This window comes from Nelumbo nucifera, chromosome 2, assembly GCF_055504915.1.
Source record: "Nelumbo nucifera cultivar China Antique chromosome 2, China Antique-T2T, whole genome shotgun sequence".
Classification (NCBI taxonomy): Eukaryota; Viridiplantae; Streptophyta; class Magnoliopsida; order Proteales; family Nelumbonaceae; genus Nelumbo; species Nelumbo nucifera.
Genome location: NC_142650.1, coordinates 38,212,242 through 38,282,778, shown reverse-complemented (window position 1 = coordinate 38,282,778; position 70,537 = coordinate 38,212,242). Strand labels below are relative to the sequence as shown.

General features: G+C 38.3%; 5 protein-coding genes and 5 pseudogenes across 8 annotated transcripts; 3 read left to right on the top strand and 7 right to left on the bottom strand.

The window, feature by feature from the left end:
* LOC104599122 (xyloglucan endotransglucosylase protein 7 pseudogene) overlaps nt 1-748 on the bottom strand; it is a 1,137-nt pseudogene extending 389 nt beyond the window's left edge.
* A 9,164-nt stretch (nt 749-9,912) lies between these two features.
* On the top strand, nt 9,913-10,932 carry LOC104599362 (ubiquitin-conjugating enzyme E2 32 pseudogene; annotated as a pseudogene).
* A 789-nt stretch (nt 10,933-11,721) lies between these two features.
* On the top strand, nt 11,722-13,005 carry LOC104599121 (putative xyloglucan endotransglucosylase/hydrolase protein 23 pseudogene; annotated as a pseudogene). The gene has a single exon (XR_016082310.1). The product of XR_016082310.1 is annotated as a putative xyloglucan endotransglucosylase/hydrolase protein 23 pseudogene (transcript).
* A 2,965-nt stretch (nt 13,006-15,970) lies between these two features.
* LOC104599120 (small ribosomal subunit protein uS8my-like) lies at nt 15,971-32,935 on the bottom strand. The gene is made up of 3 exons (XM_010261503.3): nt 32,696-32,935; nt 17,184-17,344; nt 15,971-16,273 (listed from the first exon to the last, which is right to left on the bottom strand). The coding sequence occupies exons 1-3, from the start codon at nt 32,823-32,825 to the stop codon at nt 16,175-16,177; spliced, it is 390 nt and encodes a 129-aa protein (XP_010259805.1). The 5' UTR covers nt 32,826-32,935; the 3' UTR covers nt 15,971-16,174.
* A 7,483-nt stretch (nt 32,936-40,418) lies between these two features.
* Nucleotides 40,419-41,747, top strand: LOC104599119 (xyloglucan endotransglucosylase protein 7-like). Its single transcript, XM_010261502.3, has 3 exons — nt 40,419-40,782; nt 40,878-41,071; nt 41,188-41,747. Exons 1-3 carry the CDS (start codon nt 40,459-40,461, stop codon nt 41,585-41,587), a joined length of 918 nt encoding a protein of 305 aa, XP_010259804.1. The 5' UTR covers nt 40,419-40,458; the 3' UTR covers nt 41,588-41,747.
* A 3,144-nt stretch (nt 41,748-44,891) lies between these two features.
* Nucleotides 44,892-46,209, bottom strand: LOC104599118 (xyloglucan endotransglucosylase protein 1-like). The gene is made up of 3 exons (XM_010261501.3): nt 45,850-46,209; nt 45,561-45,754; nt 44,892-45,473 (listed from the first exon to the last, which is right to left on the bottom strand). Exons 1-3 carry the CDS (start codon nt 46,132-46,134, stop codon nt 45,065-45,067), a joined length of 888 nt encoding a protein of 295 aa, XP_010259803.1. The 5' UTR covers nt 46,135-46,209; the 3' UTR covers nt 44,892-45,064.
* A 2,093-nt stretch (nt 46,210-48,302) lies between these two features.
* On the bottom strand, nt 48,303-49,410 carry LOC104599117 (xyloglucan endotransglucosylase protein 1 pseudogene; annotated as a pseudogene). The gene has a single exon (XR_016082983.1). The product of XR_016082983.1 is annotated as a xyloglucan endotransglucosylase protein 1 pseudogene (transcript).
* Nucleotides 49,411-54,941: 5,531 nt separating this feature from the next.
* Nucleotides 54,942-56,405, bottom strand: LOC104599116 (xyloglucan endotransglucosylase protein 7-like). The gene is made up of 3 exons (XM_010261499.3): nt 56,061-56,405; nt 55,769-55,962; nt 54,942-55,681 (listed from the first exon to the last, which is right to left on the bottom strand). The coding sequence occupies exons 1-3, from the start codon at nt 56,337-56,339 to the stop codon at nt 55,273-55,275; spliced, it is 882 nt and encodes a 293-aa protein (XP_010259801.1). The 5' UTR covers nt 56,340-56,405; the 3' UTR covers nt 54,942-55,272.
* A 2,499-nt stretch (nt 56,406-58,904) lies between these two features.
* Nucleotides 58,905-60,044, bottom strand: LOC104599115 (putative xyloglucan endotransglucosylase/hydrolase protein 23). Its single transcript, XM_010261498.3, has one exon. It carries the CDS (start codon nt 60,027-60,029, stop codon nt 59,052-59,054), a length of 978 nt encoding a protein of 325 aa, XP_010259800.1. The 5' UTR covers nt 60,030-60,044; the 3' UTR covers nt 58,905-59,051.
* A 6,254-nt stretch (nt 60,045-66,298) lies between these two features.
* LOC104599114 (putative xyloglucan endotransglucosylase/hydrolase protein 23 pseudogene) lies at nt 66,299-67,455 on the bottom strand (annotated as a pseudogene). The gene has a single exon (XR_016082982.1). The product of XR_016082982.1 is annotated as a putative xyloglucan endotransglucosylase/hydrolase protein 23 pseudogene (transcript).
* Nucleotides 67,456-70,537: the final 3,082 nt, after the last annotated feature.

Sequence of the window (70,537 nt, the reverse complement as noted above, 5' to 3'; positions counted from 1 at the left end):
ACCCATCTCATTCTCTCTTGGCTCTTGGAGTCCAGCTCTTCTGAGAGCCACCAGGCGTTGGTGTTGGAGGTAGAAGAGGGAGATTTTGAGTCACAAGAAGAGGTACTGGAGGACCAAATACAGGCATCAGCCTTGAAGTTTCTGTAGGAGGCCGTGAAAGGTGCTTGTGTCCAGTCGGTCTTCACAAGGCCACCCCTTGTGGCCCAGTCATCTGCGTTCCAGAGGCTGGAGTAAATCCTCATGGGTTGGCTCTTGGGGAATGGAACACCAATGGATTCTGAGTTTTTGAACTCTCTGATTGGCGTTCCATCAACAGAGAAGACAATGTTTTGGGGATTCCACAAGATAGAGTAAGTATGAAAATCAGCAGTTGGGTCGAACCAAAGGTAGAACTGCTGCTCTCTGTTACCTTTGCCTTGGCTGAAGACGTTAGTATGGAGGATGTAGGGGTCACCACTGAGATTGCCAAGGAATTCGAAGTCGATCTCATCATGGGTTGGTCCCTGAGATGACAAGTAGTAGGCAGTAATGGTGCCAGCAGAGTTTCCAGGGACGAGCTTGAGCTGCATATCAATCTTCCCGAACAGATACTCATTCTTGGACTGAAAACCAGAACCAGAGGCTTTGTCTAGGGAGAGAGTGAGAAGTTGTCCATTGTTCAGTATCTTTGCTCGACCGCCGCCCCATGTGACATCAAAATCTTGGAAGAAATTATTAGCCAAAGAAGGAATGGCTATCAAAGAGTAGCTGATGATAAAAACAAGTAGGCAAGACAGAAAATTGATCCAATTGCAAGGTCTATTACAAACCATATTTGAAGGAATTGTAAGGTATTGTCGACTGAAGAGATTTGATGGATTAACAGGACTACAGGAGAGAGTGGAATTGGTTTATCTGTGAGTGAAGAGAAACTGGTTGATGGCCGCCCTTTATATAGCTGGTGTTGATCAGTACTGGTTGAATTAAACCAGAAGGACAAAGGCTGGTGGAGGAGGGTTAATTAATTGGTCCACTTTCTCAAGTAATAAGACTATGAGTTAGACTCGGCCAATGTTGTCTGGAACAACAGGTGATGGATGATATTACTAAAAATAATGAAGAAAGTGAAGTGTGACGCGTTTTAGTGTTGATGAAGGTATACTCAACTCGAGCAATTCTGTCTCCTTTGGCCGCTTCTCTCCAGGCTCCAGCTGCCAGCCCATATGCAGCTAGCTCAAGCTGCTCCATCTCCATTCTCCACTCCTTTAATTGCATCAAGAGGCGCCCACACGAAATTGTCTCCTGTTTCAATTTGCTGTTTGAGGAGGGTTTGTGGCTCTCTGCGTCTCTTTCTTTACAAAAAGTAGAGCAATGTTGCTGACCAAGCAAAATCATTTCTTCTATTAAGTTATCATATATAAAAAAAAAGGGAACAACATAAGCTACAGTTGAAATGTTGTTTCTCCTAACGCCATGTCCCCACACGTAAAATCAACGCTGGTGGGGAAGCAAAATCTTTGATGCAATAATTGTGATGTATAAAAGTAAGTCAGAAACATATGATTATATAAGATGGTGATTCATGATTGGTGATGGGATTTGTTTCAGGTGGAGAGCTTGGGCCTGAAGTTGCCTCCCGTGTGGAACCCACCATTAATTTTATTTATTTCAGGTGGAGAGCACAAGTGCACAACCTTTTGGTTGGCACACGGGTGAAACCCACACTGATATTGTATTTGTACGTGATGAGTTGCAAGTAAGCATCCAACTCCTCTAAAAAACCAAGTGAAAATCGATTTTTATCAAGGCTCTTTTGATTATAATGATATATATATCGCAGAATGGTGGAAAACAATTTCCATGAAAATATCATTTTCTGGACTTTAGTGGCATGGAAAATCCTATTAGAAGCAAAGATTTTCAAAAGGTGAGTAATTGTTGTGGAAAAGTGTCATTAATTCCAATATGTTATGCCAATCGTATTCTAAACAGGACTTAATTAATCTTCATGATTAATTCATTTTTCAGTTGAACTACCAAGCAGGAAAATTAGGGAAAACAATTTGTTTTCCAATTAAATATCTTTTTTGTGACTAGTATTTTGCACTTATATATTTTTGAAGAGTAAAGGCATTAATTGTCCAAGTAAAAGAAAAAGAAGTTTTGATGGCATACATACATACATAGAGAAAAAATTGGTTCCATGGTATATAACTATTTATAGATTATTACCCTTTACTTTGGGAGTAGTGACAATTACCCCACTGAACTTTCAGATTCCAACAAAGACCATCCTCTATTAGTATTTCGTCAGTTGACTTTGAAAAGGATTTTTATGTGATTGTTTAAATTTTCCTATATTACCAAATTACCCTTTTCCAATTATTTTGTTTTAGTGTATTTTTTATTTCCATTTTTTACTGGTTTAGTTTATATTAAGTGCATGTCATGTTTATTGCAGTTTTAGGTTTTCATAGAGGTTTCTTGGTTTTTAATTGCACTTTCTATTTTATGCAAGTTTTCTAGTCACTAATATTTTTTATGCAATTTTTTGTATATCATTTAAATTAGAATTTATTTATATATAGAAGAAAATCATTTTTGATCTTTTTCTGAAAGGTCAACTTGTAATCTATGTTCTGCAAATAGAAATTATATAGGATAAACAAAAGAGTGATAAAACCCATCTTTCCTATAGGGCATTTAGCTCAAGTAAAATGCTATTGGTGTAAATTGAAGATGATCTAGAATTCTTTTGATTTTTGGCAATCATATACTAACATGAAATGATGGGAGAAGTAATTGATAATATACAATTGAGGGTAGTTGATATTTAAATTAAGGATTCATTATATATGTATATTATGGGTAATTATGTTGTTATGCATATGTCATGAATTTAGGAAATATGGGTAGGTAGTTGCCATTGCTGGAACGATGTGGATTATACAAGTGGCTTCCAGAAAATCTACAACAGGGTATGTGTTCACTCTATTAGATGATAATGCTTTAAATTACTCTAGATCGATTAATCATTATATAAGGGGGCTCCAGATATATCCGTAATGTTTTTAGTGGTTTCATTTTTTTTTTTTTTTTTTGAAATCAGTCCCCACAAGATAGTTTTCCACAACGTCTGACAGCATATCTCTGCCATGTATTGGAAATATCTTTCGATGATGCCTTATCATTTCTAATATTATCATCAGGAAATATTTTCAATACATAGCAGGAATGTGCTATGGGATGTTGTGGGAAAGTATCTTGTGGGGGCTGATTTGAATTCTTCTTCTTTTGCCAAAACAAAAAAAAAAAAAACCATGGAGAAAATCCATGCCAAAGACAATGCAACTAACGCGTTGACAAAACTAGTCACCATAGAAAATTTTCAAGCACTTTTGAACTTAATCGATTTCCCCAGGGTGTTGAAGATTGAGCACCTGATTATAGAAAGATGCCAAGTTAATTGGAGATAATTGAGTTTGTCATGTTTTATATATTTATGACCAAAATGGACCGGATGGTTGGACCGGAAAAATCGGGAACCGGTCACCTGATTAGTTCCATTTTCCTCCAAAACCGCTTTTTCCTTCAAAACCGTTGATTTTGATCAGCAAACCATTGAATCGGGCAATTAATCATTCGAACGGTTTTGACCGTTTTTCAATTTTTTAATTTTTTTATTTTTTTGTCAAAATGGGCCAGTCGTTCGGATCGAATGATCAGACTGTTCGAACCGGTAACCAGACCCCTGACCGATTTGATCACCGATTTATTTTTAAAAACCATGAATGAAATTATTTTCATTTCATGCCCTTATTGTCGTATATAGTGAAAACTGGCCTATTCAAGGATCTCACCTGATAACTTTTAGATTGACTGGCTCATTGAAACTAGTAATAGAACTTGTTTGAGCAAGTGAGTATTTAAACCCGGTTGTCCCATTATAATTAATTAAATTTCAATACAATGTATGAATATGTCTATGGGTACCCACACTTAAAAGCCCAATAGGCTTTAGCATGAAGGGGCATGTCAAAGAATAAAAGCCCATTTAAGCATCTCACTTAACAGCTTACCTTTTACCTTTTAGATTGAATGGTAAAAGGAACTGATTTGTTTCATTTCTATAACTCCTTCGTACATATGGATAATCCATATGTTACTGATTTGTTTCATTTCTATAATTCCTTCATACATATGGATAATCCATATGAATCCACTCCACCCCAATTCAAACCAGCTGCATCAAAATTAATTCAGTAATATTTTAAATGCAAAAATTATCTAAAATCCCTATTAACTTTATTAATAGTCTTAAACTTATCCATACTTGTATTACTAAAATGGAGTAGTGGTACAGTATGACAAGGTCACCTATCATAATACTAATTTCATCTAAGCACACCTTACTTGGAATTTTGATGGGATCCTATGCATCATGTATGATTTTATCCAACTTATACCTCCAAAGATCCTCCATTATACATATCCCTTCAAACCCGAATAAAACGTTGTAAAATTATTACTCTACCCATTATCTATTATGTACCCTCCCTACATGTATGATTCAATCAATCCCAATCAGCATAAATCTTTGTTTTTGGGCAAATATAGGCAGAAGGATAAATGTGTGTTTTTCTGCGATTCAAACTTTATGACAGGGAGTTTTTTTTAGGCATTTTCACTAAAGTAGGCAGGTTTTAAATAATTTTTTGTTTAAATATATGTGTACATAAAATTAAGAAAAAAATCCATATAGCCCCTATATTATTGACTCTGTTTCATTTAACTACTTAGTTAAAGTTCATTTTTTTGATAGACTCCCCCCTGAACTGTGATAAGTTAAACAAATAGACACCTTTGTTATCATTCAATCAGAAAATTGGATGGAAAATGACCTTGTACACATTACTTGATGTATTTGTCATTATATACATGCTAAAATTACCCTTTTGACCAATTTTCCCTTGCCTTCTGCATTTTGTGCTGCTTGTTGCCAAAACAAATTTGGCAAGATTATTTATTTGTCCTGTTCGATGAAAAAAATGCCCTTTTTCATCTTAAATATGAAATTTAGAAAATAAAAGCAAAATCATTCAAAAGGGTATTTTAGACATTTTGAAAATATAGAATTTTCCATCCATTTTCCTGCTGGAATGCTAATAGAGATGTTTATTTGGTTAGACTCCATTTGGGAGGAGTGTAAATACAAGTATGTTCAATACAAAACTTTGTACACGGTATTTTTAAATCTTGTATTTATATTGTACATATTTTATATTTACACTCTTCCCAAACTGAGTCTTAACTTGAGATAGTTCTAAGAAAAATCTAACACAAAATAAAGCTTAAATGAGTTAAGTGAAACACCCCCAATATTATAGATGGTGTTTACCCCAGAACTAATATGCATTCATCAGTAAAGTTGGTTTGAGATTTTCATTTTACTAAAGATTCATAAAATTCAAATCATATAAATTTATTTTCAACCCATTATATATAATGACATACAATATCAAATTTATCCTTGATTATATATAATATATATTATACACTTAATATATTTAATTTCCGAATCTGGGTTTTGTGAAACCAGAGCTTTTCTGTATTTTATTCATTGAGAATTTAAGTATATATATACATGAATACAACCACCGAACCTCCTAAGCTTATGGCAACTGGAACTCCTAAGTTTACAAGGACTCAAATATATCTTTCTTATCCTATCTGGACTATTCATGATAAGGAAAGGATAAAAAGATATATACAAATAAAATAATACCGAATGGACTCTTAATCCTAACACCCCCCCCCTCAAGTTGGAGCATGCAGATTGTGAATGCCCAACTTGCGGAGAAAGTACTCGAATTCTCTACGACCCAGTACCTTTGTAAAAATGTCAGTCGGTTGAACGGTAGTCGACACATAAGCAGGACGAATGCAACCATTTTGAATCTCATCACGTACAAAATGGCAATCAACTTCAATATGTTTTGTACGCTCATGAAACACTGGGTTTGCTGCAATATGCAAGACTGTCTGACTATCACAATATAATTGCATTGGGTTTGAATGCGTAACTCCAAGAGCCAATAACAATCCCTTCAGCCATTTTAATTCACACGTGGTCGTGGCCATAGAACGATACTCTGCTTCTGCTGAAGAACGAGCCACAGTGTGTTGCTTCTTAGTTTTCTAGGAAATAGGCGATTTCCCAAGCAGAATAAACCATCCAGACGGAGAACGTCGGGACAAAGGACAGCTCGCCCAGTCTGAATCGCACCATGCATATAACTGTAAGTCACAATCTGAACGCAAGAGAATTCCTTGACCAGGATTTCCTTTCAAGTAGTGCACCACTCGCAATGCAGCTTCCCAATGTCTTTCTTGCAGTTGCTGCATAAATTGGGACAGAACATGCACACAATAAGACAACTCTAGACGTGTTGCTGAAAGATAAATAAGCCTGCCTACTAAGCGCCTGTATCGCTCAGGATCAGATAAGAGAGGCTCATCTGTCAAGGCGAGATTGTGATTCTGCTCCAAAGGAAAAGGAGCAGGTTTTGCACCAAGTAATCCAACTTCAGAGATAATATCCAAAGCATACTTACGTTGAGACAGAAGCAGTCACTCAAATATTTCAATGCCCAAAAAATATTTCAATGGTCCCAAGTCTTTCATATGGAAGCAGTCACTCAAATATTTCTTGAAGACTTGAATTGCCATACGATCATTACCTGACACGATAATGTCATCCACATACACGAGAACAAGCACATGCACCCTGTCTCAACGAAAGGTGAAGAGGGAGTAATCTGAACATGATTGTTGAAACCCATATGTCTTTAAGGCTGCGGTTAATTTAGCAAACCAACATCTCGTTGGTTGTTTCAAACCATACAGAGACTTTTGCAACCGACACACCATACCTGGTTTATCTGACTGAAAACCAGGAGGCATTCGCATGTAGACTTCCTCATGAAGGTCACCATGCAAGAATGCGTTATGTACGTCCATTTGATGAAGCTCCCAATTTCTAGCTGCTGCGACTGCAAGGAAGGTACGGACAGTAACCATTTTTGCAACTGGGGCAAAAGTTTCATTATAATCAATTCCCTCAACCTGCTTGTTCCCAAAAATCACGAGACGGGCTTTGTATCTTTCCACTGTCCCATCAGCGTTATACTTGATTCGATACACCCATTTGCATCCTATGGCTCGTTTTCCAGATGGCAAAGACTCCACAGTCCATGTCTGATTATTTTCAAGTGTATGTATTTCTTTCTGCATTGCATCCCTTCATTTTTCATCCTTTACGGCCTCAGCAAAAGAAGTTGGTTCAACTCCTGCAGTAATAGCTGCCAAGAAAGCACGATGTCAACAAGAAAAATTGTTACAGTTCACATAGTTATCTATGGGATAAGGACTACCTGCAGAATGTGATTGGCCGAGTGAGCTTGCAAAGGGACACGGAGAGGGACTCAAGCGTTGTGTGGTGTGAAGCACATAATCTCTCAACCTTGTGGACTGTTGTTTCTATCGATGCCCACGCCCCAAATGAAATTCAGAGTGTTGCTGTTGAAATTCAAAGTGCTACTGTTGCTCAATATCACCACCCCCCTGACATCAGGACCGTCTTCACTTGCATTTTCTGTGGTGGCGTCACAAGAATGCATGGGTTCACCAGCATTTGCATTCAGGTCTACGCAGGTTCCTTCTTTAGCAAGTTCACCTCGCTGGTTAGCCTCCATCTCGCCATTTTCTAGTCCAAGTAAATAAGTGGATGGCACCAACACCTCATCTGTCCCACCTATTCCACATTTAAATTGGCCTTGTGCTTTATTCGGCTGTGCATCTTCCTTGTGTGCATACGAGAACTCATGCTCTAAAAAAGTAACATATCTTGATGCAAAGAACATGCCGGACTCTAAATCATATAGGCTTCATCCTTTCTTTCCAAAAGGATACCCAACAAAAACACACCGTCTGCTTCGACTGACAAATTTATCCCCTCCATGTCCATGATTGTGTGCATATGCTAAGCAACCAAAAACGCACACATTATCATAAGGAGGTCGCCCAAATAACATTTCATAGGGAGTCTTTCCCTTCAACAAAATGGACGGTGTCCGATTGATTAAATAACATGCGGTCAGGACACATTCCCCCCAAAAATCAATAGGCAAGCTGGCTTGAAAACGCAAAGCTCGGGCAACATTGAGTATGTGGCAATGCTTGCGTTCAACCCTGTCGTTTTGTTGAGAGGTCCCAACACAAGTGGTTTGATGAATAATACCATTATCAGTACGGATCACCTTTATAGGTTTGTTAAATTGCCTTTGAACCATAGCAAAAAAATTTCGAAGAACCCGTCCCACTTTCGTCTTATCACCCAGAAGATAAATCCAAACGCCTCTAGAAAAATCGTCTACTATGGTCAAGAAATAATGAGCCCCACAAGAAGTTGCAGTTCTATAAGGACCCCACAAATCACAATGAATTAACTCAAAAATGTCGGATGCTTTATTATTACTAGAATCAAACTCTTCTCAACATTGTTTAGCTCGGAAGCATGCATCACAACCCTTAGTATTGTTATCATTATTATTCTTAGTACTAATAAAATTCAGCAACTTAACAATTCTATAAGAAGGATGCCCTAACCTTTGATGCCAAATATCACCATTCGTCCTGCTTTCTGTAGTCTTCATTGCTCTTGTTGAAGCAATGCTCTGGAAATAATAGAGTCCCTCTCGCTGCTCACCCGCTCCAATCAGCATCCTCGTAGTGCGGTCCTGTATCACATAGAATTTGTTAGTGAACTAGACAATATAATTCGATTCCTTAATCAATTGCGATATGAAAAGTAAATTGCAATTCAAACTAGGCAATATAAAACACTAGTCAGTTTCAGATGATCGTCCAGTGCAACTGTGCCTTCTTTCTCTGCTATTATCGCTTTCCCGTCTAGTAGCCCAATAGAGCATGGAATAACATTCTTTATGTCTCTCATCAACTCGAGGCTTCCTGTCATATGATGAGAGGCCCCTATGTCTATTATCCATTCTATCAATTTTTTCTTACCACTTAGTCGTTGACTTCCCTCTTTTTGTGTGTTCAAAAGGTTGAGTAACATGTTCCACTGCTCACTACTCAGTCCATTTAACCCAGTCTTGGCTGCATCAATTGATTCTCCTTGAGACGCATTGCCTTGCGTAGAGGCTTTGGATGTATGGGCCTTGACTTGGCCGCAACGACCTTTTCCTCCTGCCCCTGCTCTGTTTTCAGTCATGTCGACTATTGTGTCTGAAAGCCCACGATCGGTGCCACAAGAGACAAAGAACCGATCTCAGGATCTCCCTAAAACCTGCCGCAGAACGTTGACTCGCCGGAGACTTGTCCAAAATCAGTGCGTTCGAGAACGGACACCCGAGTTCTCTGTTACTCGCACTAGAAGAACCGTCCAAGAGAAGACCAAAGTCGAAGGTCGGAACTTCTGTAGAAGGAGACCGAACTTCTGTTCCGAGGGCTCAGGCTCAAACCCGTATTCCTTTCTTGCTTTCTTCTTCTTCAGTCAATTTTGTTTTTGCTTGCCCCCAACTAAGCCTTAGCGACCAGCTCAGACAGCAGCAATGGCGAGTCAAGTGATTGAGAATTATAGAGAGAAGACGGAGATCTACCATGGAGACGCTCTCTGCAAGGAGAAACCACTACAGCTTCTAGAGGAGATATCGCTGCCCAAGGGTCTGTTGCTGCTGGACGGCATGGAGGTGGGCTACAATAGGGAAGTCGGGTTCGTCTGGCTGAAGCAGAGGAAAGGAACGCAGCACACCTTCAAGCGCCCCGAGTCCCTTTGTTACAGGCTTTATCGTCGACGTCCGTCGTCCTCCCTTCCACGGCCAAATCGAAGGGTGTGTTCTATCTTATGCCATGGCAAAAGAGAAATACAACCTAAAGAACCCAGTGGTGAAGAGGATCCTTTAGGAGGTGAAGGAGATGCAAGCAAACCCTTCCGATATATTTGAGTGGCAGTTTGCGATCAGAGGTCCCCGTGACACAGAGTTCGAGGGAGGAATCTATCACGGACGGATCCAATTGCTAGCAGAATATCCTTTCCAACCTCTTGCATTTATGCTGTTAACTCCTAATGGTCGTTTTGAAACACAGACGAAGATTTGTCTAAGCATATCCAATCATTATCCATAGCATTGGTAGCCATCTTGGAGCGTGAGAACTGCTTTGGTAGCATTGATTGCATTCATGCCCACCAACCCAGATGGTGTACTAGGCTCATTGGATTACAAGAAGGAAGAAAGATGTGCATTAGCCATCAAATTTCGTGAAACAACCCCCAGATTTGGAACTCCAGAACGTCAGAAATTGATTGATGAGATTCACCAGTGTATGTTAAGCAAGGCACCACCAATTCTGCAATTAAATGCCCCGCAGGCCTCGAATGAAGAAGAATCAACCGAGAAAGAAGTAGAGGCAGAGGTTAGCCCGCAAAATTCTGGAGTGCAAAGCTTGTCCTTTGCCGGCACCTAACAATCGTTGTTGCCGCCACTGATCTCCAGAGGTCTTGGAACGCAGACCTCTTACTCCTATTTCGTGGCTCTGATACCATGTGAAATCAGAGCTTTTTTGGTTTATGCTTTTCTGTATTTTATTCATTAAGAATTTAAGTATATATATATACATGAATACAACCACCAAACCTCCTAAGCTTATAGCAACTGGAACTCCTAAGTTTAGAGGGACTCAAATATATCTTTCCTATCCTATCTGAACTATTCATGATAAGGATAAAAAGATATATACAAATAAGATAATACTGAATGGACTCCTAATCCTAACAGGTTTGATCTTAATCCAAAAAGGTTGGAAAATGGTTCTAGGTCCATAGTCTTGGACCAATTCAAAGTGATGGGCTTGAAACTATTTGCCATTTGAAAGGTGGGAAAGAAGTTTCCAAAATTTACCAATGACCAACTAATTGAAATAGTCACTTCTCTCTCCCAAAGCGGAGATATTGATCTTTCAGTGGTATGGCCTATGGTTTTTAGTTTTTACTGCACCCTTCACTGCCCCCACTAAGCGTGTCCTTACCTACTGACCGATCCACTAACTACAGATTATTCACACAACAATGGAAATCTTAGTCATGTTTCTCAATTTCTTTTTTCAAAATTTCGGAATAATTAATTTTATTATTTGTAAAAATAAGTATTACCATGAAGCTTGTAATATGTTTAATATATTTCTCATTTATTTATGATAATTTACACTGTTCTGTAGACACAATTAATTCATAATCGGTTCATGTTTGCATTGAGAGGCCCACAAGAGGAATGAATATATATCTGATCACAAAGCAGAGTTGCTGCACCAACTAGATCTTTTTGGGGTCTCACCAATAAGATCTATCAGGATCTATTGCTGTTGTCCTTATCCATGGCGGAACGTAGAAAGTGACAACCAGGGTCATTCATATATAGATAACAGCTGCCTGTGTTTAATGGCGGTGACAGAGACACGTCTTTTGTCACCTTTTCACCTGCACCAAAACCGCGTCACTCTCGTTTTACCTCCACTGAGAAAAGCCCAAACTGGGTGAGGGTGACAACTGGGAATTGTTCATTTGTTCAACAGTCAAAACGAATGTTATTTCCAGTTTCACTTCAATGTGCCGTAGCCATTAGCTAATATATATATGTAGGACCTTGCATGAAAGAAAGGAACATTGTCCGAACCTTCCTCTCTCTCTCTCCCTCTCCCTCTCTCTGCATATCCCACTACCTATAAAAAGGACTCAAGACTTCACTTGGAACTCGCAACCAGTTCCCCATTCAATTCTTTGTGTCCTACTAAGCAAAACTCTGCTCAACAAAATGGCTTATTCTTCCTCTGCTTCTCCTGGGCTTTCCTTAAAGTTTCTGTCTTGTCTACTGGTTTTGGGCTCTTTGGCTATTGTTGCTTCGGCTAGTAATTTTTACCAAGATTTCGATGTCTCATGGGGCGATGGTCGAGCAAAGATACTCAACAATGGGGAGCTTCTGACTCTGTCCCTTGACAAGGCCTCTGGCTCCGGCTTCCAATCCAAGCACGAGTACCTCTTCGGTAAGATAGACATACAGCTCAAGCTTGTCCCCGGCAACTCAGCCGGCACGGTCACGGCCTACTACTTGTCATCTCAGGGGCCGACCCATGACGAGATTGACTTCGAATTCCTCGGCAACCTCAGCGGCGACCCTTATATTCTCCATACTAATGTCTTCAGTCAGGGAAAGGGAAACAGAGAGCAACAATTCTATCTCTGGTTCGATCCTACAGCAGACTTCCACACCTACTCCATCCTTTGGAACCCCCAACGCATAATCTTCTCTGTAGATGGAACGCCCATCAGAGAATTCAAGAACTCAGAATCCATTGGAGTTCCATTCCCCAAGAACCAGCCCATGAGGATCTACTCCAGCCTATGGAATGCTGATGACTGGGCCACCAGGGGTGGCCTTGTCAAGACCGATTGGACAAAGGCACCATTTACAGCCTCCTACAGAAACTTCAATGCCAATAACGCCTGCATCTGGTCTTCAGGCTCCTCTTCTTGCGACTCCAAATCTCCCACTTCAACGACGAACAATCCCCATCAGTGGCTTTCGCAAGAGCTGGACTCAGCTGGTCAAGAGAAGATGAAATGGGTGCAAAAGAATTACATGATCTACAATTACTGCACAGATACAAAGCGCTTCCCTCAGGGCCTCCCTCCCGAATGCTCCAACACCAACATGTCTTAAGAGCAGCTTGTCCCAACATCCTTTTTTTCTTCCGGGCTTCAAAAATTATTTTATTTCTTTACATCATGTTTATTCATTTTGGTCGGTCTTCACTTGTATATTTAGTCTTTTTTTTTTATTTTGGCTCCAAGTATTGTTACGCTTCAGTTAAATATCTATTATTATTAGCTAGGCCTAATGGATATATCTGAGTTTGATAAAGAGATTAATTTTTATCTTGTGTCTGCCATCTATGGTGCCTCGTAACTAATAAAGAAGTGAAAGGGCCTTAAAGACGAGACCAAATCAGCCCCTCACAAGATGTGCTGTGGGACAATCTTGTGGGTCTGATTTGAACTCCTTAAAGACCTCTTGCTTGTTGTAAGATTTTTGGTGGTTATCAGTTTATATACCAAATAGAAGACCACCGACCCATGGACCAATAGCCACAAGGACTTATCTAAGCTCTCAAACCCTCAATACGTGCCCAAACAAGGCTTCGGCATGGTTGTGGGTTCTTCTAGTACTTATCACAAGCCCAATCCACTCTACATTAAGCTCCTTATCTGATAGGGTCATGATTAATGAACCACCACCATAAGCCAACAACTGTTACGAAATACAGAGTTCGGACTTCGAATCTATTGACCATCAGCGAAACATCTCCCCATGAATGATCGATGTTCTTAATGTGCGGCTGGAGGGTTTTCTGCGTTTAGTGCAGGTCTTTCTTCTAGCTTTTCTTTTCATGCCTGAACAGTTGAAAGCTAGCTTTTCTTATTAATTTGTTTTTTTATTTTTTTAAATCTATCTAAAACTATTTTATATTATGTAATATAATATTATAACATAATATATATTAGCATATATTAATAATTATATTTTATATATAGTCAGGTTGGGGTGGGGCAAGGCCCATGGGGACAGGTGAAATTGCCATCTCTACCCTCCCCCCCACCCCACACAAAATAGTTGATGAAATTTACAATTTTATTTTGGTCAAAAATCCTTTCAAACAAATGTTTTAATAATTAATTAATTAACCAACAATCTATACTGCCAGAAAACAGAGATCGGATCTGTTCCTCACAACTGGCGCCTCACAGGTGCCTCACACGTCCATCCTATCATGCATAGGAACATCTCTCATACTTATTAGTTATTATTCACGGAAAATGTTCTCAATGCACGGTGGATATGCCTGTGAAGAGCAGATCCCGCTTGGTACTGGAAGGGCTTTGACCAATCAAAACCTTGTGAATTTTAATAAATACAACCTGACTTTTTTTTTGAAATGAAACCTGATTGCTTGAAATCAATTGATTGGTTACAAGTTTTTCCAATATATAAATCCTTAATTAACTATTATTTATCTTGTAATTTATTATAATTAATTATTTAATTAAAAGTTAAATATTAATTAATAATTAGTATAAAACTAATGACTATTTCTTAATCAATTTTGTCATAAACCGCACTATTTCTCTTTTTCCAAACACTCCAAATAATACATGCAGCCTTCTCCCGGAGTTCTTTTTTATGAGGACTCGATTCTAGTCTTTTTAACCGATTATTGGTAATGTCCTCATTATCTTTAGGGCCTATGGGAAATTGGTCAACAACTGCCACACTTGTTTTTTCATTCTACATCCAGCAAACGAATGCACCATGTCCTCAATTTCATGGTTACAAAGAGAGCATATTAGATCAATCTTCCAACCTTTTGTCCACAAGTTAATTAGCTCGAGTAAGAGTGCGGGACCATTTCTTGAAGTTTTCTTATATCCCCAAGATTGGGTAGCTTGGTCAATGAACTGTTTCAGCTTTGATTCTTAGGTCCAAGTTTGTAAGGCCGCTTTGATTCTTAGGTCCAAATCTGCTCCTCACAGCATGTATCAGCCATACATTGAGAACATTTCCTGTATTTGTATGTTATCATTCATGTGAGATGTTCTCAACTCCCCAGTTATCCATCCAGAACAGAATATCTTCCCATTTCCTACAGTACTACATTCAGTTCCCTTCTAATTAGATTACACCCTTCAAGGATTCCCTTCCAGGCTAGGAACATTCCTTTGTTGGCTCTAAATATTTTGCTCTAATTGCATGCACCCATAAATTATAGCCACAACAAAATCTGGTGGAACAACAATACAGCCCATGATGTAGTCCTCTTCCAAGCATTTTTCTTCTCTTCAATTTTGATTTGTTTTCTCTTATTTTTTTCACTAAATAATTAAAATTATCATAAAAGAATTATCCTCCCAACTAAACAATCAGAATTATCTTCCAAGTTACTCCCTTGACATACGGGAGAAATCATAGCTTCCATTAGTTTGACATTAGACTTCAACAGAAAAATGGTGTAATGTTATAAATTCTTCAAAATTTCCAATTTTCCCATGAATGACATTTAAGTGTTGTTTACCGACCAAATAGCCCCAATAGCTTTTTTTTTTTTTTTGAGGGGGGGGGGGCGAATTTTGGTTATTAAACACCCCCAATATTATCAGACATGAGCGAATACGAATTGTTAAATACTTAAAAGCATGGCATCATTCTCTTAACGTCAAACTATCGTCTATTTGTATAATTTCTCCCATATGTCAGAGGAGTTTGGAGAGGTGAAAGCATTTGTCACAAGACACAGGAGAGGTTTAAATAATTACCCCACAAAATTTATTGCTGTTAGGATTCTCACTAGAAAGAATATAAAGAAATTTTCATTTTGTTTTTAACTAATAACGTTTTAAGTGAAACAAACTTTAGTTTCTGCTAGATTTAGAATTTGGCATAGCCCCACAAATAAAACCGGTGCAAAGAGCTTACTGCACCATCCTTTGTTGGCACAGCAAATTGAATCATACCTTCCTAGCATATTTCCCCCAAAAGAAAATGGCATTATTCCAATTTTCAGTACCAAGGGACAAAAGAATGCAAGGATGTTCATCAATTCTGACCCGTCAACTGTCATTTTCATTGGGCAGAGCTTCGGTCAACTTTTCACAATTGACAGCTCGCAACCACTATATGCTTGGAAGGATTTTTAGCCTGCTCAAATCAATGAAAGAGATAAAAATAAATATTTCTACAATAATTTGCAAACTTTGGAACGTAGATTCCACCAGACCTGGTGTAAATTCTGGTTTGGTGATCAAGATCGTGTCTGCCATGTCTATAGCCAACCTAGCCCTCCACATCAAAAGAGAGTGATATTGTCATGCTGAAGTATAAATATCTAACATTGATGTTCAAGAATTATTGGAACAAAGAACCGAAGTTTGATATTATCATCAATTGATAAAAGGTGCTGAGCACAACTGGTGAGCAGAGGGAAGCTAACCTCTTATCAGAATAACTAGTCTCTCACACAAAAGACATGAGAAATCATCTCTCTTTTTGTCCTACCACATAAACATTTAATAAAAATAACCAAGAACTTGACCTCCAACATTCTGTCTGATGGCCTCTTCATGATCCAGAACACCATTTGGAGTTGTAATAACAACATAACCCCACTGCATAAGGAAACAGCAAGTGTATAGGAGATGAAAAGAAGATAAATGTTTTTTCACGAGTAATACATGCATACATACATAATTCAGGTCAAGTAGCCCACTCTTTGGCCACATGTTCAGTCTCATAGTCCATGTCATACAGATGACCCACCTTGTCTTGGTAGCTTTTACAACCAATATTAACCATTTACCGTTCAATGTTTACTAAAACACTTGTGCCAAAAGATGAGCATTTCTATGGGCATCACCCCACCCCAGCATATTTGATATTGTATTTTATTAGACAAGAAATGCTAGCAGGCAGATAAGCTACAAATCGACTAATATAAATAGGGTGGCCGATGAAAAATAACCTTAAAAAATTATTTTATCATCATGCCTGTGGTGGGTTGTGCCTTACTGCCGCCACAAGCTTTGAAGATATTAATGGAACAAAAAACTGGATTATTCTTTCAAGTGTAATGTGTTTCACTAACAAAAGGGTTGAGCCACCACCATTAAGGTTAAGGATTCAAGATGCACCACATGATACCAAAACTGCTGAAATAAAAAATGAAAATAACGGGAAGAAAAGAAAGAAAAAGATGTTAAGAATTACTGTATTTGATTTGACAAAAGGGGTAGATGGGTAGTTGACCAAAACCTAATTCCACCAAATGAGCCACACTATCTGTTTAATATAACTTTCTATGGTAGTTTCATTTGCAAAAATGTCAGTGTTTTGGGACAATTTTTTCCATAAATACAGGATGGATAGAGGAACTCAGAGACTCCTGTTAAGATCCAGGGTAATTCATCACGTCATTCTTTCATTATTTACGGAAGCTCACTAAATGCTTAGTACCCTGAATCTGGGACAACAACTAGGTGTTGATCACTGACCAATTTCCCATAAAAAAAATATACACACCTGTTGTGTTGGAAGTGTGCGTAACCTATACTCTTCAATGTACCTTGCCTTGATGTCTTGTCGATACGTGAGGGCCCGACAGTCATTGACCCTGCCTTGTAATTCAACAGTTATCTTACCCACTCTTTGTGGATCAAATACTTGAAAATCTTTAATATATCCTGCAAAACAGATTACCAGGTAATTTAATGCGTCTTGATGGCTGAATTGAAATAGTTGGAAAAAGTCACACATTGACCCTATTTAGCACAACATGGTCAATCAGACTTTTACTCGCTTTGAAGAACAATGTTAAGAGAGCGTTTTTTTTTTTTTTTTTAACATATAAGAGAGCTAATTTCATTTGTAAAATCACAAAGGTTGCAGGCAGCACTACACAATTTTCATAAACACCTACGAAGGTCAAGTTAAAACCACAGTATGTCTATGTAGTATCTCATAATTTGGATCCAAGATGAAAATCAAGAAAGATTAGGACGGTGAAAATGCTAAGTAGAAACAAGTCATGATTATGGATAACTATCTGTTAAAAAAACATACCAGAGGTTAGGCCTGTATTTTTTTTGTTCTTCTTCTTCTTTCTTTCTTTATTTATTTATTTATTTTATTTTTTATTTTTTTTGGGGGGGGTGCTATAAGTTGAATTCCCACAAATGTAGTGATCTATGGACTCAACATACTACTTAAGTATCTCTCTGCAATTCAAAATAGAGTAGGGGGCCTTGTAGATTCACAGTAACAAAAAAAAAACGAGCACAAAGGAAAATGGCATGGTAGAAATTGCAAAACCAAAAGCACAAGCTATTAATATTTAAGAAAAAAGAGAATAAAGAAATCAATGAGAAGGATAATACTAAGATCTTCCCTTTACCTAGCACAACATCTGCAACTCTCCAATGAGAAAAAAACATAATGTTTCTCAATCTAGTATTGAGTACATTAGGTATTTGGGTTCCTCATATTGTTACAAACATGTCTCTCATCTGATACAAGGTATAAGTTTAAATGCTGATTTTTCCTACCCTTATGCCATTGAAATGTGAAGAGACTTCATCAGTATGCATGTTTTCTATGATAGGCATGGAAAGACACATGGATCATGTGACAGGATTTGTTTCGGCCCATCAAACCTGTTTCTCCTTTTCAATATACCAAATCCATTTTCACTGTTTTAGTGCCATGTCTTAATGGATTCATGGATTGGTATGTTCCACTTACTTCAGCATGCATCCAAGATATATTAACTGATGTGGTTAAAACTCAAAATGGGGAAAAGAGAGAATGATGGGCATGAGGAAGCTTAATGGCAGCCTATTTTTATTTATCCATAACAGAGATGGGGCTGAGTGGGCTTTAGAAATCAAAAGATCAAAGACAAGAGAACTTAACCTTCATCTAAGTTGGTGGTTTCTGATGGTAGGGGCAATTGGTGAAGAAGAAGATGTGTGGTACGGTTAGGGGTGATGGGCATCCTCTGCATGCCTGGAGTATACTTACAGTCAAGGTTCAAAATATCAATACAACCCGATATGCCGGTAGGGGTGTATTGGACTGTATCGGGGCCCGATCCCTTTCTTTTTTAGTTTTTTTAACCTGGTTCAGAGGGGTCGGTTTAAGGCCTGTCTACCTCCGGAACCAGGTTAAACCCCGAAACACCCCCTGTAGGAGCATATCGGGAAGCCCTCACTACAATACGTATTGATATTTCAAGCCTTGCTTACAGTTAAAACTGTCAACAGTTTGTATTATAGTGATGCAACAGCACCATTGTTTTTTTACATTATGTTTTGTTATTGTTGGGTCAGGGTCGCCCTAATATAAATAGAAAGGTTGGCGCCACCAGCTCATTTTTTTACCCTCTAATCTCTATTTCTCTCTTCCTCTCCTCTTCTCTCTTCTTCCTTCCTTCCTTCTTCTTTTCTCCTTTTCACTTACCTTCATCAAGAAAACATGGTATCAGAGCGGATATTGTGGGCCTGAAGACAGATTCATCCAATTTCTTCTTCTTCTTCTTCTTCTTCTTCTTCTTCTTCTTCTTCTTCTTCTTCTTCTTCTTCTTCTTCTTCTTTCTTGCTGATTTCCAGATCAATCTCAAGAAAAGACGCATCAGATTGGTCTGAGAGCAGTTCTGCACTTTTTTCCCTTTTTATTTATCGGTTGTATGCCAAGATAAGTTTCTTGTTTGTGGTGACTGAATGCTGTGAAGGATTTTACCAACCTTCCAACACTTGGAGGCCACTAAAGGGGATCTTCATTTCACAAAGGAAATACATCCTATATCTGTTGTAGGATTTAGGAAAGCTAGGAGTGAAGTCGGCTCACTCTCCTATCGATCAAAATCACAGATTGGGTGACTGCCATGGTGAGACCGTAGATGTGGAACAATTCCAAAGACTTGTGGGAAGGCTCTTATATCTATCCATGACCCGACCTGACATTGCTTATGTTGTTGGTGTTTTTAGTCAGTGCATGCATGCCCCTAAGACTCACTTAGAGGCAGCTAAGAGGATCCTCAGGTATCTCAAGAGGTTTCTAGGGGAAAGTTTGTTGTTCCAGAAAACATGGGCATTTGGAGGTTGAAGTGTATACAAATGCTGATTGGGTTGGATCAATTGATGACAAAAGATCCACTAGTGGTTACTGTACCTTAGTGGGGGGAACCCTAGTCATGTGGAAAAGCAAGAAATAAAACATGATGACTAGGTCTAGTCCCGAAGCTGAGTGCAGAACAATGTCCCATGGAGTAGTTAAGATTATGTGGATAAAGAATTTGTTGAGTGAGTTGGGGATTGTAGTTGATAGTCCCATTACCTTGTATCCAGTCCTTCATGATAGAACAAAACTCATTGAAGTGGACAAACACTTTATTAGGGAGAAACTTGTTAGTGGGGAAGTGTGCACTCCCTATGTTAGTTCTAAAGAGAAATTTGCAGATATCTTCACAAAGGTCCTATATCACTTGCGACACAATGACTTTTGTTTCAAGTTGAGGATGACTGACATCTATGTCTCAACTTGAAGAGCGTTAAAATTGTCAAATAGGTTGTATTTTAGTGCCTCAAGGGTGCCATTGTCTTTTTACATTATGTTTTATTATTACTGGGTCGCCCTAATATAAATAGAAAGGTTATGGGAAATTTTTAAGGCACAATGACAATAATATAACTTGGGGTAAGTTGAATACATCAAGAATGCTAGTGGAGATTGAATATGTTTCTAGTATTCCAAACAATATAAAGCTTCAATTTGTAGGGGAATGGTAATGTGGAATGATCATAGAGTAATCTCAGAGGGAGAGGATGGGACTTCCTTGCAAGTGAGTAAAGAAGACGCTAGAGGTGAAACAAATGAGGACAGACGGGGGAGGGGAGAAAATGGTGGGAAGAATCAGGAAGCTGAAACAGACAAGAGCAGGGAGATGAAGAGCCAACCAAAGTTAAAGACAATGAGGTGGCATGTTCAAAGGGAAACAAAGTAATTTTGGAGGGTTGGAGGCAAAATTGCAAAGACTAAGACACGTGGAGGCGGGGAATACTAAGAGAGTGTAGGTCCAAAGAGTCAAGTGTCAGGGCTTCGAGAGGAGAAGGGGAACAGGCAGTACTCAGTAAGAGGGAGGTGAGAGGTTCAAGTGGGGACCACCGACTACTGCAATAAAAAAGAAATAAAAGATGTTACGAGTCACCAAAGGAAGAGGTAGGGATTTTAAAGGGGAAAGGAAAATGGGAAAAAGGCAAAAAATCAAAAAGGGTGGGGACTTTGACCACTATTCAATTGGGCAACCAAGAAGAAAGGAAGCCCAAAGGATGATTGGGTTTGGGTTATCACAAGATTTGAGAATGGAAGAAAAGAAACAAGAGTGCCAAAGAGGGGGAAGAAGAGGAGGGTTGGTTGATGTGAATCAAGAGAAGAAGACAGTCAAGTGGAGGAAAGGGAAAGTAAAGATCAAGACGTTGTTTTAAGGGATGCCAGGGAGGAGAAACAGTAGAAGGAGGTAAAGGCAAACATTCTATATTCTAAGTGCATTAGGGAACCAGTGAACAGCAGTGTTTGTGTTTTGATAAGGGAGGGTTAGAGAGGAAAACCAGGAGACCAACACTTAATGAGCTAAGAACGACTTCAGCTTTGACCATTTAAGACTCAATTTTGATCTCTATTGTCAGCAACTTGAATACGGAAAAAGAAGGAAAAATTCCATTAGGGAAAGGGTTTTAACCAAATCATTTTTTTCTATCAATAACACATTACTTTCATTAATCAACTAGAAAAATTAGGTACAAAGAGGGGGGATAAGCTGTTATTGGAAAGTTAGGGGTGGATTTAGGAAGGAAAAGAGAAAATTATGTTAAAAGGGAATGTTAAACCTTTGAGGATTGAGGCTATGTCGAGAAAGGCCAAAATTCCAAACAATGGACAATTAGTTCATGTAACAAAAGTTTTTCATCGATTGAAAGAAGACATTTTTGGGGATGGCCCTTGCAGCAAATTCAAGAGGACATATAAGAGAAGGGTTACAAAGACCAAAAGTAAAGAAAAAAAAACTCTGCTGGAAGTAGTATCCATGATAAGTCAAAGTTTGAGGTTGAAAAAGAGGTTGTGGGACTTCTCCATAGAGATCAATTAGAAAGACCCTTACAAAGAGAGGCAGGGAAGGGAACAAGAAGCTAGTTTAGGGGAAGACACCATAGACGAAGAGAACAAATTTGAGGAAGAGGAGATCTCAGAGGAAGAAATTCTGATGAGGAGCAAGAAGAGGAGGGAGAGTTGTTGGACAAAGTTAGAAAGGTAGAAAAGAGAGTAGATGTGGACAAGAAGTGGAAACTGCAATTCAAGCCAACAAGGCTTTAGGACTTTGGGTGTAAGGAGGGGAAGAAATGACAAGGAAGTTGTTCAAGAACCTGGAGGAGAGATATCCGTTGAATGAAAAAAGGTCTGGAAGGATTCCTGAGGAACATGTTATTGCAAGGACCTTATTGGGTGGACCTATTAAAGGGTTTTTCGGTCTTGATTGGGTTCAGGGTTTTGTTTTGTTCTTTTGGTTTTTGTTGTCATCATTTCTTTTGTAATTAAAAACTACGGTTGAAGGGCTGTACTTTGGTGGGTCTTGGGTGTTATTTTGGGGGTGATATCTTGTCACCTTTTGTTTATCTCCTTCCATTTGAATAAAAGATGTCTTTTTTATTCATTACCAAAAAAAAAAACCTCTTATGGTAATGATCTTTTATAGGTACATCAAAACATTGACAATTAAAAAGACCAAATTAAGTATTTACTTAACATGAATATTTTCACTCTAGTTTTTTTTTTTAATAAATGAAAGAATTTGATATTAATAGTGAAACAGTGAGCATACAAACAGCCTAAGAAGAGGCACGAGATGCAACCTCTTCTTTAAAGATGAAAGCACAAAACTCACACTAGACAGAAATCAGTTTACAAAGTTGCCCAGTACAAAGAAACCCTTGAGACCCCTTGTTTAGCAAGAGAATCAGCCAAAACTTTTGCTGATCTGCTAACCCACTGAAAATTAACTGACATGTTTCTTGTAAGCCAATTGACTCTTCTTAGGAGATCCCTATAATCCCAATTAACAGTATTTGGGTTCGCCAACCAACCCACAACCACCTTGGAATCTCCCTCAATTCCCAAATTCTCCACTCCAAGTTGGTTGGCAAGCTGTATTCCTTGTACTGCTGCTAGTATCTCAGCCCTTGTAGAGTCTCCAAGTCCCACTGGTCCTGAGCACAAGGAAAGAATGTTGCTATCCTTATCTCTCAAAACCCCTCCTATGCCCGAAGGTCCTAGGTTCCCTTGACTACTCCCATCAAAGTTCAATTTCACAGCACCCTCCGGAGGGGGTAGCTAGCTAGTTTGTATTCTAATCTTTTGAGAAGATGTAGAAGCCACTGCTGCCCATTTTCTCCTGAGATCATCATGGGAGTAATTCTCAAAAAGTGCAGTCGTTTTCAGCCAAAAGGTTGCCCTTGTCAAGATACACTCTTTTACTTCAGCAATACTCCTTTGCTTTCCTTGAAATATTCTGGCATTTTTTTCCTCCCAAATAGTGCATAACAGAGCTGCTCTAGCGCATTTCCACATTAATTTCCCCCACTTCGTGGGCTAACCAAAGATAGACGAATCAAAGAGCAAGATCACATCGGATGGCAAGTTCCACCTGCACCCAAACAACAAGAAAATCGAATTCTAAATAGCAGCAACAAAGGAGCAAAATATCATTGGTAACAGTCCTCACTTTGCATTTTACAAAGAGCGCACCAGTTTGGGGACAAGCACATAAAAGGTCTCTTCTTTTGCAAGTTGTCCAAAGTATTAATCTTACCATGGTAAACTTCCCAGCAGAAAACCGCTATTTTAGGGGGGATGGGTCTAGACCAAATCTCTTTAACAAGAAACACCCAAGGGGAGGAAGTGGAGCTAAGGGACTTGAAGAAAGAGGCACAAGAGAAGGAGCCACTTGGAGTTAAGGTCCAAATTCTTCTATCAGGATTAAGAGGGTCTAAACAAACAAAGCCAAGTAAGAGTAGCAACTAAGCTATACAAGCAGACTCCTCTTCCCTCAACCCTTTACGGAAGCCAAAATCCCAGTTTTAGGTCAACGGGAGGGTTGGGGAGGACAAGAACGTAGAAAACGGCTCCTTTTTAAAGAGGGATATGAAATAAAGGGAGGGAAATAGGTCTTTGAGAGATTGGTTACCCACCCAAGTATCTTCCCAAAAAGGAACAGAGTTACCAGAGCAAACATCATACCTTACAAACCTGAGGAACTTTGGGAGAATGCCAGAGATTGCCTTCTAGGGTGTTGTAAGAGTAGCCCGTCGAGATACCCCCAACGTCCCAACCACCTTCACAACAACCGTGGATACTAGCCACCACCTCATGCCACAATCTCTCTTTCTAAATGTCATCTCCATAACCATTGGCCTAGTAGAGCTTCATTCTTATAAGCTAGGTTCCCCAACCCTAGTCCCCCTTCTTACTTTGACTAACCACCTCCCACCTAATCATGTGATCCTTTTTCTCTTCCCCTGGCTCCCACAGGAAATCCCTCATCAGTTTTTCTATCTTCTTAGCTTCCCTAGAAGGAATCCTAAAGACAGACAAGAAATAAATCAGCAAATTGGCAAGTGTAGCCCTGATAAAAGTTACTCTGCCCCCTAGAGAAACATAAATCTTTTTCCACGTTGCCAACCTCTTTTCAAACTTTTCTACAACAGGGTTCCAAAAACGACTCTCCTTTGGGTTAGCACCTAGGGGAAGACCTAAATAGGTTAAGGGCCACTCTGAGATAAGACATTCTAAGCACTTCACAATAGCTTCCAACTCCCTACCTTCCAAATTTAATCCCACCACGCAACTCTTCTCAAGATTAATCTTCAGGTAAGAGGCATTCCCAAAAAGGATTAAAAGACTCTTCAGATGTCTCACTCTCGTCAGGTCATTCCCCTCACAAAAGATTATTATATCATCTGCAAACTGGAGGTGGGTGACCGGGACTTGATCTCTTCCCATTCTCCACCCCTTTATTGACCTAATCCTATCTGCCTCTGATAAAAGTCAACTCAGCACATCAGCAACCAGTGTGAACAAGAAAGGAGAGACTGGGGTCACCTTGTCTTAGGCCCCTGCAAGCCAGGAAGAAGTCATTTACTACTCCATTCACCAAAACTGAGTAATGACAAGAAGGCAACTAGTAATCCAATTACACCACTTGTTCCCAAAACCACACTTCTAAAAACCTCTAACAAGAAACTCCAATCTACTAAATCATAAGCCTTCACCAAGTCCAACTTGCAGACAAAGCCTTGATTGCCTAATCTTCTCATCTCTTCTACACATTCATTCGCTATTAGAATCTGATCAATTATTTGTCAGCCTTGCACAAAGGCATCTTGAGCTTGATAAGGGAGGGGAGGACCTTTTCAATCCTCAAAGACAATACCTTAGCCAAAATCTTGTAGATGCAAGTCACCAAGCTAATTGGTCTAAAGTCTTTAGGGTGTGTAGCCTCTTTCTTCTTTGGAATCAGAACTAGAAAAGTAGCATTAACTCCAGGGCTAACAACATAGTTATTCTTGAATTCTTTAAAAACCTCAAGTAAATCTTTTTTCACTATAATCCAACAATCTTGATAAAAAGCCATAGTAAATACATTTGGCCCTGGTGACTTAGGTCTATCCATTGAAAACACCACATGCTTAATTTCCTCCTCAAAATTCCTTTCCAACCAACTCTTATCCATTTCAGAAAGCCCGGCCAATCCAACCCTTCCAACTCTGCTCTGCTTCCTTGTGGCCTCCTTAGGATGGATTTAAAGTGACCTACAACACATCTAGCCATCTCATCGTGAGATTCAACTTCCACACCATCCATTTCCAACTTACTCATCAAGTTTTTTCTCCTTCTCCCGTTACCCATTTCATGGAAAAATTTAGTGTTCCCATCACCTTCTTTGATCCATTTGACCCTAGATTTTTGCCTCCAAGAGATTTCTTCCCACAACAAGACCTCTTCTAATTCTTGCTTTAATCTTCCTCTTGACCCCCTTTCCTGTTCATTCAAGGTATTTTGAGATTCCTTTAAATCTAGTTCCTCAATTTGGGTAACTATATTAGCTTTTACTTCCTCTAATCTCCCAAATTGATCCCCATTCCATTCTTTTAATTTTGCTCTCAGTCTTTTCAACTTCTTGTGGAATTTCACCCCTTTCCATCTCACCCCTCTCCATCTCTTCCCTCCGCCACTCCTCAACCTTGTTCACAAAATCTGGATGTGTCAACCACATTTTCAAATCTAAAAGGTCTCGGTCCATGGCTAAAAGGTTCTTGTCCTATCTCAATACGGCAATGGTCAAAGTTGACTTTGGGCAAAGCTTTGACCAACAAACCTCGCTAGTGACTTTCCAATTCTCATTAAAGAGAAATCTATCCAACTTTGAGTAAATTGGAACATCCTAGAAGTTGGGCCAAGTGAATTGAGCTTGCGAAAGGGGAATCTCCTTCAACTCACAACTATTAATGAGATCATTGAACTTCCTCATGCTAGTAGTGATGGACTATTGCGGGTTATTTGATTCATCAATAAATCGAAATGCATTGAAATCCCCACAAACACCAAGGACCCTCCCATAACCCTTGGATACCATATAGTTCTTCCCATAACTCATTTCTCTCTCTATAGCTCTCTGTCCCATACACATTGGTTAACACCCATGTGAAACCATCCTCCACCATCCTAAACTTCAAAGACACCGAAAAATTACCTATTAACTCCTCCACGGCTTCCACAAAATCTTCTCACCAAAAAAGTGACTATACCCCGTGAAGCCCCCCAAGAAGGTGTGGAAACCCATCTTACTCCTCTACTCTTCCAAACACTTCTCGCCCACCTTCTATCAATTTCAGCTAATTTGGTCTCCTATATCATCACAATATCAGGCCTCTCTCTTCTAAGGAGGTCCTTAATTAGCCTTCTCTTCCTTGTGTTGCCTACCCCTCACATTCCAACTAATAATTTTCATAAGAGCAATTGTTTGAGAGACCACCTAGAGTTTCCATTACTTGGAATTCTTCCTTCTCTCCCCTCTCCTAGTGAACTCGATGTTCTCTTCGATGTTTGAGATCAATCTTTCCACTTCAGTTCTTTTCTTTTTCCTCTAGTTGTTTTCTACCCCAAACTTTCCTTGATGCTCCCTAGGCACTTTTATTTTCTCGGCCTTTTTTGCACTTTCCTCCAAAGAAATTTCTTTCTTCTTGTACTCCTCAAGGAGAGAACATATTAGTACTCATATCCTCTCTAATTCCTCCTCTTGCTCCTTTTTGCAAGTCCTCCTCTTCCTTTTCACAACCCTTAACCATACTGTCTCTTTCCCCTACCTTCACCCTAAATTTAAGTGGGCCCTCCAAAAGATCTGCAACTTCCTTGGCTTGTTTAGAGTTCTCCACCATTAATTCCTCTTGCTGCTCATACTCCTCAAGAAGATTGCAAATTTGACCCTAGATTCTCTCTAACTCCTCCTACCTCTTTTCCAATGGTAAAACTCCCCCTCCCGCTACACAACCACTTCCCACTTTCTTAGAGATTCCTCCAGTGGCCATTCCTTCAAGTTGGGACATTGGAATACCTGTTCCAAGCAAAAAGCCCTCATTAGTACCCAAAATTGAATTGACAAACATACCTGGCCCAAAGGGTGAGGACTGAAATGATAGGGGAACTAAGGTTCCAGTGAATGGAATCGAGTCTAGGCCCAACCCTTTTGCTTGAGAGAGCTACTGAAGTGAACCAAGATCGACTAACATTGTGTTGAACATGGCATCCAAGTCCACCTTAGAGTGTTGAACATGGCATCCAAAGAATACCTATTCCAGGCAAAGAGCCCTCATTAGTACCCAAAATTGAATTGACAAACATACCTGGCCCAAAGGGTGAGGACTGAAATGATAGGGGAACTGAGGTTCCAGTGATTGGAATCGAGTCTAGGCCCAATCCTTTTGCCTGAGGGAGTTGCGGAAGTGAACCAAGATCGACTAACACTATAATGAACACGGCATCCAAGTCCACCTTAGAGTGTTTTCCCCTAACCGTTGACTTGGTGTTCAAAAGTCGAAGTAATTCCTATTCCTCTAATTCATTGGTGCAAAAGGGATGCACTTCTGGATCGGGATCAATTGTTGTTGGGTTGGGTGTACACTGCAAATCCTCTGTAACTTCTACTAATTTCACCACATCTCTTGGTGACATACGAACTTGAGAAAAATCCTCCTGAACCTCTGCTAAGGGTTCACACATAGCATTCTCTAAGAACAACAGCTCTATGCTTAGACTATCCTCTTCATAGAAACCCTTTGACTGCCACAAATCCACACTTCCCAAACTAACAATATCTTCAGTTTCAGAGTCAAATATTACTTCTTCCTCCATTGAGAAACCTAGCTCAATCTTTTCAAACTCGCTACATTTACTACTACGTGGGTTACGTCGATCTGTGGAGAGTCCTTTGAGTTTTTTGGTTGAAATCCACTAGAGAACTATCGTTTTGAGAGGGCTCTCGATCGAGGCTTCGCACATTTGAGGACGATGATAGATGGCCGGTACCATCTCATAAGGACTGTCTCTCCCTCACATGAGGCTTTAAGATATCATGTGCCTTTGGCGTAGATGGGCCTTCTACCCCTGGCCCATCAATCAACCCAAGAATCTTTTTAAATGGTCCGGCTCCAATCTCAGGAGCAATGGTTCTTGGCAGTACATTAGACCTAGAGGTCTCATCTTGGGTCGGCACACGACCCTTTAAGTAAACCCCTCCTTTGGTTTGATCCAGCGGTTCACCAGTTTTCAATACCAACCCATCCATTTTATTCTTCCTACTCCCTTCTTTTACCATGGAGCTGTTTAAAACATTCAAAACCCCTCTTTTGGTGCCATCCATAGTCATCTAAGCATAGATCCTAGTAGGTGCTAGTCTAGTTTCTTCTGCCACGTCTTTCATTTTCCATATTTCCATAAACTTCCGAAGAGCCTAAAGCTTGTTTATCCATTTTTGTGTAATATCTATCCAACCACTGATTCTCTAATCCCAAATTTCCACGTAGCATCTATGTTTCCACCCTCTCATCTTCTTCCTTTCTCCCCTCCTTCCACAATGCCACTTCAATGGAAGAAACCAGCCACACTGAGATAAAAATTTCATCCACATACAAAATCACCTTCCTGGGGATCTCTTTTGGTTTAACTCCACTCAAGAGAAGTGCTCCTGATCGAAGGTACCCCCAAAATTCTCCATCAAGACGAGCTCCACATAAGACTGCAATGGAGGCTGCAACCTCATGGGCCCAAAGAGGGAAAGGCAGCCCAGTTACCCTAACTACCATCCCATCTTCAACTGAAAAAAAAAATTAGAGTTTGAGGATTCAGTCCACTTAAACAGACTAAAAGATCCCCCAAGCTTCTTGAAAATTTAGAGTTGTACTTTCTACCACACTGTCAAGAGGGTCGAGCACTGCTTTAATGCTATCAAAGAGAGTTAGTATGAAAGTGTCTAAGTTTTAACCTATGCTACACAAGATTAGAAACTTCCTTCCAATCGGAGACTGGTCTCTTGGCTTCAACAACTAGCATGCTTTCCCAATAATCTTTCCTCCTGATAATAGTGACAATGGGGTTGGTTTTTCTGTGTGCCATGGCTGGGATGTTCTGTATAAGGGCCTAGGAAATCAGAGGGGGTGTCTGCTGCTTCAACTTCTTTAACCTCCTGATTTCCTATCTTCCAATGGTTAAGAATAGCATTCAACTCTAATGCAACCCTTTGCCATCCTTGACTCTTTTTAACTTCAGGGAAGCACACCACTTGTTTCTTCCCTTCAGCAAAAAACTCAGAAAGAGCAATGAAGGATCCTCTCGTATTTCTCTTGCACTCCAATACATACCTTCGTCCTGTCAAAGTGAGATTTTCTTTCCAGCTTGGTTTCTTTCCCTTTGCAGCAGCCTCGACCATAAAGTCCTAGAGTCATTCCACCATCTCAGAACCTTCTATCAAAACTGTTTCCAACTTCATTTCCCTTACCTTCAAACTAGGGTGCCCCTTGATTCTCACCTCCCCAAACAGAAAGTCCTTAGCCTCCACTTTCAGAGATTTTCTCCACCTTGAGAGTGTCACGAAGTTTACTTCTCTTCCAACCATGTTTTTTCACACTGACTTCTGTTGTGAACAAAAGTGTACTGTTTCAACAAGCAGGCTTCTCGAGATCTTAGGCTGGAGGAAGTCAAGCCAGAGACTTGTAAGACTTCTGCTTCCCAAACATTGGGAGACAAGCTATCAAAATTGAAGCCTGCAGATGCAGTTTCTTGACTCCTTTCTTTTATCGATACAATTTCTCGAATCTTCAAGTTCAGGTGCCACTAAGAGAGATCTAACAACTTCCTTTACTCCCATTTCATTCTACTCAGCAAATAGTTCTCTATCAGTCTATATTTAAATTAACCTAACTCATCATTCAAGAAAAGTTGTTTTTTTTTTGAAAAAGGTAAGGTAGAATTTATTAAACAAAAAAAGAATACAAGAGATATACAAAAACAAAAGAACAGCTCCACTGAGCCACACCCGGCTCCAAAGTACAAAACAACAGACTTAAAACTCACCAAGACAAAGAAACACACAGAAACTAAAAGACACACAAACAAGGCCTCAGCCACCCAAAAAAATAAAGCCAAATGTAGCTAAAAGTGAAGGAGCCACAAAAAGCCAGGCAGACAGCAAACTAACTAGAGAAGGTCAACACCTCCCTTCCTCTTCCTCTTCTACCCCTCCCCCTAGTGCTACTCTAGCCTTTGCATGGAGGCCTAACCACCATCACATCGTAAAAGTCCGCCAACTGTTTAGATTTTTTTGCTCCCGAGGGGAAAAACCAAAGCATCAGACGAGTAACCAGACCACGAACTTTCCATCTCTAATTCTAAATCTGACCTAGAGAGAAGATCATATTAGGTATGATAAGCTTTCGCCTCCTCAGAGAGCTTAGCCTTGAACCATTCCCAAACTTGCACTTTGATCCAAAGGAAAGGACACCCCGAGGGTCTTCCAGAAGCAAAGCGCTTTGTCCACCTGATCATCTAAAATGCCCTGCTCACAGCAAGTTTTCTCCCCTTGCAAACCAGAGACAGGTTCACTCAGACGGCCGCCAAGAGAGGGAGGCTCAACTTGGGCTGAAGGCACTGTCAAGTTCAAACAATTGTCAGGAGGACAATCAAGGGAGATGATAGCATGGGCTTCAATACCAGAAGAGGGTTCTTGCAAGCCAAACTTTCCTTCTCCACAGACAAGGGGATCTTTCAATGACGCAAAATGCTTCTCAATGCAATTTAGGGGAACTTAATTCTGGGAAAAACTAGGATACATGGGCTTTATCAAACTCTGTGGTTCCAAGTGGCACTTCTGGACTCTAGGTGACCCAGGCGAGTAATAACATTTTATTGGGTTAACCCATAGGGGTCAACCTGGATGCAAAGTTGATAACAAACCAGATTTGCAAGTTCCCAGCACAACGAAAAGGTTGAAATCCTATTTGAAATTTGAAAGGCCAACCCACTATGGCATGCCTTGAGAGGAGAAAGCAGTCGCGCTTAAGGAAAATGACGTCCGATCAACCAGTAACGAACAATCTGCCTGCACAGGATCCGGGGTTGGTTTCCCTCTTATCCACGTCGGTGAAAGCTGGGGAGAAAGTTCCATGTTGTCTCCGAGCTACAACAGGATCGCTTGAAGTTCCTTTCCCCTTACCTCTCCAACGTCAGTGGTAGACGGCAATCTGCCTTTCCTTCTTCTGTGTTTTCTTCTTCGTTTGGTGGGCGCCTTTGCCACTCTTTCCCCCACACCAAAACATGTTTCCCCTTTGCCTTGCATGGAAACCTCAGGAAAACAAGAGCAAAACAGAGGCTTCAATGGGACTTTTCCTAATCTCTCTAAGTGTATCAAAACAAGGGGAAACGTATCCGAGTCCCACTTGCTACAACATTGAGCTCGGCTATCAACCGGGGTCTCAACATCTTCAACTACTATCCGCAACAGATACCGAACACCTCTTACCGCTAACTCTGTAGTTTTTGGAATATTTCGCACTGATCTGCTCCAAACAAGCTGCCTCTTCTTTTGACTACTAGTTGCAACCTCTTCTTTTGGTTGCAGATGTTAAGGACCCTAGGTTTCATTGTACAAGGTGTGGCTAAGGCTTAATCCAATAGGAGGCATATTGGGTAACAAAAGCTCCTGCCACTGATATGAAAGAAAGGAATAATGAGGAAATAAACCAATTTTCCAATTCCTATACCAATTTCAGAATTTTCCAATTTTCTTGTTCTCTTGGACAACCTAAATCAGAAAATATTTTGCCAATTAACTTGGAAAGAAAAAGTTGGAACCAACAGGGATCAGTTATACGTCAATAATTCAATTACTAGGGTATAGAAATCTTTGTTGATGATAATACAATGTACTTATTTTGATATTACTCAGACCTTTCTCTTTCTCTTATGTCAGCTTCCGTCTATATTACAAAAGCAACAAACTTAAAAGTTCTACATCTGGAAATTTAGGAATATGCTCCTGCAAACTTGAAAAATCTTGAAGAAAACCAATCAGTAAAAGTGCTGACTTCTCAGTTCTCACAGTAGAGTTAATTCAAGCAATTAATCAAACAACAATAATACCATGCGACAATCAAATCACGTCAAAGCAATAACACGAAAGCCCACCTAGAAAATTTCATACTTGAAAAATAAAAATCAAAGCAAACTAATAACACTGTGAAACATATATTCACCACCGGATGCACTCCATTCGACAATGGCCAGCATATGCTACATCAAACAAAATGAGCCCCACCTCTGAAGAAAAATAGGAACTATAGAAAAAAAAAAATAACACAGCTTTGGTAATTGGTTATCTTCGAAGGCAAACCCATTGCAGAAAACCAAAGGACTTTCCTAATAAACGGAGATAGTACCTCGATGCTTCATGATTTTGAGAAAGGAAGTCATGACGGTCGATATGGGCTGCAACTGTGCAGTAGCTTTTCCTCTCCTCTCTGCATTAACAATCGTTCTCAATGCGTCGTTTAGTATTCGCCTTCCCATCTCTACTTCTCACCCGTTACCCAAGAAAACTTTTCTCTTCCTTCCCCACTAGCGGCTAGCCCGCTCCGCAAAAGCGCCGGAACTCTCTGACTCTAATGAAGGGAGGTCACTTGATTTCGAGTCTTTGACATCGGTTTAAGAAATTTTAAGGTAAACTTTAAAAACCCCCTGAACTATTGGGGGTGTGTCATGTTACTACCCGAACTTTCAAAAATGCCAGATGCCCCTACCGAATTTTCACGATTTGAACGCTGTTAACGGCAAAATAAAATGACTTAAGACTGAGGTGGGGGTTTTATTCTCAAACGCAAGAGGCCAGGACTAGAGGTGTAATGAGGGTTTTTGCGAGCCTCCAGCACTGTAGCGGCGTGCCCTGCTAGCGAGTTCGCATCCTGTGAGCCTGTGGGTTCACTGGAAGCGTGCACCTGCAAATCAAAATCGAACACGTCATCCTTTTGAATTAGCAGAAATTTAACAGAGCTGCTCGGTGAATAATGGTCAACTAAGTGAATGAGCCACTAATGCTGCGTTTGGAATCGGTGTAAGTCAAGATCGATGTAAAATTTTACACTGGTTCGATTTTATTTACGTTTGGAAGGAATATAAATGAAGATTGATGTAAAACTCCACTAGGTTAAGATTTGTTGGCATTTGGATGGAGTGGAGTTTTACATTATGAATCTATATAAAACCTCATCAAGCATAAAGTTTTATATTGATTATCGATGTGAATACTACATCGATTTTATCGGTGTAAAATTTTACACTTTTTTATCACGATTTTCAAAATGTATTGATTACCTATTATATGGTTCAGTGTAAAACGTCATCGACACCGGATCCAAACGAAGCCTAAAAGACAAAAAATAATAAAACCCAACTACACTTCTCTCTCGTTGGAACTTCCCTCCCAAGTTCCATCTTCTCTCTGAAGTTAGAATATTGTGACTATACCACTGATGATCACAAAAGCCGACGTTCGACGTTAGACATTTCAACCAAAGACTGGCGATTGACAATAAACTTTTCTTATTCTTCTCTTCCTCCTCTCCTCCTTGTTTTCTAGTGGTCAAGTCATCTTCTTCCCTCACACCCCTCTCCACTCTTTAGCCTTAGTGGGTGTTTGGCATCGACGTCGTTTAGAAAACAATGCCACGTAGGTGCCACATCAGAGAAAGTAGTGCTTCAAACAATGCCCTATTGTTTGGTATTGTTTTTCTAAAAAAAAAAAGTTTTTCCAAACCATGCCTTGGGAATCAAGAAAATGTGGTTTGAAGCAACGCTAAATTCAATGTTTTCTGAGAAAACGATGCATTGCTCCCAGCAATGCAATGATGTTGCATCATCTTGGATGTTGGATGATATAGATCAATGTTGAAAACGTCGCTTCTAACACTACTACCAAACAAAATCAGTGTCATTTCCTCAGAAAACATCTATATGGCAACACTAGTTTCAAACAAAAAATAAGCACCACAACTCTACATACCCAACACCATTTTTATGAGAAAACGGTGCAATGTTCCCAACACCAATGCCAAACACCTACTTAGTCTTTAACACCCCACATGGCCACGCCACCATGCCCAAACCATCAACACCCCTTATCTTCTTCTTCTTCTACCTTTCTCTCTCCATATTCTTTTTCACATTCGTTGTTGTTGTTGCTTCCTAGCAATTCATCGAATCCATGGAATTCTACAATTCTTGAATGTCCTTCCATCTCCAACAACATCTATTACAACGACAACAAAACTACGTTGCAATAGTAAATATTGTGAACATATACAGACCAAATCTTGTAGGGAGAAACTGAAAATAGGATATGGGGAGTTTAGTCTACTTAAATAGGGGTTAGGGTTTGGGGAGATTAGTTTTGTTCCAAGAATGTTGATCGCCGGTGTGAGCTACTAAGGGTTGTTCGATCTGTTGAAAATAGAAAAGCAAAAATAAGATTAGCACAGGAAGAAGAAGAAGATGAGGACTAAGAGCAATAGTACCTACTGGAATACTTGTATATATGTACATATTAACGGGGATCAGGGTCCCCATGCTCTCCCCGTCCCTGCCCCATCCCTGCCAACGAGGACAAAAATTTCCCCATCCTCGTCCTCACGGGAGGAAAATCATGGCATCTCTGCCCCATTCAGGACGGATCCCCACAGGGATCAAGGAAATGGGGAAAATTGCCATCCCTAACTCAAATCGACCTAACCAGTCTGACTTGCACTTCTGCAACCCATTCGAATAACATTAAAGTTATTTTTTATATTGAAAAACTTAAAATACTAAGGCCTACTAACACACATGTTTAGATTTTAGGGTAAACTTCAATTATCAATATTGCTAAGAACCAGCGGTTTCTGGCCCAATAATCCAGTCCAACATTCTGGTCTGATCCGACTCTGACAACAGACTTAAACATTGAACCAATCTTGTAGACTTACCTGGTTCAGAAGTAGAAAATGTTGCCCTTGTTACTCCTGCCACGTAATATTGTCCATAAGGGGGTTCTCTAGTGGCATAAGCCGTAATTTCTGCAAAACTTGATGCTAGAATTGCCATTGGCAAATATGCAACCACTCTGTATTCCATCTTCCTAACTTGTCAAATGAAGAACTCCAAATGTTAGCAACAATATACCCCTGTTTTGCCTTTATACCTAATCCATAAGGCCATAACACAATTAACAAAACCAAGAGAGAGAGAGAAACCATATTGGGTTATATTTGGTTAGATAGAAAATAAGAAACAAAAATCTCTCAAGAAATTTTACATAATTTGTTAAAAACTTTCCTTGGACTTTCCATCTCTCTTATTTTCTATCAAATCAAACATATCCTTTAACCTTAACCCCTAAGGTATTGCAGAGAGGAAGACTAAATCAAATGAATAGAACTGCCAAGTACCAACTTAAGCTAGTTTAAATAAACTTCAAAACAGAGGCCAACAGAAGAAGAAAACAATTCATATAGAGGCTTACCAGAGCTTAACAAATTTCTTGAAACCTGATTAATACCTTAAATAGAAAGCCTCTGATTACCAATATTTACAGTAGAGAAGCATTTGCACCAATTTTCAGAACCTAAATCAACCTTCAGAGCTTCGAATTCAAGCTCACTTTTTCTCACTCCCTAGCTTTATAATGAATTGAAAATTTGAAACTAGCCGAAGCTACAAAGCCTTCAGAGCTTCTAGTATAAACCACTTAGATCTTAAATGTCACCAAATCATACAACACCCATTTCATAAACTTGAGTGCAAGTCTCTCCAGTTCTTGAAATTCCTGAAATCCTAGCTCTCTAAAGCCTTAAGTTCTCAACTTTGGAGACTTAAACAAGTCTATAAACCCAAAAGTCCCAACAGAAGAGAATGAAAAGTCCTTTTAAAAAGCCCAAGTTGTCAAAGAATCAAACCTAAAATCAAGAATATCAACAACTTTGCTCAAACCCAGTTCACAAACGCCCAGAAAAAAGAACTCTAAAATCTCAAATAATCTCCATGTAATCGTTTCTCTTGAATTCTTCTTCACAAACCAGTGATGTTGAACATAGATACTGAGGGCACACCATAGATGGGCTTTCTTTGCACCATTTGGTTTTGATTCCCTTGGATTTTTTTCTAGGGCATCAAAAAGAAAACGATCCCAAACAAATCGAGTGCAGCAAGTCCTAAATTCTCAATTAAATAGGGAAGTTGAAGAACAAGAGACTGAAACACAATAATCTCATTTGCAACACCTTCAAGCTTCTCAACCCCCAAGTAGACCCTTTGCCCTCTTCATCATTCTCAGGAGGAAACTGAAGACCAATTACCTCCACAAATAGAGTCCTCACAGCACAAGAAAACAAGAAGCCCCATTTTTTGTAAATATGTGTGTAAAATGAATGATAATGAGCATATTTCTGTATCTTTTAATAAGTATGGTCAACCAAAAGATGGAAAATTGTCTCAGTTTATTAGCACAATAGCATGTAATGGAAATAGCATGTCTCAGTTTATTATCAAGGTATTCTTTTCAATTTATTCACTATTTATATTTTTGATTTGAACATTTTTCAAATAATCAAATATGTGTGATGAATTATGATATATAAAATCTCATTCTTACATATGCAATGCATGGTAAGTTTGATGTTTTAGATGATCATAAAGAGTGGTATTTAAATGACCTAAATGCAAAATGGAAGCAATGGAAGTGTATTCTATATCGAGATTTTTATAAGCCTGAAGTTCCAATAGCAGAACAACTTACTCCTCCCGGATTGTGTTGTTAAAGAATAGTGGGTAAATTTGCTTCAAATGTGGTAATCCGAAAATTTTAAGGTATGCAAATTAAATTCATTAAAAATGATTTCTTATTTAAACATACTAATATATTGTTTTTTTACTTTTCTTTATTATATATTTAGCAAAGTAAATAAAGCTTTAAAGAAAATAAGCCATTGTATAGGAACAAAAAGTTTAGCAAGAATTATCAAATAGATAAAGTTTCAATTTTATATTTTCTGAGTAACTACTAAAATTTATTTGCTAACCAAAAGATATTAATTTTGTATATATGAAAATAGGCAAAAGAGGTTGGGGAAGTATTAGACAGGGCTACTCTTTTTAAAAGAACACATACTCGTAAGGATGACAGACCTATCGGTGATGCATATGTAGAGATTATGGTATATACTTGGATTTTTTTATTTGTGGTATTTTTTAACTCTGCATATAATTTTATAAATTAAATTGTTTAATTAATATATTGTAGTCAAAGATCGATGAGTTTGCGTCCTCTCAACAAAATAATGAAGGATTCTTACAGAGAAGTGTTATCGCCCAAGATGATATTTTTGCTCAAGTTATCGGTAAACCAGAAGGGCATGATTGAGTGTGCTTGATGGAATTAGGTCCAGCTCCAACAGATTTATGGGAACTTGAACCAAGGAGACGTGTCTTGAATATTGAATTGGAGATTGGAAATCGATGATTAAAAGATAAAATCAATGACTTAGAGGGCAAAATGAAGAATATAGCTACAAAGTTTTTTGAACTAAGGAGTCTTGTGCTAGGTAGACAAGTAAGTATTGTTTCTTACAATACCTAAATAATTATACATATACCAATTGGCTGGACTTTATATGATAATGATATTTGTTTATTGTAATTTAGGTCCAAAATGCTGAAAATGTTCATTTGAATTCTCCACACCAAATGCATTCATCTGCTAGTAGTGGTAATCCCACATAAGGTAAATGTGTGGTTATAAAATACTAATTTATTATAAGTAAACAATACTTAATATCTATACTGTTAACTGTTAGAAAATGCGAGTTGGGAACATACTTCACGTGTGGGCAACAATCAATCCATTCAATGTGCAAATGAAAATTTGGATGAGGTATTCTTAGTATGATATAATAAATGTTATTTCTCTTGAAAAGTATGATTATAATCTTAAAATGATTTAATGTGCAGGCATTTAAACATGTGAAGTGTTAAGAAAGAGGTGGCAAGAGATATACTTGTTAGTGAAGGTTCTAAAAAGGTGGTGGGTAATGAAGCACTTGGTCATAGATGGCGTGAAATATCCTTAAAATCAATAATAATTAATGACTTAGTTTTGTTGAGGAAATGTGGTAATATAGCAACTCTTAGAGATGCACTTGGATCTCACATCGCATGGGTTAAATCAATGATAATGTATAGTGCATATAAAATCCTCACATTATTTAATTTATATATTTAATTATTGACATAAATCTTTATGCATTCATCTTTCTTGAACATGACAGACTGAAGTTTATGATCCAAAGCGAAGGTCTTGAATGTGATGCACATGCATATAATCAACTGTTTAGATGCAATGACGATATTTTGTTAATTCTCTTTTCCTTTTTGGTGATGAAAAAAATTATTAAAAGTGTGCATTGAACAAATACTACTATGAATATTTTGTATAAATTTGTATAGGTTTTATCATATAAGAATAGGTGAAATTAATTTTTTTTTTGTAATGGCATTCATCAAAATAAAACCGTTGCTAAAGGTGCCATACAACATTAGTTTTGAAGCGATTATATTATGTGACAACCATTCTACAGCATTGGTTTTTAACCTTAACCATTGCCATAAGAATTTTATAGTAATTGTAAATGTAAAAAACCGTGGCAATACAAAAGAATTGTTAATACTTTATTTAAAACCATTGCTATTTCTACTTATTCATCAATAGCCCATATTCTATAGTCACGGCTAAAACCGTTGCTATAGCAATTTGTAGCAATGGTACAAAATAAATCTGTTGCAATAAATTTTTTTATTAGCAACAGTTAAAATTGTTGCTATACGTATATTTGTAGCTACAGTCTACAATATCTGTGGCTATAGGTTTTAGGTACGTCAACATCCGCTATCGACAAAAAAACCATGGCTAAACCGTTGCTATATCCTTTAGCAATGGTTTTTGGTATCATTTTGCAACAGTTGTGTCCATTGCTAAAGCCGATTTTTCCTGTAACCTGCCTAGATGCATGAGGTGGTAAATGGTTTAGAGCTTGCATGAATGTCATCTTTGATCAAACCATGAAGAAAACTATTTTCAATTTCATCAATTAATGCCTTAGAATCATAGAAAACACAACTGAATCAACCACGAAAAAGGAGAAGAATAAGAAGGAGAAGGAGAAGAAGAAAAAGAAGCCCCCTCACATTCAAAAGCTTTTCTTAATCGATTTTTAAAAATGTTTTGCCAGAAAAACTTGCCAAACACGCGAAGTAAAAGGAGGGAGTGCGAGAGTTTTTGATTTTTTGTTCTCTCTCTCAAATGCAAGAGGCTATTTAGACCATCTCAGCCCGGTTTAAATGCAAAAGTGTCGCGCCTGTTCTCAAAGACCGCCGTTTAGATTTTTATTTTCGGTTATGGGCGACGGTCTTTGTAAGAACGCCAGCTCATTATTTCTATAGCGGTGGTCTTAAAGACCGCCGGCTTAAATCATTTTTCTTGTAATGGCCCTTCTAAACGGACCAACAGACTATTGAGCAAATCAGCCTCCCACAACAGTTCCGCACATCCCCGCTGTGTATTGAGAATATCTCCTGATAATAATACCAGAAATGATGATATTATCATTGGGAGATATTCACAATACACAATGGGGATGTGCTATGGGACAGGGGGCAATCTGGAGGGGGCTGATTTGAACTCCCAAAAAGAGGCTGATGGTCCAATCCTTCATTTGTGCTCTCCGGATTTCTCACGAAACATTGATTGGTGGCTGTCCGTGTGGGGCCATCTCGGAAAGCCATGAGCCGCTGCTCCTCAACCCTTTCACAAACAGGCATTTGTCAATATGGCTAAACCATAAGCGACTCATTCAAGGGTCAAAGTTTCATAAAAGTTCCCCCAATAGTTTGTCGAGTACTCTAGTTTGTCATACTCATATCAAATACGTCATAACCTGAGACTCCAGAAACATCTCTCTGCTTCCAGCAACACTGCCAACTCATATTCCGTATAGACCGACTTCATTCGCTCATTCTAGTAGTCTTCCTACAAACCACAGATCCTCTCTCCCCAGCTGACAACTATATAAATCCATCTAACATCTTTATCGTGTATACAGAATAACAGATCCAATCTCACATGATCAATAGCCTAAGTTCAACCTCTACCTCTCTTGCATTTGCATTCATGGGTTTTGGTAAAGCTTCAATTCTGCTGCTGGTTTCTCTGCTGTTAAGCTCATCTTTGGTAGCTATCTACGCCGGCAATCTTCATCGAGACTTAGATATCACATGGGGCGATGGTCGAGCTAAGATACTCAACAATGACGAGCTTCTTACATTGTCTCTCGACATGGCTTCTGGGTCTGGCTTTCAATCTAAGAGGGAGTATCTATTTGGGAAGATTGATATGCAGATTAAGCTCGTCCCCGGCAACTCAGCTGGAACTGTCACCGCCTACTATGTAAGTTCATAAGATTTCTTTCATTTTCTTTTGAAGTTGTTTCTCCTATGTTAGAGCTAACAGTCTATCAATCTATTGTGCTGCTGCTTCTGCAGTTATCATCTCAAGGTCCTAGCCATGACGAGATAGACTTTGAGTTCTTGGGTAACCTAAGCGGAGACCCTTATATTGTTCACACCAATGTGTACAGCCATGGGAAGCGGAACAGGGAGCAGCAGTTCTATATCTGGTTCGACCCAACCAAGGATTTCCACACATATTCCATACTTTGGAACCCTCGCCACATAATGTAAGTGCACATATATACATGGTAGCGTGATTGAATCAAATCTTAATTTCTTGGTCTGTAATCTGTGTATCTCTGTTCTTCAACTTAATTGTTTGGTTTTCTCCTCATTCTTGCAGCTTCTATGTGGATGGAACTCCCATCAGAGAGTTCAAGAATGCAGAGTCCAATGGTGTTCCCTTCCCAAAGAGCCAACCCATGAGGCTCTATGGCAGCATTTGGAATGCAGATGATTGGGCTACAAGAGGTGGGTTGGTGAAAACCGACTGGACCAAAGCTCCCTTCACAGCCTCCTTCAGAAATTTCCGGGCTGATGCTTGCGTTTGGTCATCTGGTGCTTCCTCTTGTGCTTCTTCTTCATCAAAGAACAATACTTGGATGTCACAGGAGATGGACTCCACAAGTCAGAAGAGGCTCAGATGGGTGCAGAGAAACTTCATGGTCTACAACTACTGCACGGATTTTAAAAGATTTCCTCAGGGCCTTCCTCCTGAGTGCACCATAAATTCTGCTGCTTAATAAGCTTTGTTTTTGTATATATACTATTCGTTGTCTGTACAAATTATTGAGAAGAAAAGGAAAAAAAAAACTACCTGTAAATTCTGGTTTTACTTTGTTTATACCAACTGCTGTATTATGATATTGCAAACAATAAAAAAAAAATCTTTTGTTTTAGTTATTATTTTTGTACTTGTTCTTATCTTAATTTCTTCATTTTATATTGACAATTTGGCATTTAATTATCTATCAGAAGGAAAGGATTAGAAGCATTTCCATTAATCTGTTAATTTAGTTGATACAAAGAATGTGGAAATGATCAGACCATGTGTGTGTGCATTAAGATTTATGGGTCAGACAAATTAATAAGCTGAAAAGGTGAAAAGGTGAAGAGGGGCCAAAGCGAGAAGGTGTTTTGAAACTTCTGGAGGCCATAAGGCCCAATGAAACGGTTCGACGATGTTATATATAACATTATCAATACAGCTGCAAATACCCATCTTTTTTTTTTTGAGAAAATGCAAATACCCATGTAGCTTGGAGGTTGAACCACTTTTTCTTTTGGGTCAATAGTTCAACGGTTCAACCATCTGGCCAAGATGAACAAATTGATCACCATGGCACTAGGGCTGTAATCGGTGCATCCTATGTGAATCTTAAGAACCTACATCCGAATCTGATCAGAAACCCGATTGGATTTAAAGACTCGGATTTGAATTTGAATCTGATGGACTTGGATTGGATTTGGATGTAATCCGAATCTGCTTTAAAATATCTAAAATATTAGAAAAATTAGAAATTTATTTAATTTTCAATTTTTATATATAATATAATATAATATTCTAAATTTATTATATATATAAATTCATATATAATATATTATTTTTATAATTTTTAATATAATTATATAGAATTTATACATTAAAAGTAATAAATATTATAATATAATAGGATTCAGATTTTAATCGGATTGAATGGGGTCAAATCCAAATCCTATCCAATCATTAATCGGATGTAAATTATAATATTTAAATCCGATCCAATTATATAAATACATCATCCGAATCCAAAATAATCAAATATAAGAGTTTATGAAACTAAAACATTTTAAAATCCATATATTTGCATCCTGAGACTAACCCCACTAATCCACTAATTTGGTTTTACATACAACGATTCACTCTTAGATGGCAAATACCCTAAAGAAAAGCCCAATGTAGGGGTGAAATAATGGGCTGAAACTAATAGACCCATGTATTGGGTTTAAAATTGAAGGCCCAAATTGTGGTGTCACAAGTCACAAGGCCACCTGAAACTCGGGTCTAAGAAAGTACTCACGTGAGTGAAAGAAAAGCCCAGGTCAAAGCCACCTACGTAGGGGCAGTCACGTCACGTGGGTCCATGTGCCATTATCACCATCCAAAATGGACCTTAGAACTCATTCCACCATAAAACCAATTCATGTAATACACCTCATGTTAAGAAGGGGGCAAATGGATCGGTGATCCGATATGATCCTATTTGTTGGATTCGAATATCCTTCTTTTGGAATTTCGGATCCAATGCAGCCTTGCATGGGGTCACAAACTCGTAGTAGACCTTCTTTAATTGTTGTGATACACCTTTTTCCATTGTGAAGAATGATTTAATATAATAGTCTCAGTCAACAATTTGGATGCTTGAGTGGAAGCTTTAGTTCTTCTATTGAATTTTATATTATTCTAATTTTAATTTCTTGACATGTAACTTTATCTATGAGCTAGCATCAGTCTTGGAAACCCTAGTCGATCAATTTCCACATAAAGCAAGTCACAAACAATCATGGCTCCGGTTCTGTACTTTGGCAATGAAATGAATCCCTAAATGCAAAATGCCTGAAATGAAATCCTCTGTTTTTATGTCAAGGTGAAATTAAATTTGTTGCCGACCAAGTGTCTTCCATAAGTTCACTTCCTTCTACATGCGTATTACATCCCTACATCTTTATCAGTTTAGATTCTTATTGGGTTTCAGATTTGACAAGACTTGAACAGGGGCGACTAGGGGATGCAACCTTTGGTCAACAATACAGCAGAGTACGAGCTCTTCTGCTTTATAAGTTGGAGTCGAGGAAAGAATCATCAGACGCACGACTACTTTCTAGCCTCAGTTTGGGAAGATTACAAATACAAATATGTATAGTATATAGGGATGGCAGTTTTCTCCATCCCCGGTAGGGATACGATTTCTCCGATTTGATGGGGTCGGGGAAGGGAATTACTTTGGTGGGGCGGGGACAAAGATGGGAATTAATAGGAATTCCCAATTGGGGTCAAGGTTGGGAATGGGAACTGAGGTCCTCGCCCCATTCTGACCCCGATTATATATATATATATATATATATATTTTTAAAATATTATGTATATTTTAAAATGTTTATTTATTTTAAGTAAATTTATTTTTCAAAAAATATTGTTATTTAAAAAAAAATTGAAGATTTGGGTCTCTACGGAAAACTCGACCCAGCCAGGGATCGATAATGGAGGACAAGTTTTATCTCCGATAGGGTCGAAAACGGGAAATATGATCCCAACTCTGTTGCCATTCCTAATAGTATAAATACAAGGTTTAGAAATACATTAAGGTATTGCACTTTATATATTTGTATTTGCACTCTTCCCAAGGTTCAGTTTGGTAGGAATACAAATACAAATATGAACGATATAAAGTCGTGGGAATATTTAGTCAATTATAATAAAACTTAGGGAAAGAAAGTTTTAGTCCATTTCCTATAAAACTTAGGGGTAGTTTTAAGTATTTTACCCCTCCCCCAACCAAAAGTTCAATAGATTATTTTCCACCGTGACATTCAAACACAGCCTACCTTTCCCTACCTTTTCTTTCAAAACAAACACATCCTTACTAAGTTGTATTCATTCCATCAAGTATGAATTTTGTGATTAATTTTATTCTGGCTTCTTATACTATGTTACGTCCGGAACAATGGCTCGCAACGAGTCTTTGTTTCTAGCTCCGTCTTTCTTATTGTAATTACATTACTCTCTTGGCTAGAGTTTGCTTTCTTTGTGAAACAATCTTCACCAACTTCTACGTGAACGCAACATTCAAACCAGACAAGTTACGCAACAGAATTAGAAACTGAGTCATGGAATAAATCGTAGATTGTAAAGTTACATAAATGTTCTAGAAATAAGGCCGTTCATCGTTTAGACAGATAGTTCAGTTTAATTAGCCTGGCTCAACCATGCGCGTTCGTTCGACTTCGATGTGGATGGACTGATCATCTCAGTTCCAGGGTGCAATAAGGGATTAAAGAGATCGATCATGAAAAAATCAATAATAGAGTTTATTACCAATCAAGAAAATAATCAATGCATGATAAGAATTTGGGTTTGAAAATTACAAAAGAAAGATCAAAGGAAGGAATGAATGAATGGAGTATTGTACACAAAGCCTAGCTCTTGATTCTAGCGTTGAAAATTAACTTGAAATCCCTGTTCAGTTGGTGTGGACACATTCTGGAGGGAGGCCTTGAGGGAAGCGTTTTGTGTCGGTGCAGTAGTTGTAAATCATGTAATTCCTCTGTGCCCATCTCATCTTCTCTTGGCTTGTGGAATCCAGTTGCCGTGATAACCAGGCTTTGTTGTAGTTGCGTGTGGAGGCCAATGACTGGGAATTGCAAGACGAAGCCCCAGACGACCAGACACAAGCTTTTGCTTTGAAGTTTCTGTAAGATGCAGTAAATGGAACTTTAGTCCAGTCTGTCTTGATGAGCCCGCCCCTCGTGGCCCAGTCGTCTGCATTCCAGAGGCTGGAGTAGATTCTCATTGGCTGGTTTTTAGGAAAAGGAACACCAATCGACTCTAAGTTCTTGAACTCTCTGATGGGAATTCCATCCACAGAGAATCTGAAAAGAGAAGGCAAAACAAGCAAGTTTCAGAAAAACTGTACAGAAAAGTGTTAATCCATGCATACTGAATAGATTGGTGCTTACATAATACTTTGGGGGTTCCAGAGAATTGAGTAGGTATGGAAGTCCTTGGTGGGATCGAACCAGAGGTAAAACTGCTGCTCTCTGTTTCCTTTCCCTTGGCTGAAAACGTTAGTGTGAAGAATGTAAGGATCTCCACTGAGGTTGCCCAAGAACTCGAAATCAATTTCATCATGAGTTGGGCCCTGAGATGACAACTGCAACACAGGACACAGAGAAGTCAGTCTAAAGAAATTTACATGGAAAACGAGATGAATCAAATTATGGGCAGACAATGAAGTGGGGAGCTCACATAATAGGCAGTGACAGTGCCGGCAGAGTTTCCAGGAACAAGCTTGAGCTGCATATCGATGCTTCCGAATAGATATTCCCTCTTGGACTGGAAGCCGGAGCCAGAGGCCTTGTCAAGGGACAGAGTAAGAAGTTTCCCATTGTTGAGAATCTTTGCACGACCGTCACCCCAAGTAAGGTCGAAGTCTTGGTAGAAAGTACGAGCGGACGAGGTAGCCATGAAAGAGCTAGCCAGAAGAGCAACAATCAGCAAAGCTGAAACAGTAGAAGAACAAGAAGGAGCCATGGTATGTGTTTATTAGACTTGACGATCAATAATGTAATTCGATGAGTTTTGGAACTGAGATGGATCATTATTGCTTGGGGGGACGCTTATTTATAGTAATGGCTGAAATGAAGTCAAATGAAACAGAAGTGCAATGGAAGGTTCATAGCCAAGTTCCAATTCGGAAGTCTGATGAGCTAGCTGTGAACAGTTGCCTAAGCAAATTAAGATTGCTGGGGTAGGGAGAGACTGTGAGAGCTGCTTCATTCCTTTGTCCATGGCTGTGTGAGTTCACCTTTCACCAACCCAAAACCAGCTGGATCCGCTTCCACTTGCCAGCATTCCCATACACACAATCATGTCTCGTGTAAACAATTGGCCAATTGGGACCCACCTTGAAATATATGATAAGAAAAAGAAAAGATATATAGAAAGATGTGGTGGGCTGATCTCAAAATAATTGAAAGTTTTTATTTATTTGAATTTGTTGCATGGAAGATATCTTAGACTAGATCCGTTTGATTCTGGGAAGGTACTTACCATGACTCCCAACTGGTCAACAATAAATAAATGGTGACAATTAGACAAATATGTACTAATAAATCAGTACTGGACATTATAAAATTCTGCAATATTACTTTTTTATACAATTCTATAATATTTCATCATGAACACAACAAGACGATGTTGGCCGGTGGAGGGCTCGTTTGGAAGGGCTAATTTGAAAATTCAGCTAATAAGCTGAAGCGGACAGCCTTTAATCGTTAATTTGAGCTCCCCATGCAGTTTTCCCCCAAAATACTTATAATATGTCCATATATGGGGCCGAACTTAAGAAATCAAGACTCGTATTGTAATCCGGAGAGACAAAGTGCATGGCTGTTGATCAGCCAGTTGAAGGGCTGTCCAGGAGCACCTTCCTAAGATTATTGACTTTCTATTCTAACCAATCTCTGACTTTCTGAAGCAGTTAAAGCTAAGTTGTCAGCAGCTTACTTATGCAGCTCAACAAATTAATTTAGTTGAACCAAAACTTATGTTCAGCTTAGCCCTCCCAAATGGGTCCGTAAGAAAAACTTGGCTGTCAATGTTCAAACTGGTTAGAATGTCTCCCTACTTTTAAATTGCAAAAAATGCTAGTGGGTCGGATTAAACGATCTCGATTGACTCTATAGGGTCGGACTAGGCTCAAGTTTATTTGGGTATAGGGTCGAATTGGGGTTTCGATTCTTCGACCTAAATCGGTTCGGGTTACACTATCCCGGCTTGCTGGTTATAATACCCTTATATATACAGAGAATATTCTTGTTGTTTTCACTATGGAGGAAGTGATATCTTGGAGCCCATAAACCAAATTCTAATATAATTAAAGGCTCTTGAATTTTTAAAATGTTTTATAAAAAAAGCAATTGAAAGACTGCATCGGTGTTATTTGTTGAACCCTACAAGGTCAAAATAGGTTAATTTGGAAGCTACATGCCTACATGCTATTGGATTGGGTTTGGGGAAGCATTGGCAATAAGGGTGAAAATCAAATATGTATTGATTAGAGGTGAATTCGAGGCGAGTCAAATCGAATATTTGACTATTCGATTTTGACTTGACAAAAAAAAAAAAGGAGACAAACTGTTTATGTTAAAAGTAAAAAAATAAAAAAATTATATATAATACAAACTCGATTAGGCTGTAAATAGCTTGGTTCGTGTTCACCCCTACTCTTTGACTTATTGTGGTGATTATTTACGAACATATGCTTAACTAATTGAAATCAGAGTGATTGGATCCAGACCCGTTCCATGGACACAGGACAATGGAGTCCGAATCTAACGGCATGATGTTTGTTACCTGATACTAAAAATGATATTTATCTAAACTGTGGTTATTTAATTATGTCAAATAAACTGGGACATAGACTTCAAACAATAAAATAAAATAAAATGAACTGGCAATGGACTTGTAAAAGAAAATTTTACGCTCAAATATCCTCAAATATATTGGATCCAAATGCACGTTGTCCATTACCAAGGCCCAAGCCCATCAAGGATCAGGTTCAGTTGCGTTCATTAATATTCTTCTTGGATGTTTCAACTTGAAAAAAACCAACATAATTAATAAATTAGCCTACCATATTTTATTGAAACATAAGATACTATAGACAAAAAGTTAAACAAATAAAGAAAAGAAGTATATGGACGAAATGACTAGATTATTTATGTAATAAAAAATTCTTTGTGATGTTGTTTTACATATAAACGAATAAAATAATTTGTGAAATGCTTGGTATAGGACAAGTTGCTCTAAGAATTAAGAAAGGTTAACGTTGGCGCATTCGGAAGGGAGGCCCCGGGGGAAGCGCTTTGTATCCGTGCAGTAATTGTAGATCATGTAATTCTTTTGCACCCATCTCATCTTCTCTTGACCAGCTGAATCTAGCTCCTGCGAGAGCCATTGAGAATCATTTGTCGTTGAAGTGGGAGATTTGGAGTCGCAAGAAGAGGAGCCTGAAGACCAGATGCAGGCGTTATTGGCATTGAAGTTTCTGTAGGAGGCTGTAAATGGTGCCTTTGTCCAATCGGTCTTGACAAGGCCACCCCTGGTGGCCCAGTCATCAGCATTCCATAGGCTGGAGTAGATCCTCATGGGCTGGTTCTTGGGGAATGGAACTCCAATGGATTCTGAGTTCTTGAATTCTCTGATGGGCGTTCCATCTACAGAGAAGATTATGCGTCGGGGGTTCCAAAGGATGGAGTAGGTGTGGAAGTCTGCTGTAGGATCGAACCAGAGATAGAATTGTTGCTCCCTGTTTCCCTTTCCCTGACTGAAGACATTTGTATGGAGAATATAAGGGTCGCCGCTGAGGTTGCCGAGGAATTCGAAGTCAATCTCGTCATGGGTCGGCCCCTGAGATGACAAGTAGTAGGCCGTGACCGTGCCGGCTGAGTTGCCGGGGACAAGCTTGAGCTGCATGTCTATCTTACCGAAGAGGTACTCGTGCTTGGATTGGAAGCCGGAGCCAGAGGCCTTGTCAAGGGACAGAGTCAGAAGCTCCCCAGTGTTGAGTATCTTTGCTCGACCATCGCCCCATGTGACATCGAAATCTTGGTAAAAACTACTAGCCGAAGCAACAATAGCCAAAGAGCCCAAAACCAGTAGACAAGACAGAAACTTTAAGGAGAGCCCAGGAGAAGTAGAGGAAGAATAAGCCATTGCTAGTTGTTGAGTAGAGTTTTACTTAGTAGGACACAAAGAATTGAATGGGGAACTGGTTGCGAGTTCTGAGTGAAGTGAGATTGATTTATGGTTGAAGAAGGCCTTTTATGGGTAGTGGGATTTGCAGAAACGCGTGGACGAGGAAGGTTCGGATGGTGTTTCTTTCTTTCGTGCAAGGACCTGAGTTGGCTTTGGCCCATGTAAACCCCAATGAACAGTTCTCATCCACTTTGGACGTTTTTTAATGGAGGGAGAAATTAAATAACACCTGGTTTGGGTGCGCTAGTGAGTGCTGACAGACTGACAGAAGACGCGTCTCTCTCACCGCCATTACAAAGTACAAACAAGCAGCTGTAATTGACAGGTTGTCACTTTCCACGTTCCACCACGGACAACAATAGCATCCAGATTTCCTCACTTAATCCTTCTCACATCCAGATTTTCTAATTAGCTAAAATTTATACTGGCTTCAAGTGGAAGATTTAACTAAGTTTCCAAGCCTATAAAAGCGGAATTTACTGCAGTGTGTGTGGAGCGGGAGGCTCTCTGTTTGGTTCGATGTCAAGCCTTCAAAAGCAGATTTCCTCACTAGTATTTCCATGGTTTTAAAAAACGAATCGGTCAGGGGTCTGGTTATCGGTTCAAACGGTCCGACCGTTGACCCGAACGGCCGGCCCATTCTAACAAAAAAAATAAAAAATTTTAAAAAAACTAAAAAGTTGGAAAATGGTGAAAACCATTCAAACGGTTAACCAGCCGATTCAGCGGTTTGCTGACCAAAATCAACGGTTAACCGGTCAGGTGACCGACTCCCAATTTTTCCGGTCAGGTCTGATTTTGAAAACAGTGAGGATTTCTTTTGTTATCATCTTAATAAGCTTTACTAGGAGAGGGGTGTGCACTGCAGCCTTGCAGGCTTTCCGAAACTAAATTATTGTATAGGAAAAAATGAATTTGTAAAAGATAATTTTTTTAATTATAAGTTTTTAAGAAAAAACATTTACTTAAAATATGTAAACATTTATGGATAATAATATATTTATTTAAATTAAAATTTTATGTTTTAAAATAAAGAATACAAATCTTTTTTCTTAATTTCTTAGCTAGGCTTCGGGTTTTATATGGGACCAGGTTTGGGCTCAAGATCTAGGCCCAATGGTCTAGTCATGCTCAGGCTTGGGCTTCAATATGTTTCGTTGATATAAAGGCAAAGTCTAGCGTGGCCTATGAATAGGTTTAATCCGGGGGTGGAGACAAGGGGACTCCAAGGAGCCATGGCTCCCATATGGCCCAGTAAATCCCCACTTTTCATGTATATTTTTCCCCCTCCCCGACTCCTCACCCCAATGGTTGCCCCCCTCAATGGCCATCCATATTTATTCCCCCTACCCCTTATCCCCTATCCCCAATCTCCTTTATTTTATTGATTTATAAATTTATATAATTTTATTAAATAAATAAATGCTTGGGTAATAATAAAAAAAAAATAAATGAATAATAAAAGTTGAGATAAAGAATAGGAGGAGAGAGAGAAGAGAGATGGAATTTTATTTTATAGGATGGCATAATCATAAATAATAATAAAATAAATAAATGTTTAGATAATAATAGAAAAATAAATAAATGAATAATAAAAGCTGAGATAAAGAATAGGAGAGAGAGAGAGAGAGAGAATTAGGTGAGAGTAAGGGTGTAACTTGGGCAGGCCTAACACGAGCTTGAACCGGCCCAACCCAAAGTTTTACATGGGCTAGGCTTGGATTTTTTGTCCTTAGATCAGACTCGGGCCCAAAAAGTTGGGCTTTTTACTTTTCAAGGTGGCCCGGGCCTAGCCCTTAGGTAGCCCAAGCCTGACCCAACTATACATATATATGTGTGTATATATATATATGTGTGTGTGTATGTATGTATGTATACATATTTGCACTAACATACATATATATATGTATAATTTTAGAGTGGGTTCATTGACCAACCCGAGTCCGCCCCAAGCCTAAACCCAACCCGAGTGCATCATATTACAATGTGGGTCGAGCTTGGATTGGAAAAATCGGGCTTAACCTCGAGCCCAGTCTGGGTTCGAGACTTATGCCAAACTTTTAATAAAGAAAACAAAATAATAAGGTATATTTTTCTATTGTGAATTAATGAACATAAACTAAAAAAAACAACATATAGTTTTGTGTTTCCTACTCTTTCTTCCTTTCTTTTGTACCTGTATTCCTCTCAATCTAAGCCCATATGCTTGTGTTTGAAACCCAACTAATCACTCAGTTTCCACGTTTTACATTTTACCCAATAGCTAATGCCCCTTGCCCAATCTAAGTAACTGGCTCGTACCATCAGTCTCGAGATTAGTTTCATGCGCAAAACCCAATAGCTAATCCCCTTGCCGAGTCCAAGTAACTGGCTTGTACCATCAGTCTCGAGATTAAGGCAGCCCACTTTAAATATAATGTTGAGGTCCCGACGACTGGTGTTTACTTTTTGGGTTTTATTTTTTATTTTTTATTTTTTATTTTTTATATATGAACACCCCAATGGATATAAACAACTAGAGGTGTAAAATGTGCTGTGTAAGGCCGGCATGGCATGATCTGTGCAAAGTGTGGGCTTGTCGTGCTGGTTGGGCCGTTTTGGGCTGTGCCACCCTTCCAGGGATAATTTGGGGGTCAGCCCAACACGACCCACAGCCTAAGTTCGTGCAGGCCCGTACTGGGCCATGGGCCTAGGCCAATGGGCTGCAGGCCATGCCGTAGGCCTGGGCCATGCCAGGTTGGGCCATAGGCCAAGCCTTGGGCTTGGGCCGAACCGGGCCAAGCTAGTTTTTTATTTGTTCTATTTGTTTTTTTGACATTTTTTACTTTTTTATTTCTTTGTTAAGTAAAACTAAAATATTTAACTTTCCTTTGGAAACTATTTTAAAAAATAAGAAATTTAACAAACAAATGAAAAAATACTTAACCAAATAAGAAGTTAAAGAGACAAAGATTCAAAGTGAATAACAAATTGGAAGAAAAATAGGAATTTTATTTCATTTAAATTTGAATGATACTAAGCATACAATGGTTGGATGAATGAAATATGAAAATTGGAAAATGGAATAAATTAATAAAATATAAAAATTATAGTATAGTTACAAATTGAAAATAAAAAAATTACGTTATTAAAAATATCAAATAAAATTAAAACAAAATTTACAATAATTTAAAAAAATGCTATACAACATACAAAAAATATTGATTTCATTATTTTTTCCTATTGTTCTTGACTTTGATAAATGTAGGAATTGAAAATGGTGGAGGATAGGGCTATTTATAGGAATTGTTGAATTGGTGTGATGAGAATAGTGGAGGATAGGGCTATTTATAGGAATTGAAAGTAAATCAATTGCCCAAAATACCCTAAAAACTAGCCATTTTTTAGTTATTGTGAGGGGTATTTTGGTCATTGTAAAGTTATTTATCACTTTACCTAAAATGCCCCCAAATCGGCCGTTATATAGCTATTGGAGGGCACTTTTGTCATTCTTTCTCCCCCTCAAAACCAAAATAAATAAATACCCCCAATTTTGCTATTTATAGCTGTTGGGGGTATTTCTATAAACCCCCCCCAAAGCTAAAACTAGCCGTTGGGGACCCCCTAAGTTTACTAGGGGGCGAGTGTGGCCCGCTATGGGCCTGCGGGCCGTGTTGTGCCAGTTGGCATGTGGGCCGCGAGTAGCACGACACACGATTGTGTGTGTCGTGCCGACCCGTGAACCTGGAACCCTAGGCTTAGCATGACCCAAACCATTGTGTTGAGCCTGGAAGGGGCAGGTGCCATCATGCCAAGCCGTGGACAACACGACCCGATTTACACCTCTATAAACAACTAATTTGGGGGCATTTTTGTATTTTGGTGTTAAGGAGAGGAAAATGACAATAATCCCCCCTACAAATATATAATAGCTAGTTTGGGGGTGTTTTTGTAAAGTTATAACTAACTTTATGAAAGACCAAAATACCCCTCTCCATAATTACAAAACAACTAGTTTAAAGGGTACTCACATACATTCATACTCTCTCTAATACTCTTTTTAATCTCTTACTCCCTAATCCCTAATTTTCAACTTTATTTAAGTTTATTTTTTTTATAAAACTTTGTTTAAGTTTCAATAAAAGGAAGGCTTGCTCAAGTATCTCAAGTAATTTGAGAGACTTAGAAGCTTCATCAATTGAAATTAAATTGAGATTTTGGACTTGTAGACTAGGGGGATGTTTGGATCCCTTGGCATTTATTGAAAAAACACAGCCACATCAGCACCACATGGGCATTTGTGTTTATTGAGCATGAAACCGCTGTTTGGTTTCATTTATCAAATATAAACACTAAAAAGCATAAACACCTGGATTTATGTGCATGGGGCATTTGGGGAAATGTTAAACTCTTGTTTCCCCCAATGCCTAGGCATTTCTTGAAATGAAATGCTTATGTGACATACTTTATGGGGTATTAATCTGAGTTATAAAGTAAAAAACTTTTAAAGTGAAGTTGTTAAAATAAATGTTCAAAACAATAAACACCAACATAACCAAACATATACTAGGTAAGTTGCATTTATTTTTCACTTTTTAGGGTTCAATACTACAAGTTTTCAAAAATGGTTGGTTCCTCTCAAAATCCCTATACCAACATGTTGAGCTGGGAAGATGTCTAGTCATAGTATGAAGCATTAATATAGGTGATGTTCGTGGTTCTATGGTTGTTGTCAAAGTCATCCCTATTATTACTATTAGGGGTGGAAAGAAAAAAACTAGCCAAATTTGAGAGATGATTACTATAGAAACTCTTAAGAGGAAGGGAAAAAGAGTTTTGTATAGAAACTCTTAAGATGGTTACTATAGAAACTAAAAAACTAGCCCAATGCAGATTTTTTATTTTCATTACAGAGTTATAAACATTCAAAAGATCAAAAACCTATATTCTATACATTCATACCTGCCCCTAAATTGGCATCAATTCTGAACTGGCACCTATCCCAAATGTAATTTGAGCCTACAAATTCTGACCTTGGGCTGAGCGGTTATTCTACGATACAAATTGGGCATCTGTTTTTTTTGGTAATTTTGATATTCCCAAGAAAAATGAGGAAGATGGCAAGGATTACTTTGGATATTCTCCCTTTATGCTCGCCTCTTCCGCTTCTTCTTCAAACCTCCTGAATGCTTCGCTTGAAAACTTCTCACCACCCCAAAGGAACAGCCCCACTGATTTTGCCACGTGGACATCCCTCGCGGGTCCACTGACCCTAATACCTCTGCCTCTGCAAGTCTCTCTCTTTCCGACAGAACTTCTAGTATTGAACCAAATTTATGTGGAGATTTTCTGTTTGGTTAGTACCTTTGAACATGATACCTTTTTGGAATCATAGATTTTCCCTTGAATTTGAATACAAATTACGCATTTAAATTTGAATACATGGATGACCGAACTGTTAGGCTAAGGTGATTAGGTTCGTTAGCTAGAAGTCAGCTATGAGAAAGGTAATAGAAGTTGTAAACGTGACATGGCAAAAACAACCTATGGTAACAAGAATTGCTTTCTTTGTGAAACAATCTCTACCAACTTATGCGTGAATGCAACGTTCAAACCAGACAAATTACATAATACATAGAATTAGAAACTTCGTCATGGAAACGGTTGCTGATTGTAAAGTTACATAAATGTTCTAGAAACCAGACTGCTCATTGCTTAGATAGACAGGTCAGTTTGACCCAGCTCAACCATGGATAAAATTCATCAACGTACAATACAGTTTTATAGCAACAAAGAAAATGATGAATAAAAGTATTTTGGTTTGGAGATTAAAAAAACGAAAAAGAGGTAAGAGAAAATGAATGAATGAATGGAGTACTGCACACAAAGCCTAGCTAGATTTGATTTTAGTATTGAAACTTGAAATCCTTTTCAGTTGGTGTGGACACATTCTGGAGGGAGGCCTTGAGGGAAGCGTTTTGTGTCGGTGCAATAGTTGTAAATCATGTAATTCCTCTGTACCCATCTCATCTTCTCTTGGCTTGTGGAATCCAGTTGCCGTGATAACCAGGCTTTGTTGTAGTTGACTGTGGAGACCAATGACTGGGAACTGCAAGACGAAGCCCCAGATGACCAGACACAAGCATTTGCTTTGAAGTTTCTGTAAGATGCAGTAAATGGAGCTTTAGTCCAGTCTGTCTTGATGAGTCCGCCCCTCGTGGCCCAGTCGTCGGCATTCCAGAGACTGGAGTAGATTCTCATCGGCTGGTTTTTAGGAAAAGGAACGCCAATCGGCTCTAAGTTCTTGAACTCTCTGATGGGAATTCTATCCACAGAGAATCTGAAAAGAGAAGACAAAACAAGCAAGTTTCAGAAAAACAGTACAGAAAATTGTTAATCCATGCATACCGAATGGATTGGTGCTTACATTATACTTTGGGGGTTCCAGAGAATTGAGTAGGTATGGAAATCTTTGGTGGGGTCGAACCAGAGGAAAAACTGCTGCTCTCTGTTTCCCTTCCCTTGGCTGAAAACGTTAGTGTGAAGAATGTAAGGATCTCCACTGAGGTTCCCCAAGAATTCAAAGTCAATTTCATCATGATTTGGGCCCTGAGATGACAACTGCAACACAAGACGCGTACACATAGATGTCAGTCTAAGGACCTTGTTGCATGGAAAAGAGATGAATCATATGATCACACAAAGAAGTCGGAGCTCACATAGTAGGCAGTAACAGTTCCAGCAGAGTTGCCAGGAACAAGCTTAAGCTGCATGTCGATACTTCCAAAGAGATATTCCCTCTTGGATTGAAAGCCACAACCAGAGGCTTTGTCGAGGGACAGAGTAAGAAGTTTCCCATTGTTGAAAATCTTTGCACGACCGTCGCCCCAAGTAATGTCGAAGTCTTGGAAGAAAGTACTAGCAGAGGTAGCCATGAAAAAGCTAGCTAGAAGGACAAGCAGCATTGCTGAAACAGCAGAGGAAGAAAGAGCAGCCATGGTGTTATTAGACTAGCTAGATCGATGAAATTCAAGTTGGAACTAATGATGGTTCATTGATTGATCAGAGGATACCTATTTATCGTAGTGGCTGCAGAAAACAAGTCAAATGAAAGCATGGAAGGTTCAATGCCAAGTTTTAGCTGTTAACAGTTGGCTAGGAAAAGATTACTAGGGTAGGGAGGAACTGGGCTGGTGAGGAAAATGGAGAACTGCTTCCTTTGTCCGTGGCTGTCTCAGTTCACTTTTAACCAACCCACAACCAGCTGGTTCCGCTTCCAGCAACCATCCCCACACCACAACAAAAAGGGGAATTAGTCTTCTCACAATTATGTCTCATGTAAACAATAATTGGCCATTTGGCCAGTTGAGATCCACCTTCAGAAGTCTCTTAATTCAAACGGCATATAATAAAAATCGGAGTACTGGGTACGGATGGAAATTTCTACCTTACCTGGATGATACCCGCCCCTATCCACTCCGATGGGGTGTTTTTTTTTTTTTTTCCTTTGGGTTTTTATTGTTCAGTCCACCCCAATAAATCCAACTATGCTCTAAAGTATAGTTGGGGTAGGTGCCAGTTTGGTATTAATGTTAATACACAGACAGGTACTGGTATAATAAGTGGGGGTATTTTCAAATTTTGAATTGCTGTATGTCTACAATAGAATTTAGAATTCTGAGATGAAATGCAGTATAATTTTTATTTTTTTTCTTGAAAATTAAATTTTGAGGTTGTACAGGTATCGGATTTTACAATCCAAACAAGTATGGATAAGGTAGAGTACTAGGCTAAATCCGACCCATCCTAATTATATATTGTTGAAAGGTATATTGAGTTTAATAACATTTTCAATTTTTTATGAATAATAATTAATAATTTATATGTTTTCTACATATTTTAATAAAATAATTTATATATCTTAATGTTTGTTCATATTATTTACATAATTATTGCTTATATATAAAAGAAAATAATGGACAAATTAGATAAGGGTCTAGACCTAACATTGTCATCTATAGTTTTGCATTTTAATGTATAGGGAGGATTTGTATTCTAAAAATCTAACACACTGAGTTTTGCACAGGATTACAAAACCACCACAGCCATCCTTAGTAATGGAGTTGATCTCAAAAATAAATAAAATATTTTATTTATTTGATCTTGTTTTTTGCATAGAAGATCTCTTGGACAAGATCCGTTTGATTCTGAGGTTAATTAATAAATAAATTGAGACAACACGGAAAGACAAAACTTGTATTATCAGTACTGAACATATTAAAATTGTATATTATTTCATCAGCACAGCCAGAGGAATTCATTACCCTTGATACAGAAAATTTTCTCTACTACACCAATAACAATTTGCCGCACCGGCCATTTCTTTCTACTTCAAAATTAAAGTTATTTATTTAAATGGTATAGAAGATTGATTGTGGTCTAGTAAAAAAAAACTTATAGCAAGGATAGCTGGAGACAAAAACATACACACCTGCCTGAATTATCTATTAGGGTTAGAACACACCAGTGCTACTGTGGGCCCATTTAAGATCCAAAACACTGACATGCTCAACTCTGATAGGTATTTCAATCGGATGCGTATGACTTTGTCTCCAACTCATCTGGATTGGTGATTTTCTGCTAGATGGATGTGTTATCAAAAACAAATAATAATAGTTGGATGTATTCTTAATTAATATATGTATAGAAGTTATGTTTTAATCACCCAAAAGTGGGATTGGGCTTATTTAAACCTCTGGTTTGAGCAGGATTAGGAAACCATAACCATGCCCAAGCATTATTTGAGCTTGTATTGAGGGTTTTTGGGTAACTTTCTTTTTTATGAGTGAAGGGATAACCCAATTTCAGGCAAGCCGACTGATAAATCATGTGTTATTTAAAGTACACCTGTGTGTGGTATGGTTTCTAAATATTTGAGTGAGAGGCCTTTTTCTTTTTGCTGGTTTTGGAAAATTACAACTAAAAACTAGAGTGGCGTGGGGTACCATACTAGCATGGCCATCACCTTCAATGATGATTTTAAAGTGATGAAACATTGTTACAACTTGATTCCTCAAGTGGGCCCAAGAAATTAGTTTTAGGCACGGATTTTTTTGGTGCATAGGCCGAGTAATGCATAATAATCTAATGAATGAGGCCCAGTGGGTTTCTCTATGGGCCTAAAAACATGGACTACCTTCTAGCTGTTGGCGCATTAGACATTGGTATTTTATTTGATATGTATAACTATTCCTCCAAAATTGTTAGAAATAGCTAAAAGTTATAACTTGTGAAGGACCATTGTTAGCCTTATGGGAAGGGGAGTTTGTTTCTTTTTTGCCGTCCTGGTTTATTAGCCTCTGTGGAGTGTGGACATTCATTCGGATGAAGAGTTGTAATCTGTGTTTCTTGTTCTTGCTGTTTTAATAGAAACATTTGCTTATCGAAAGAAAAAAAAAAAAAAAAAAAAACAGATGGTTTGGTCTAACAAATAGATACTTTACTGAAACATAACGATTAGATAAACAATAAAAAAATAAATAAGAGAAGTGTAGAGGATGAAATAACAAAACTTTCTGATATATATTATCAAAATTTCCTTATGATGTTGGTTTAGATTACAATAGCGAAGATCAAAATGAATAAATATATAAATAAATGAAATAATTTGTGAAGCCTGGAAACAAAAGAATGTTCTAAAACAAGCTGCTCTAAGACATGTTGGTGTTGGAGCACTCAGGAGGGAGGCCCTGAGGAAAACGCTTTGTATCTGCGCAGTAATTGTAGATCATATAATTGTTCTGCACCCATTTCATCCTCTCTTGACCAGCTGAGTCCAGCTCTTGCGATAGCCATTGGAGATTGTCAGTTGTTGAAGTGGGAGATTTGGAGTCACAAGAAGAGGAGCCTGAAGACATGACGCAGGCGTTGGCGTTGAAGTTTCTATAGGAAGCTGTAAATGGTGCTTTTGTCCAATCGGTCTTGACAAGGCCACCCCTTGTGGCCCAATCATCAGCATTCCATAGGCTGGAGTAGATTCTCATGGCCTGGTTCTTGGGGAATGGAACTCCAATGGATTCTGAGTTCTTGAATTCTCTGATGGGTATTCCATCTACAGAGAAGATAATGCGTTGGGGGTTCCAGAGAATGGAATAAGTGTGGAAGTCTGCTGTAGGATCGAACCAGAGATAGAACTGTTGCTCCCTGTTTCCCTTCCCCTGGCTGAAGACATTAGTGTGTAGAATATAGGGATCACCGCTGAGGTTGCCGAGAAATTCGAAGTCAATCTCGTCATGGGTCGGTCCCTGAGATGATAAGTAGTAGGCCGTGACCGTGCCGGCTGAGTTGCCGGCGACGAGCTTGAGCTGCATGTCTATCTTACCAAAGAGGTACTCGTGCTTGGATTGGAAGCCAGAGCCAGAGGCCTTGTCAAGGGAGAGAGTGAGAAGCTCCCCATTGTTGAGTATCTGTGCTCGACCATCGCCCCATGTGATGTCGAAGTCTTGGTTGAAATTACTAGCCATAGCTAAAGAGCTCAAAACCAGAAAAGAAAACAGAGATTTTAAGAAAATCCCAGGATAAGGAGAAGAGGAAGAAGCCATCGCTAATCGTTGATTGTAGAGATTTGATTGACAGGACTCGAAGAATGAACAACTATTGTTTAAAGTTGTGAGTGAAGTGAGATTCATTAATGCTAAAAGGCCGTCTTTATAGGTGGTGGGATTTGGATTTGCGGAGAGGGATGGACAGAGGAAGGTTCGGACTGAGTTCCTTTCTTTTACGCGAGGTTCTGAACTGGCTACAGCCCATATGAGAAAGTGAACGAATAAACAATTCTCAGTTGTCCCCCACTTGGAAATTTGTTCGACAATTATTTTATGGAAGAAAAATGAGAGCTTACTCAGTGACGCGGTATTGGATCTGGTGCAGGTGAGTGGTGACAGAAGACGCGTCACTGTCACCGCCATTACAAACAGAGAGCTCGAAACAGTAAATGGCCTGGTTGTCGGTTGTCACTTTCCACGTTTCATTAGAAATCACATCATCTCCGCTGGTCTCTGGAGTCTGTAGTGTTGTTGCCAATAGCAACTGGTACACCATCTTGGCATAGGAGGAGTTAAGGACAACAACAATATATCTGATTGGTCAAACCCCAAGAATAGCTGTTCAAGCAACTCTGTTTTGTGATTGAGACATATATTCCTCTGGTGGATTGTTAGAAGTCTTCAAATATGGCAACAACGAGTGATTAGAAATTTAGAATTGTCATTTACAGAATTAGGGGTTTTTACTGGTGGGGATCCGTGCGAGGCACGGGTTTTGTTAATCAAGATTCAAGAATAAAACAATCAATACTTGTAAATAAATTGAAACAATCAAAAGAATGATCTAATCAATTTGTTAAACAACTAATATAACAATATAATATTATTATTAATATTGATAATATTATTATTATATTTATTTAAGTAACTAATATAAATTATTTTTATTTATATAATTATCAATTATTAATATAATCATTACAAAAATAATTTAATTAATAAAAATTAATTAATCAAAGTAAAAATAATTTAATAGGTTACTTAAATAATAATAATAATAATAATATTATTATTATTATTATATAGATAATGTTCACACTGTAATTATAAATACTGTTTTTTGATAAATACTATTTCTATTAAAATATTGTAATCATTAAACTACTGTATTTATCTAAAAATAAAATAATTAAAATATAACCACTGTTAATTAATAAATACACTAATTTATGAAAATTAAATTCTGCTATTTATATCTTAAATTATAATTATTGTTAATTATAGTTTAAAAATAATTTAATTACGGTTTAAAAATAATTACTGTTAAGTATGTTAGTGTTAATTAATTACTTTTTTTAAGAAATACTATTTCTTATTTAAAAATACTGTAATTATTTTAAATATAGTTAATTAACCAACCCCTTGGGAAACAAGGTCCCTCACTAGATAGATAACAGTGCGAGCCGATTTGTTGTATAGGAGCGTTTAGCTAGAGGTGTAAAGTGGGCCGTGTCGGGCTGGCCCGCGGGTGGCCTGTGCAAAGTGTTGGCCATGCTATGCTGGCCCACGGGCTGCCATGGGCCGTGCCACCCTTCCTGGTGAAAATTTTGGGGGTTGGCCTGGCATGGCCCACAGCCCAGGCCCGTGCCATGCTTTATCGTGCTATGGGCCTGGGTTGGGCTGGGCCATAAGGCAGGCCTTGAGCCTAAGCCGAATCGGGTTAGATTGATTTTTTTGACTTTTTTTTTGTTTTTGTCTTTGAAATTTTTTATTTATTTTCTAAGTAAAAGTGTAAAACTAAAATGAGAAATCTAATTTTCCTTTGAACTTTGGAAGCTGATGGAGGATGATTTGACCCGACCTATGAAATGATAACACATGAACCTGACTCAGCACGGGCAACAACTCAGCATCATAGCCTGATCACGGCTAAGTAACGAGCCCATAGAGCAGCACGCTATATCATAGTTCGCTGTAGAAAGAGCTCGCTACAACACAAGCTCCGGGTCCCCCGAGCTACTTAGAAGGGGGTACTCCAAGACTGCTTCAGCTTGCGAGCTAGGGAAACCAGCTCGCTCTAGCCCCTAAGCGGATAAGTCACCCCAGAGAACAACCTTAGTAAGGGTAACCTCGAAGTATTCCTAAGCTCGCTACAAAGTAGCTTGCGAATGAGCAGCATAGACGTTTCTCATGAAGCTTCTACCTGACAAACCATACCGATCAGACTGCGCCACGTCTCTTGACTGATGGCGCAGTCCCTGTCCTTTTGACAGTTTGCACCCACGTCTCTCAGCAGGCGGAGGCGTGCCTGCCCCTTTAAGACGTATCACTCATCCGAGCAAGAGGTACATTGCAACAATCACCTGCACAGCCTTGCAGGTAACGGCTGCGGCAGGGGCCCAGTGGCGGTTACGCCCGATTTGACAAGAACTCCCCTATAAAAGCCCTTAAGGCAAAGGAGAAAATGGATCTTTTTTCAGACTTTTGAATACTTCCGCACTCTCATATTCTCAACTTTACTTGCTCGCGAGCTAATCTCTCGAGCATAGTGATAAAGCATGACCTACACTCTTAGCTTTCGCACTCTTTTTTCTCCTTCCCCAACATCCTGACTTAAGCTTCAGAGTATTCCCACCGGGTAAATCCTCGGGAATCCTTATTTTCCATCTTCTCAAGTGTCGTCCGTTGTCAACAAGGAGCCAGTCAGCAGCCAGTTAGGAGTACCCAGATCGTGCCGCATCAGAAGCTATTTGAAAAATTAAGAAATGAGAAATGAGAAATCTAAGTTATCTAACACATAAATGAAAAAAAAATTACTTAACCAAATAAGAATGATGGAATAACAAATTGGAAGAAAAATAAGAATTTTATTTCATTTAAATTTGAATGATACAAATTACAAATACAATGATTGGATCATTGGATAATTGGATGAATGAAATATGAAAATGGAATAAATTAATAAAATCTAAAAAATACAATATAGTTACAAATTGAAAATACAAAATTATATTGTTAAAAAATTCTAAAAAAATAGCAAATAAATGAAAAAAATTAAAATAATTTGAAAAAAATAAAAAATTCTATACAACTAGTCAACTTCATGAATCATGACTTTCTTCATCTTCTTAAGGTGAAATATCCAGTGTAGTATCATACCCTCCTCTGTCTTGCAATCTATCTTTTGCATCTATCTAATCTTTAAAGCTTATGCACATCTCCATACTTTCATTGTTCTTGCAGTTTATTTTGTCGTTCAACACCCGGTACCTACACTAAAACAAGATTATGATGGAACTGTTGACACTGGAGGGGTTAGTAGATCACATTCCATGGCGGCAAGAATTGGATAATTTTTTAATGTTCACTCCACCAAGTTAAAATATCAAAATTATTTGTTCCCTCACCTAAACTAGAAAAATTTGCTTGTAAATAAAAATTAAGTTCAGTAAATGAACTTGTTGTAGAAGTAGCAGATTTCTGCCTTCTGTTTATTAAATAAAAAAGTTTTTCTCTTCTACTATTAGGCTCAAAATAAGAAGTAGAAGATGCTATACAAATTGTGGGAATATTTCCTACTGTTTCAGATTCATATAAACTGTACACTTCAAATAACAAATTATTAATTTCTCCTTTTTTATTTCCAATTTCAATATTCATATTTTCACAATATATTTCAAGTAAAATATTTAAACCATCTTTCCTAATCATAGGGTCTAATATTGTAGCTAAACAATAAAGGGGAGAAATGTTCTTTCTATATTTTTAAATTTATTCTCCATTATTTCAGCAATACATTTAAATTGTGGGTTATTTCTATATTTTGAAAAACAATTACTAGTTATCATTAATAGATAAGGTAAATAATAACTAATTGGATAATAAATACTTGATAATTCATTAGTTGCATCATAAAATGTTTTAAAAAAATCTCTTGTACAAACTACCATTTCCCAATCCTCATCAAATATAATATCATTAGACATTTTGGCATTATAAAAATCACTAAGAATTTATTTATGAGAAATACAACTTTTTAACAGAGCATAGGTAGAATTCCACCTATGTTTTACATCTAATATAAAATGTTTATATTTTAAACCATAATTTTCACATAAATATATAAATTCTTGTTTTCTTGCCCCTAAACTTTTAATATATATAATACAGTTTTTAATTTTAGAAATATGAGTAGAAATAATATTCAAGGCATCTTGAATACATAAATTTAAGATGTGACATGCACATCTGATATAAAATAATTTACCATTTAAATATGGTTTTAATTAAGATTTTAAAATATTTATTTTTTATTCCATAAGCATGTAAAGTATTTAAAATACTTGCAGCAATAGTTGGGCCAGTATGTGGTCATTCAAGCCTAGTAAAACTTAAAATTCTTTTATTTAAAAGCCAATTTTCATCAATAAAATGGCCGGTAATACAAATATAACTTATGTTAAATTTAAATGTCCAAATATCAGAAGTATTTGCAACTTTAGAATTAAGATTTGATAACAAAAAAATTAAATTTTGTTAATGTGAATAAAAAAAATTTAAAGCATCCAATCTAATAGTATTTCTCGAAACTTTTTTATATTATGGATTTACAGAATTACGCAACCATCTTTCAAGCTTAGTATCTTCAACTAATATAAATTGTTGTTCTGCATATACAATATACTTTGTTAATTCTTGTCTCATTTTTTCTTGTGAATATTTAAATGTACCAAAACTCCCCCTCCCAATTTGTGTTTGTGTTGTTTCTCTCATTTCTTCTTCTTCTTCTTCTTCTTCTTCTTCTTCTTCCTTCTCATGTATGAGCAAATGTCTGCTCAAATGACTCGTACCACCCTTGTTACAATAGCTAAAGTCTTTTTTACATTTTTGGCAAAGTGCTATTTTTCCCTTCTCCTCAATATCATCTACTTTAAAAATTTTCCAAACTGGGCTATTCAACTTAGAGGCCCTCTTTTTCTTTTCCCTAGTATCAGTACCAGGGGTGAAAGTTCCACTTCCATCAATACCAATAGCATCAATGCTAAATTATCATGATGTGATTGAATATCATCAACAATGAACATGGTGGGGAATTGGTTTTGGGAAGAGTCGACCATTTTTTTAATCTAAAAAGATAAAAATTAATTTAATTGGACTTATCCGGATTGCTGGTTCAGAATCCCAACTTTATTTCAACGGTTAAAAAACCTTTCAACATCTAAGCCTCCCAAATTGAAATACTTGAGCTGGTTGAGCAAACCTTTTTCTTGTTGAAACTTCAATAAAGTTGAGACTTGAGAATTGGAGAATCAGACAATCAGCCAACGGAGTTACTCAGATTGCATAGAATGTATGAGTATGAGAGAGAGAAAAGATTAAGACAATTGTTGAATCGGTGTGATGAGATTGGTGGAGGATAGGGCTATTTATAGGAATTGAATATAGTTCAATTACCCAAAATACCCTAAAAACTAGTTGTTTTTTAGTTGTTGGAAGGGGTATTTTGGTCATTTTAAAGTTATTTATAACTTTATTCAAAAAACTCCCTAAAGTAGTTGTTATATAGCTGTTGGAGGGGTATTTATATAATTTTTTCCCCTTCATAAGCAAAATACATAAATACCCCCTATATACTTGTTTATAGTTGTTAGGGGGTATTTATGTAAAAGACCCCCAAAAAGCTGAAAGTAGCTGTTGGAGGACCATTGTGCCAAGCCTGGCACGGCCCATGGGCTATCATGCCGTGCCGAGCCAAGCCAATCCAATTTTCATGTCAGGCCGTGGTGTGGACGGCACAGCACGATTTACACCTCTACGCTTAGGCCAACGGATAAAAATAGCCCCGCTTTACACCTTATGTTTAGGCCAACGGGTAAAAATGGTTCTAATGGGCCTGATCACCAGCAAGTCAAGAAAATGCAAATCTGCGTTGGGTCTAGGTGTTACTTTGGCTAATTGGTTACCAACAATATGCCATGTAAATCCAGATTAATTAAATTATGTCAAAACTTAATGATCAGTTTGGAAGGAATATAAATGCAAATATCAAATACATATAAAAATATTATAAGGTTTTTGCACTCTTCATACACATTGATAATTCAATTTCGTGAAAATTGCATTGTTAACTTATAAATCGTAATACAAATTCCATCCACCTCTATGCTCATGCACCTTGAAAATTCAATTTCATGACATTGCATTGTTCATTGGGCCCCTTCCGCTATGTGTGAAAGCTATTCCACCAAAAATCTACGTATTACTTTGTAAAGGCCCATCAACTTTCATACTTGGCAGATGCAAGATATATAGAAATAGTTGCTTTTTTTGGGGGGGGGGTGGGAGGTGGGGTGGGGTGGGGTGGGGGGGTTAACAGATTGATAAACAATCAACAGAGAAATGAAGTGTGAATGTGTGCTGGATAAAATATCAATTTTTTTTTATATTATAAAAAAAAATCCTTATAATGTGTTTTACATTACTATAGTGAAAACAAAATGAAGAATTAAATTTATTAGTTATCAAAAAGTTGAATAAATTCATAAATAAATGAAATAATTTGTGAAGCCTGAAAACAAAAGAATGTTCTAAAACAAGCTGCTCTAAGATGTGTTGGTGTCGGAGCACTCAGGAGGGAGGCCCTGAGGAAAACGCTTTGTATCTGTGCAGTAATTGTAGATCATATAATTGTTCTGCACCCATTTCATCCTCTCTTGACCAGCTGAGTCCAGCTCTTGCGAGAGCCATTGGAGATTGTCAGTTGTTGAAGTGGGAGATTTGGAGTCACAAGAAGAGGAGCCTGAAGACATGATGCAGGCGTTGGCGTTGAAGTTTCTATAGGAAGCTGTAAATGGTGCTTTTGTCCAATCGGTCTTGACAAGGCCACCCCTTGTGGCCCAATCATCAGCATTCCATAGGCTGGAGTAGATCCTCATGGCCTGATTCTTGGGGAATGGAACTCCAATGGATTCTGAGTTCTTGAATTCTCTTATGGGTATTCCATCTACAGAGAAGATAATGCGTTGGGGGTTCCAGAGAATGGAATAAGTGTGGAAGTCTGCTGTAGGATCGAACCAGAGATAGAACTGTTGCTCCCTGTTTCCCTTCCCCTGGCTGAAGACATTAGTGTGTAGAATATAGGGATCACCGCTGAGGTTGCCGAGAAATTCGAAGTCAATCTCGTCATGGGTCGGACCCTGAGATGATAAGTAGTAGGCCGTGACCGTGCCGGCTGAGTTGCCGGCGACGAGCTTGAGCTGCATGTCTATCTTACCAAAGAGGTACTCGTGCCTGGATTGGAAGCCAGAGCCAGAGGCTTTGTCAAGGGACAGAGTGAGAAGATCCCCATTGTTGAGTATCTTTGCTCGACCATCGCCCCATGTGATGTCGAAGTCTTGGTTGAAACTACTAGCTGAAACGGTAGCAATGGCCAAAGATATCAAAACCAGAAAACAAAACAGAGATTTTAAGAAAAACCCATGAGAAGAAGCCATAGGTAATTGTTGAGCGGAGATTTGGATAGTAGGACTCTCGAAGTATGAGGAACTGGTTGTAAGTTCTGTGTGGAGTGTGATTGATGACCTTTTATAGGTAGTGGGACTGGGGGATTTGCGGAGAGGGATGAACAGAGGAAGGTTCGGACTGTGTTCCTTTCTTTTACGCGAGGGTCTGAACTGGCTACAGCCCATTGGAGTAAAAGCTGAAAACTTTTAACTTTACTTGTTTTGACTGTAGAGCAAATGAACAATTGTCCCTTCTCCCGCACTGACGCGGTTTGAGATTTGGTGCAGTTGTCACAGACATAAGACGCGTCTCTGTCACCGCCATTAAAAACAGGCAGCTGTAAATGGCCTAATGGCCTGGATGTCTGTTGTCACTTTCCACGTTTTATTATGGACAAGGACAACAACAATAGATCTGATTGGTCAGACCAGTAAAAACAGGTAGATCCCTTCTTTTAGCCCATATCCCAACCAACAAAACTCTTCCCCCATCAGGCCCATCCCCATTCAGACGAGAGTAGTGGTGCATATTGGAAATATCTCCCGTCTTATCTTTCATGCGGAGATGATCCCTTATCTCTTAGCCTGTGTGCCTGCAGGCAAATTTATGGGAAAGGGAGAATCGTACAAGAATTACAGGCATATCCCTCAATCGTATATGTGTTGCCTATATAGTAATGTTAATAATCAAGACAGAGAGGAAAACCGACAACTCCATCTGCTTCCACTACAGGAGATTGAGATTTGATAAGTATGGCTTTGAGAAGGAAGAGTGGTTGTGCTCTACATGACATAACAGAACAATCCCAAGGCCAACCCACTTTTCAATCCATGAGTTTTGTCAGTAGTTTACAAGGATTTACTGCTTACTAGATTTAAAAATTTGATGGGTTTTTCATTGGATGACCAAGAGCTTCCATAATCCAATTGCTTGGCGTTGAACTTAAACCTTGAAATTGAATAATCAAGACTTGTATTTTTTGTTATTTATTAAAATTTATAACTTTATTGTTTTCTTCCAGGTCAGATGCCTTCACATTGACAGCTTCGTAAAACATCCCATCTCATTTTCCCCGTATGTTACAGTTTAGTGGTTTTATTTGAAAATTTAAAAAGGAATATTGAGTAAAAACGTCTTTTTACTAATTCCATTAAACCTAACAGCTTCCCATCCCACCAAGGGAGGTTTAAGTCTTATCCTAAGGGCGGTGTAAATATTTATCAACATTTCACGGGAGGTTTAAGTCTTCTACTCTATTAAATTATGATATAAATAAGGGTAAATTGCATATTCGTAACCTGTAGTTTGGGACTAATTTCAGTTTGGCACCGGAATTTCAAAAGGTGCCAATCAAGTACTTAAACTCCCAAAATGTCCCAATTTAGTCTAAAGTTGTTAAATACCGTTAAGTGGCATGTGAAAAGATGTAAATGTCCTTCTGGTGTCACTTAATTTTCTTTATAAACCATCCAAATGCCCAAATTCAAATATCCTTTGGATTGTTCATCATTGCTTTTGTTCAATTCTGATTCTTGAGGAAGAAGATTATGAACAATGTCTTATTTGAAGGATAATTTTTGACATTTTCAAAAGTTTTAAATTACACATGTCATCACATAATGCACGTAGGACTGCAAATGACAGAAAATAAACGGGGACATTTTGGAAATTCAGGTACTGGATTGACACATTCCCCCATGAATTATCACAATTTAAGTAATAAATACTTTTGTTAGCTTTCCGTAAAAAAAATGTGCACATCACATGATACATTTTAAATGCCCAAATTATCCCTCTACATGATTTTGCCCTTGTCCTTTTCATTTTATGTTGTTTCTCCTTAAATCTAGTCTCTTGAAAATCTGACACAAAATGAAGATTTTGTTTAAGTCCATAGGCATATTCATTGCATGAATCTTTTAAGCCCACCATAGGCATCTTATGTTGTTGCTGCAGTTGTAGGCACTGATTTGTGGTTGGAAGCACCGTTTTCTTATCTTTATTTTTGTTTGGAATCGTTGCTGTTAGGTAGGATGTTTCCTGGAGCAACAACAATTTTTTCTGTTTGGTACCAATGCTGTAGGAAAATTTTTCAGCACTGGTACCCATTATCCAATGCCACATCACTGTCCTGTTGGCAGTAACGAACTGCAGCTCCAAGAAACACTAAATTTGACATTGCTCCAAGCATTCCGATTTCTAAGGCATGACTTGAAATACCGTTTTTTTATAGAAAACAGTTCCAAACAAATGCCTATTTCCTGGAGCACCGTTTTTTTCTGATGTGGCATTGATTTGACGTCGTTGCTCCAGAAAAAGACAACGACGCCAAACAGCCCCTTAATGGTTTAGACTTTAGAGATAGAAACAGCAAATTTAACTAATTGATCGGCATCCTATACGCACGATATGAATCATCAAAGGAGAGAGATCAAATTCACGCAATAAGCTCCTGCGGCAATAATATAAAGTATACACTAGAATAGGGTTCAACAGGATGTTAATTTTTTTTTTTTTTTTTTTTTTTTATAAGCCATAGTTAGATAGATAGATATACCGCCTAGCTATTAGCATTGATTATAAACCCACCAAAAAAATTCCCTGGCTGTAGCTGCTATAGCATTTCTGATTTTTATAGGAAGTTCATGAGTAGACATGTAAAAAGAAAGGATGGCAGTGAATCTTATATATGAGATAGCTAGACAGTTGGTTTTCCATCCATTTAGCTTCGACAAAAATGAAAGTTATATATATAGTTAAGTGAAGCATCCCCATAATATAAGGAGGCATACAAAATTGTAATTTTTTTTTTTTTTTTTTTTACTTTGTTCCTTGTATCTAGTTTTGAAGGAAATTTGACACAAAATGAAGCTTAGGTCGTTCAGAAAAACACCCCATGATTGATTAGAAGCAATCCAAAATATGAACCATCTAGAATATAGGACAAATATCATGCTGAACCAGTTACCTAGTTTTTAGTTTTTTGTCATTATGAATTCATGTCTGTAATACATTGCTTGAACTGGTTGAACCGTGACACAAAGACACATCTGGCTTGATGGCTATAGTTAAGGGGAGTTACTTTAATTTGGTGTAGTTGTTCTGTTGTTCATGCAAAGAGAAATGAAGATTCCAAGCTGAAAACAAAG

Excerpts from the sequence above, each read along its gene's own strand:
- LOC104599120 (XM_010261503.3), bottom strand. The coding sequence starts at position 32,825 with ATGGGAAGGCGAATACTAAACGACGCATTGAGAACGATTGTTAATGCA. Across the intron at positions 17,345-32,695 it reads CAAAATCATGAAGCATCGAG|GATATATTAAAGATTTTCAA; the intron begins GTACTATCTCCG and ends TCTGTTTTGCAG. Across the intron at positions 16,274-17,183 it reads GCACACTTCCAACACAACAG|TGGGGTTATGTTGTTATTAC; the intron begins GTGTGTATATTT and ends TTCCTTATGCAG.
- LOC104599119 (XM_010261502.3), top strand. The coding sequence starts at position 40,459 with ATGATCAATAGCCTAAGTTCAACCTCTACCTCTCTTGCATTTGCATTC. Across the intron at positions 40,783-40,877 it reads GAACTGTCACCGCCTACTAT|TTATCATCTCAAGGTCCTAG; the intron begins GTAAGTTCATAA and ends CTGCTTCTGCAG. Across the intron at positions 41,072-41,187 it reads TGGAACCCTCGCCACATAAT|CTTCTATGTGGATGGAACTC; the intron begins GTAAGTGCACAT and ends TCATTCTTGCAG.
- LOC104599118 (XM_010261501.3), bottom strand. The coding sequence starts at position 46,134 with ATGGCTCCTTCTTGTTCTTCTACTGTTTCAGCTTTGCTGATTGTTGCT. Across the intron at positions 45,755-45,849 it reads GCACTGTCACTGCCTATTAT|TTGTCATCTCAGGGCCCAAC; the intron begins GTGAGCTCCCCA and ends CCTGTGTTGCAG. Across the intron at positions 45,474-45,560 it reads TGGAACCCCCAAAGTATTAT|ATTCTCTGTGGATGGAATTC; the intron begins GTAAGCACCAAT and ends TTCTCTTTTCAG.
- LOC104599116 (XM_010261499.3), bottom strand. The coding sequence starts at position 56,339 with ATGGCTGCTCTTTCTTCCTCTGCTGTTTCAGCAATGCTGCTTGTCCTT. Across the intron at positions 55,963-56,060 it reads GAACTGTTACTGCCTACTAT|TTGTCATCTCAGGGCCCAAA; the intron begins GTGAGCTCCGAC and ends CTTGTGTTGCAG. Across the intron at positions 55,682-55,768 it reads TGGAACCCCCAAAGTATAAT|ATTCTCTGTGGATAGAATTC; the intron begins GTAAGCACCAAT and ends TTCTCTTTTCAG.
- LOC104599115 (XM_010261498.3), bottom strand. The coding sequence starts at position 60,029 with ATGAATCTCACTTCACTCACAACTTTAAACAATAGTTGTTCATTCTTC.